The sequence below is a fragment of the Lygodium microphyllum genome, chromosome 1 (genome assembly GCF_053477565.2).
Source record: "Lygodium microphyllum isolate KBCC chromosome 1, Lygodium_microphyllum_v1.1.10, whole genome shotgun sequence".
NCBI lineage: Eukaryota > Viridiplantae > Streptophyta > Polypodiopsida > Schizaeales > Lygodiaceae > Lygodium > Lygodium microphyllum.
The window spans coordinates 192,629,878-192,701,966 of NC_141135.1; positions in this window are offsets into that span (position 1 = coordinate 192,629,878).

Here is a 72,089-nt window from a genome sequence, read left to right on the forward strand (position 1 = left end):
GCCACTACAGTGTCTTTTCACAGCTCACTACTTGTTGAGATGACAAGCTCAACACATGCGGATATTGATGATGGACCGCCTGGTTATATGGGTCCACATGTCTACACTTAGCACGTCGGTGGTCATTATGACTCCCACATGTCCACTGACTCATTACTTATTATATTTAGGTTGTTACACCTATTTACATCTGGCATAGTTATAGTGCCAGTCGACTAGTGTAGTCGGTTATGCATTGTTTGACTTAGTAGGCCACTTTCATTTATGTTGTATCTTATCTATACTTTGTGTACATTGTAAAGAGTGTAAAAAGAAGAAGAAGAAATCAGCAAGAAAACGTTTTGGCCTCCATCTCTCTTATTGTCTCTTGAGTGAGCTTCTCCTTGTGCATTCTGTGTGTGTTCGGCCCATCATCTCAAGCAACTCCCCCCACCATGCGATTCTTGACATGGTATCAGATCTGCACCACTAAGAGAGGCTGATTTTGAAGGCTAAATCAAAGGAGAAGAAGCAAGGTTCGAGCAAGCAAGCCACAGGTAAGAAGCTCTCCCATTCTTCCACTCTCTCTCTTGGATAGTGCCTGTGGAGGCACCGGAAGTAGGGTTGAACAAAAATCTCAGATTGCAGTGAGATTTGGTGTGCGCAAAGAGCGCACTGTATTCTGCAGATTAGCCCTTCATGGCTTTCTCGCAGTTATTTTAGGCATCTGAGGCTATTTCAGGGCCCGTTTTAGAGCCGCAAGGTTACGGACATCAGTTTCAGGGTACACTGCGACTTCGACTGTATTGATCGAAAGTGGGTGTGTAGGTTACACATTTCAAATCTGTAAGTTCAAAGGTGTTTACCAGTGAGTAAACACAAGGTTTATCTGCAAACAGGTTGCAGATTGCATGTATTGTTGAGCAGACAGTGAAAAAGGCTGTCTGGTGTATTGCTGTGCACTACAGGTCGAGGGTTACAGAAGATTTGCTTGCTGTTTGGTATTAATTTTGTGATAATGGCAGAGAACAGTGGAATCCCCATCATTGAGAAGCTCGACAAGAACAACTACCCTTCATGGAAGTTCCGTGTCATGAACTTCCTTATTGGAAAAGGCCTCTACGAGTTTGTTTCAAGTGAAGAAAAGGAGCCAGAGGTGAGTGATCCTCCAACTGTAGAAGAGACAAAGGCACGGAAGAAATAGAATGCAAAAGATAAAAAGATCATGTATTGGTTGTCTGCAGTAATTGACAATAATATGCTGGGACACATTAGAAATGTAGAGAATTCATATGCAGCTTGGACCATACTTGAAAGTATGTTTTCTGTAAATACAAAGGCACGAAAGATTCAACTCAAGCAAGAGTTGAATACATTGAAGAAAGGGAAGATGTCTATCAATGAGTATACACTGAAGGTAAGGAGCATTGTAGATGCCTTGGCAGCGATTGATGCAATGCCCGATGATGATGATTTGGTGTCGTCTACCTTGGGTGGACTTAACAATGAAAAGGCTTGGAAGTCTTTTGTAACTTCCGTATATATTAGAAAGCCATTTTTAGATTTCGACGAGTTGGTCTCCCTTATGATCACTGAAGAGATCAAGATGCAGAGTGAGACATCTGAAAGAAGTGGTGAATAGGTCCAAGCTTTCTACTCCAGTTCAGGAAGGGGACGTGGAAGGTTCTCTTCAAGAGGCCATGGTACAGTACGTGGTAGTGACAACCAGCAAAATAGATTGAATCAGCAATTTGGCGATATGCAGGTGTCAGAGGTCGTGGTAACTTTAGAGGTAGGGGGAGCTTTAGAGGAAGAGGTGGATGGCAGAATAGAGGCTCTAACAACTCTGGTATTGTGTGTCACTAGTGTGGCAAAAGAGGTCATATTGCAGCCCAATGTTATGCTAAGAAAGATAATATTCGTAGTGGTAAGTTGCAGCAAGGAAACTATGCATCGTCTTCATGACAGAATGAAGACAAAAATGAACGTCTGTTTGTTATGCAACATATGCTGAATGCTGTTACAGGAAAGGGAACACATGAAGATGTTTGGAATGTTGATTCAGGTGCATCCAATCATATGACCAGCCATGCAGAATGGTTTGGAGAGATGCAGAATTTGCAAAATGCAGGTTATGTGCAGACGGGTGATGATTCATGCCACCCAATTTCACACATTGGAAAAGTTCCCTTGTCCTTGCATGATAGTAAGACAAAGATTCTTTCAGATGTATTACATGTGCCATCTACTACAAAGAACTTGGTGTCAGTGGGTCAGATGGTAGAGCAAGGGCTGCAAGTCAGATTTAATGCAAAGGGCTGCTTTGTAGAAGACTTCAATGACAAGTGCAGGTTAGTTGCAAAGGGAAGTAGAGTTGGACATATGTTTACTCTGGATGGTGGAATTCCTACTATGAATGCTGCTATGTATGCTAAAGGAAAAGGTGTTATTGCAGACATTGAAATTTAGCACAAACGCATTGGACATGCAAATGTACAAAGGCTGAAATTAATGCAGTCCAGAGGGTTGGTTACAGGTTTTCCTACATTTAGAGTTGCAGAATTTCATAAGGTATGCGAAGCATGTCAGTTTAGTAAGCAGGCAAGATAACCCTTTTCACATGACAAAGATGCAAGCAGAAATATCCTTGACGTTGTGCATACAGACATTTGGGGGCCTACACAAAATGTATCTCTTGGAGGGAGTTCATACTTTGTCACATTTATTGATGATTGTTCTAGAAAGCTGTGGGTATATTTTATGAAGGAAAAGAGTGAAGCGTTTGAGCACTTTAGAACTTTCAAGGCTGCAGTTGAAAGAGAAACAGGCTTGAAAGTAAAGTGCTTGAGGTCAGATGGAGGGGGAGAGTACCTCTCGAATGAGTTCAGTGATTTTCTGAGGTCTCATGGGATAAAGAGACAGTTCACATGCAGGTATACCCCACAGCAAAATGGGGTAGCAAAAAGGAAAAATAGGCATATTGCAGAAGTTGCACACGCCTTGATGGCTGAAAAGAATATGCCTAAGCATTTTTTGTCTGAGGTTGTTCATACTGCTGTTTATATTATAAATAGAACTCCCACAGCTGCAGTTCATGGTATGATCCCCGAAGAATGTTTTACAGGTAAGAAGCCTGATGTCTCACACTTGAAAGTGTTTGGTTGCATTGCGTATGTTCATGTGCCAGATGAATTGCGGAAGAAACTAGATCCAAAGGCTGAAAAGTGTGTCTTTATTGGATACTCTTTAGAGCAGAAAGGGTATCGCTATTACAACCCTGTCACATGTAAGTTCAGAGTGAGCAGGGATGTCATCTTTGATGAAATGAGCAGTTGGAGAAAAGAGTAAAGTGTCAGAAGGCATTGATGCAGTTCTTGATGGAGACTCCAGTGGCTCAGAGAGCTTGGATGATGAGCTTGGCATTCCTTCAGTGAGGACTCCAGGTGTGCAGAGAGCACGCGTTAATGCAAAGACTCCATTGAGTGATCCAGTGGTACGCACATCTAGCAAGGTGAGATACCCTGTTAAAAGATTTGGTTTTGAAGGTTATGCAGCTCACCATTATGCTTATATGGTGAAACTAGTTGAGGATGTTGAGCCCACATGTTTTGAGGAGGCTGTTGGTCATGCTTATTGGGATGCAACAATGGATGAGGAGATGGCTGCATTAGAGGTCAATAAGACTTGGGATCTAGTATCATTGCCAAAGGGCAAGAAAGCCATTGGATGTAAGTGGGTTTATAAGATTAAGCACAATGCAGATGGCTCTATTAGTAGGTACAAAGCTAGGCTAGTTGCAAAAGGCTATGCTAGACATATGGCATAGATTATGATGAAACCTTCGGTCCAGTTGCTAGGATGGCAACTGTCAGATGTGTGATTGCTTTGGCAATAGCCAAAGGTTGGAAATTGCAGCAAATGGATGTGAAGAATGCCTTCTTGCATGGTGATTTGCAGGAAGAAGTGTATGTGGATCAACCAGCAGGTTATGAAGATTTAGAGCATCCCACATATGTGTGCAGGTTGAAGAAGGCACTCTATGGGCTCAAGCAAGCATCTAGAGCATGGTCTGACAAGATCAGAGAGTATCTTGTCAATATTGGCTTTTATGTTTCTGATGCTGATCACTCACTTTATGTGAGAAAAGGAGATGCAGGTTTGGTCATCATAGTCATCTATGTGGATGACTTGATTATTACATGTGATAGTGATAGTGGGATTGCTGAAGTCAAGGAATTTTTGAAGAATAAGTTTGAGATGAAGGATTTAGGTGAGCTAAGGTACTTCCTTGGAATTGAGGTGATCAGATGTGATGATGGTATATGGATGTCCCAAAGACAATATGGCTTGGATATGTTGTCCAAATATGGTATGACAGCATGCAAACCACTTTCAGTCCCGTTGGAGCTGAATGTAAAGTTGAGTGCTGATGTTGGGGATGAGATAGAAGACCCTACTATGTTCAAGAGGATAGTGGGGAGTTTGATCTACATGACCATTACAAGGCCAGACTTGAGCTACGCTGTTGGTCTTGTGAGTCAGTTTATGCAAGTACCTAGAAAGCCACATTTGGATGCAGTCAGACGCATATTGAGATATGTGAAGTCCACATTACATTATGGACTTTTCTATGAGGCAGGTATAGATGTACAGGTGTTTGGGTATACAGATGCAGATTGGGCTGGTAGTATGTCTGATAGAAGATCTACCAGTGGATACATGTTCTCTCTTGGTAGTGCAGCAGTTGCTTGGAGCAGTAAAAAGCAATCTATAGTTGCTTTGTCGAGTATAGAGGCTGAGTATAGAGGTGATGCTGTTGCAGCATGTGAGGTAGTATGGCTTCAAAAGTTATTGGCTAATTTAGATGTGCAGGTGGAAGGTGCAGTTGTCATTTATTGTGACAACATGAGCAGTATATAGTTGGCTAGGAACCCTGTGTTCCATGCGAGGACAAAACATATTGAGGTACACTACCACTTTGTGAGAGAGAAGGTACTAGCACGTGAGATCGACTTGGTGTATGACAGCACACAGGATCAGATAGCTGACATCTTCACGAAGGCATTGGGTATAGAGAAGCTTCAAAAGTTTCGAAGCTTACTTGGAGTTGCAGAGATGCAGTTGAGCTTGAGGGGGAGTGTTGAGATGACAAGCTCAACACATGCGGACATTGATGATGGACTGCCTGGTTAGATGGGTCCACACGTCTAAACTTAGCACATCGGTGGTCATTATGACTCTCACATGGCCACTAACTCATTACTTATTATATTCAGGTTGTTACACCTATTTACAGCTGGCATAGTTATAGCGCCAGTCGACTAGTGTAGTCGGTTATGCATTGTTTGACTTAGTAGGCCACTTTCCTTTATATTGTATCTTATCTATACTTTGTGTACATTGTAAAGAGTGTAAAAAGAAGAAGAAGAAATCAGCAAGAAAACGTTTTGGCCTCCATCTCTCTTCTTGTCTCTTGAGTGAGCTTCTCCTTGTGCATTCTGTGTGTGTTCGACGCATCATCTCGAGCAAGTCCCCACACCACACGATTCTTGACATTGTCAGTGTCACTTAGTCTTCTCTTCAGTCTTCAGTAGCTGCTTCTTCCACTTGTTTTAGCTCTTTTGAACTTAGATTCATCCTTTCCAAAAGTTATATAACTTTTCCAAATTCACACATACATTCTACAGAACACTTACAGAAGGTCTACAGAATAGTTATAGTACAGTACCAGAGCAGCTACAGTACAGTTACAGTATAGAGACAGAGCAGAGACAGAGGCTCTGCAGAGGGTTACAGAAGGTCATTAGAACCTCATAACTCATACTCAAACCATTCCAAACTATCAAAAACTATTCAATAAGCTTCCAAAAGATCTCAATCTTCATCAATCATCAATCCATGCTTCATACAGAAGAAAATCTGAACAAAACAGAAGCTATACAGAAGGTATACAGAACCAATCAGAAGCTCATAAGAACATCATAGAGCTTCATATCTCCACTGAGAATCATCATGAACTTCCAAAACATAATCAATATCATCCAAAACACTCTCAAATACCTCCATTAACAACCACACATCACTCTAAATCCATCAAAAATCTATCATTCAAACCTCAAAAACAACAAAAATCAGTCAAAAATTCAGTCTTTTTCCACTCTCAACAGTGCGAATGCTGGAATCTTTGAGATTTTGAATTTCTCTCTCAATATCTTCAAGTCTTCTCTCTAATTGACAAATACGAAGAGACAAAAGAACTTCTCTAGTCATCTCTTCTTGTTGCCATGATAAAGCACTCCAAGTAAGTGTGAAAGTCTCTATAGGCATGGTTGGGTTTTGACTATACATCAACTTAGTTGGCATATAGCTTGTAGTCACACAATGAGTAGTGCGATCACACCATAAGGCATAAGGTAACAACCTAGGCCACTCCCCGACTCCTCCACTGCATGCTTTGGTCAAGGCTTTCACAATCCCTGGATGGCCTCTTTCGCTCTTCCCGTGACCTTCTAGGTTATATGCCAAAGTCAAAACAAGTTTAATGCCAAGGCGAGAGAAAAATCCCTAGCCTCATCAGCATCCAACTCACCTCTATCTACAATAATTTTTCCAATACATCCATACTTGCAAATAACATCATCCAACAGAAACTTATAAACCACTGAAGTGGACTTTGTCCATAATGCTCTCCCTTCCACTTTATTTGTGAAATCTTCTCTTGCCAAAACAATGTAGTGCATCTGCAATACACCAACAGGCATAGTAATCAAGTCAAGAACCCACTTCTAATGAATACATAGCAGGTAGGTAGGATGAAGCTCATCTCTATGCCTCACTGAAGAGAACATTGATAATCAGGGCATGTCAGTCATCGTGAGCACTATGAGTGACAAACATCTACCTCTATCATCACACCAATGTCTTTGCAATGATCACTCATGTCTTCAGCTTCGTCTTCAGTACCTTCTTTGTCTTTGTCTTCATCTTTGTTACCTTCTTCAACTTTGTCTTCAGCTTCCTTGCGACCTTTTGTTCTCCCTCTGTCGCAAAAATATTTTTCTTTCACCTTCATCTGCAAGTCACCATCTTCAGGACTCTTATGATGCTTTGTCTTCTGAGCTAGCCCCCCTCTTGTCACCTTTGTCATGACTCGTTCTTCTTCTGTTGTCTTCTAAGAGCTCGTCCTCCTCTTCCTTTTATAATCTATGCCACCACCCCAAAAGCTCCTGGCTTTTTTTTACACGAAATATTAGCTCCGAAGAACATCATTTTATAACGTCAATGATGATGCCTTGTTGCGCTCTCCTTAATTTATCGTGGAAATGCTTACCAGGTGGAAGAAGATGGCCGCCTTGTTTTCATGCTTTGATACTTTTGTTTTCCTTATGAGTAGACTGCCAACCTTGTTCACATCTTTCAGTCCCTGCTTTCCTTATCGATACTTCTAAATATGACTCTACAAGTGGTACAAAGTGAGGCCTTTGATATTCATAACTTGGATCGTAGATTTAGGGGTAGCCTAGTCGTTCAAGTTGATTTACTCCATCAACAAACTGCTCATGAAGCTTATCAATCCAATGTAATCAGGGCATTGGATCTGTCGAAATAACAACATTATCCCCTCAAAATATGGTTCCTTACCCAAAATGACGACACACTTTTGCATGGAGAGTCCTCGCACAACCTTCTCCATATCATGCAGCTGCCAACTCCTCCAAAAAGAAAAACATATTCCCTAAACATGTCCCTTCTTCTTCAAAATAGCCATCCACCCTTCTCCAAGAATGCATACTAGAAAGATTTACATATATCTTATTCTTTTCCTTTGTCCAATGATGATATCCTTGAGGCATCTCATAGGCACAAAGGTGCATTCTTATCCTTTGACCAAGTTGGAACCCTACTATTAATCATCACAAGACCTATAGAATATCAAGGTACTTGACTCAAACTGATTATTAAGGCCACATTATGTAAACCCACTTTGTGCTCAAAGTTCAAAAGAGAATTATCATATCAAGTGTTTTCATGCATTATCTAGAAACTCACGTGACAGTGGTTCGCTAACAAAAATATGTTTTTGAGAAAAATAAATTGTGCCAATCATTCATGGGGTTTGCAATTTTAAATCTATGCTATGAAATCAGTCGAACAATGCTTACGAAAAATTATGAATGCATTGAAGAAATTGTGCCTAGCCTAACTACAGGTGCTTGTGCGTCATGCAAAGGCAAACACAAAAGATACAGACAATGGAAATGAAATTTCTAATGATGCTAACTAATGATCAATTTTTTGGCAAAAAAACTTCGACCTCAAGTTTGAAGTGGTGGACACGCAGTGTCACGACATCCGCCCCCTCCAAACGTGCACATTCTCCAATGTGGACCATAGCTTACCCATCCTCATCACTGCTGACCTCAAAGGTCAATGCAATTTCTTCATCTTCTGTAAAAGCAAATGCAATTTCCACATCTTGGTCTTAATTACCTCCCTTGGCTCAAGTCCATCATAAATCTCATCATCCACCACCTCAACTGCATAACCTGCATCGTCTCTTCTCTCGAATAACTCTTTGATTCTCTTCCCTGCAATCGGAATCTGCAAGGCCATACCATCAATCTTTGCCAAGGAATATGTAGCATTGTCATGGACATGCTAAACTAAATAGGACCTAATCCATTATCTGGAAACCTTGTGGATAGCACTATACTGGTTTTCTAGACTTCTGTCATAGACTAACACCCAATCTCCTTCCTTAATCTTTTTAGGTCTCAATCTATGTCTGCTATCAAAGTGATGTTTGTTGCGAATCCTAGACTCTTTAAGCTTCTAAATTGCTATCTTGATATCTTCAAGTGTTCTCTCCAATTGACAAACACACAGACGCAAAAGATCTTCTCGAGTCATCTCTTCTTGCTGCTAGGGTAAAGCACTCCAAGTAAGTGTGCAAGTATCTGTAGGCATGGCTGGCTTTTGCCCATACATCAGCTTAGCTGGTATACAACATGTAGTCACACTATGAGTAGTGCAATCAACCCATAAGGCATAAGACAACAACCTAGGCCACTCCTGACTTGTCCACGGCATGCTTTGGCCAAGGCTTTCACAATCGTTGGATGACCTCTTTCACTCTTGCCGTTGCCTTCTAGATTACATGCCAAAGTTAAAGCAAGTTTAATGCCAAGGCAAGAGAAAAATTCCCTAGCGGCATCAGCATCCAACTCACCTCTATTAGCATTCTTATCTTTTGACCAAGTTGGAGCCTTACTATCAATCATCACAAGACCCATATAATAGCAGGCTACTTGACTCAAACCTATTATTAAGGCCACATAATGTAAACCCACTTTGTGCTCAAACTTGAAAAGAGAATTATCATGTTAAGTGTTTTCATACATTATCCAGAAATTCATGTGACAATGGTGCCCTTACAAAAATATGCTTTTGAAAAAAAAGAATTCCATTCCCAATCATTCATGGGATTTTCCATTTAAAAGCCATGCTATGCAATCAATGGAACGATGCTTATAAGAAATTATGAATGCATTGAAGAAAATATGCCTAGCCTAACTACAGGTGCTCGTGCATCATGCAAAGGAAAACACAAAAGATACACACAACAGAAATTAAATTTCTAATGACGTTGACTAATGTAATCAATTTCTTGGTGAAAAAACATTGCCCCTTAGGTTTGTGGTGGTAGATACGCAGCGTCACGACATCCGCCCCCTCCAAATGTGCATATTCTCTGGCGGATGTGGGACACAACTTACCCATCCTCATTAGTGCCAAGCTTGACGGTCAATGAAATTTCTTCATCTTTTGTAAAAGCATATGCAATGTTCACATCTTTATCTTCATTACCTCCTGGCTCAAGTCCATCATAAATCTCATCATCCAACTCCTCAACTACATAGGCTGCATCATCTCTTCTCTTGAATAGCTGTTTGATTCTCTTCCCTACAATCGAAATCCGCAAGGCCGTACCATTAACCTCTACCAAGGAATATGTAGCATTGTCTCAAAACCTTGCAGATAGCACTATACTGGTTGTCTAGAGTGCTATCATAGACTAACACACAATCTCCTTCCATAATCTCTTTAGGTTTCAATCTGTGTCTTCTATCAGAGTGATCTTTGTTGCAAATCGTGGCCTCTTTGAGCTTTTGAATTGCCTTCTCGATATCTTTCAGTCTTCTCTCCAATTGACAAATACGAAGAGCCAAAAGATCTTCCTTAGTCATCTCTTCTTGCTGCCATGGTAAAGCACTCCAAGTAAGTGTGGAAGTATCTATAGGCATGGATGGCTTATGCCCATACATCAACTCAGCTCGCATATAACCTATAGTCATGCAATGAGTAGTGCGATCAGCCCATAAGGTATAAGGCAACAACCTGGGCCACTCCGGACTTTTCCACCGCATGCTTTCGCCACGACTTTCACAATTGGTGGATGACCTCTTTTGCTCTTCCCTTTGCCTTCTAGATTATATGCTGAAGTCAAAGTAAGTTTAATGCCAAGACAAGAGAAAAATTCCCTTGCCTCATTAGCATCAAACTCACCTTTATTTGTAGTATCTTTTCCAATACATCTATACCTACAAATAACATCATCCAACAGAAACTTACAAACCACTGAAGTAGACTTCATCTGTAATGCTCTCCCTTCCACTTGATTTGTGAGATCTTCTCATTCCCTAAACAAAGTAGTGCATCTACCATAAACCAACATGCATAGTAATCAAATCAAGAATGCACTTATAATGAATACATAGCGGGTAGGTAGGATGAAGCTAATCTCTATGCCTCACTAAAGAGAACAACTCACAATCAGGGTATCTTACCTGTTGTGAGTGTTGTGAGCGACGAACGTCTTCCTATGTCGTCACACCAATGTCTTCTTTTCCGTTCATCACTGCTTCGTGATGATCACTCCTATCTTCACATTCCTCTTCGTCTTCATCTTTTTCACCTTCTTTGACTTCGTCTTCAGCTTCCTTGTAGCCTTCTGGTCTCTCTCTGTCTCAGAAACGTTGTCCTTTCATCTTCCTCTGCAAGTCACCTTCTTCAAGACTCCTCCAATGCTTCATCTTTCAAGCTTTCCCCCCTCTCATCACCTTGATCTTGACTCATTCTTCTTTCGTTACACCTCAGAGCTCGCCCTCCTCTTCCTTTTATAATCACTGCCACCACAATAAATAATTTAGAAATGAGGAGTTGGAGCACATTTGTAGAGATCTCTAAATCAAATGGCATTCTTTAGAGACATAGTAGATGTTGATTTGTCATGGTCAAAGTACTTTTATTATACCTCTATACGTTTTGATGTAGAATTCTCTACCAGGTGTAGTGGATGCTCTAGGTTGGCTGCAAAATGAGGTGGCTTAGTATGATTGACTGAAGAGGTGGACATGGTAGCTTTAGTTGGATAGCATAGAACTCAAAAACTTCCTCTCCTCATAATATTAGGATTCCTTCTTAGGGATACTATAGAGATATAGATGATATGCCCCCAAAACATGTTTGTAGTCTTCACCCCCATCGAGGTTCTCATAGTTGTTCTGGAGAGACAAATATAGTGTGCCCCTCCCATCGATTGACTATAATTGAATTCTTCTCACTCCCATTGGCTACATTGATAATAAGCACTATCACTCTATGACACTTGGATTTTCTCAACCATTCATGGGTGGCATTCCTATAGCTTCACTCCATATAGAGAGATCTCCTAGTTATACTCAACATCCTACTTGTAGTGGGAGAGGATGTATGTTACACCTAACCCACTATAGGCCATGAATACTTGGTGGAGACGTCCACTAGTGATGTGCTTATGAATGAAGAGGGGAGGAGACTCATATAATGAATGCATGAGCTATGTTAGGCACTTCTTTTAGTACAATGTATTTGATAGATGGAAGAACATGCTAGAGAATAACAATGAGTATGTGATAGCATCCTTGTGCATAGGGAGTTCTTGAGACCTCCTACGATTTTCGTTGATCATTTCAATGCTAGAGAAGATACACATGTACATGTTCCACATGCAATGAGATGCATGGAAGGAAGTAAAAAATGACACAAGAAATCTCGAGTGGCTAGACCAAGAGAATCATAGGCATCTTAGAGAGGAGGTGGCTTCCTCTTCATAGTGATGGTGGTAGTAGTGAGAGGTGTAGAGGGTAGTGCTAGAGGTGGGAGGGGATGAGGGCATGGATAAAGGTGAGATTCTTGCATCACCCTAGGAATGGTGGCCATAGGACCTACATAGAGGATTTTGTAAGTTCTCTGTTCATGGATTGCTCACAATACTAAAAAATAGATAAGTTTATTTATAAGCTCTCTATTTGTGTTTTATTTCTAAGTAGTTCTTAGTTAAGCGTATTTTAAGATAAGCCTTGAATGCATGTGATATGAAGGTTCTACATATAGTGAACCTCTCAAATTGTTATGTTAGACTCTAAAAGGAGAGGTTTTGGAGAGGAAATGGATCACCATTTCACTATCCATGATTTTAAAGGATTGAGAGAAAGAAATTATGTTCTTAGAGCTAATTTTACAAAGAGATATTTTGGAGTGTGCTTATGATTGTGATGCTCAAGTGGGGTTGTGGAAAATAAGTAAAGAGAGAAAGGGAACACCCTTACTTACTGTTCTCTCTAGCTTATGTTTCAATGATTATGTTATACAAACCATACATTAACAAGAGAAAAATTTATTAAAACCTAAGAGATTGTGATGGAATTCACCTCTTATTTCTTTGAAATAAGATCATGCTTACTCCTTTCAGGTGATAAATAGGATCCTTTTCTCAAACAGTTTATAATTTGTGTAGATGGTAGGTTTTTAGTTATTTTTAAATGTCCATACTAGCTTCATTTTCTACTAGCTAGGGAAGAAGTATTGGCTTTAGTAATATTGAATTATGAAAAGCGATAGATTAGGGTCTCTATGGTATATGTTGATTGCTTACACAAGGGGTTTCATGGTAGCTTTGAAAGTGTGGTCATCTACTTACTTTGAAGAGTTTATCCTTATGGTTTGGAGTTGAGAATAGTGAGTATAATCTATCAATCTAATAGAGAAATAGTAATATGGTAGGTCATTGATAGCACTAGGGTGTCTCTATCTAATAGTATACTCTCCATTAACAACAATGTATAGCATCACAATCTATCAATTAAATGAGTGTTTCCATGATTGTAATCGAGTTTGAGTATGGGTGGTGGTTGTTGGGTGCAATTGGACTACACCCTCTCTGCGATACTACAGAGTCTTAACATAATCAAACTCCACATGAAGATATTCTACCATTCCAAATGCATCATTCACATCATATCAATAGAACATAGTTAAATATGCAACATAGATAGAATGAAAGGTAGGCACAATGCCCATATATTCCATGCATTCGAGTTACATGTTCCATACAATGTGCCATAGTCTCCCTAGGAGAGAATTAGAAAAAGGGATAATGTGTAAGACTAGTAATTGAATACATATAGGGATTGACCATATGGACCATATAGAATATTTCTAAAAAATACAAGGCTCATTTTAGATAAGCATTGTTGTAAAGCATATCCAGAGTACCAATTGAGAGTATGAATTTATATAACTAGGTGTCTGTGTGTATAACAATGTGTGGAATCGTCACCTCTTTCACTCTGCTCCTTATACACCTTTCTCCTATAGTGCCTTTAAGTCATTCAGTTCCTATCATTCACTACACTTAGGCCTTCATGGCTAAGCCATTGCAATCATCTTAATTACACTTAGCGAGCACCAACCCAAAGCATCATGTGTTGAAACATGGCAAGCACGCTGGACTCAAACCCACAGGATTTATTTTTTGATGGATCCTGAATCTTTCAAAGTGGGTGCATCTTAGGGTGCTATTTCTTGTGTTGGTGTTGGAGCTAAAATGTTCTTGGGCAAAGCCAAAAGTGGTGGATTCTGATGAGGATGTAGACTAGTAGGAGGAGAAGGCCAAGGCAAGGAATAGAGTCAAATGGGGTAGGCATGGGAGTGGATTGCAATTTTTAGATGGTGTTGTTAGAGCTAGAGATCTATGCTATTCTAGTGTGCATACAAGGGGATGTTGTGGAATAGACGTTCTAGAGCCAAGGCTCCCAGGTAATATGCAATATTCATGTGTGGCTTGCTGAAGGTGATTCTGATCCACTCTTACTAGCATGACCAGTTGCTCAAGATGTTCAATGCTCCCATTTTGGTGGGTAGTAGCATCCTGAAGAGACTGAATGCACATGACATGCTTAGAATATTGAGCCTCCATGTGCATCAATATACCTTTGAATTGCTTCACATTAGAGCACAACTTGATGTCACAATCATGTGCATTTTCCTTATCCTACTATTGGTCTTTATGGTCCCCATTGGGATTTTTTTACTGGTTCCTTTAGCTAAGGATGCTTGGGTTTTGGTGCATGGACCTGTTGGCATGGGAGTCAATGGGACTAGGTGAGGCACAGTAGAGGAATAAATAACACCATGTTGCATTAACTAGTCTAGGGACTTTCAAGAAGATGGAAGGTTGTTGTCCCATAGATACTTTTCTTCCACCATTGTATCTACCAAAAGTTGGTGATGATCATTTTGGAGCACGTCAACTCACTCTTAGGCATCGCACCATTATTGCTCAAGAGCTTGATAGTGTTTCATGAGTAGAAGGAGGTTCAAAAATCAAAGAAGTCTTGGGTAGGATAATACCACCCTAACATGAGCTTAAGCATGAAAATTGAAATGGGTGTTGTGGGTGCTCTTTCATTACACTGTGCCATAGGCACATCTCGGGAAACAGAGCTTGTGGTGGGTGTCTTTGCCTCCTTCTAGAGTTTGTTGGCTACCGAGCCTATTTTTGAAGGAGAGTCGACAAAATGCACAAGAAGAGGGAGTACCTATCCCAAGAGTAATGTTCAGTAGGGAAGGAAAAACTAGTATTATCTATGTGAGGCTAGGACTATGCATTCACATTTGGATCATCAACATGAGGTCCTACAGGTAGCAGTTGGGAATAAGGACTTGCTAGTGTAGCCCCAAATTGTTACACTACTTGTTCAAAACTTCACGCATCTCTACCTAGAAGGACCCTTGGAACTCATGCAAAAGGTATTAGGAGAGATAGATATGGATCCATTGGCATTAGTGTCCATTGTCATTGGCCCCATAGGAAGATGAGGAGATAAACATGGTTGGAAATGGTGAAAGGATATCAATCAAGAAGAAGAGAAAACAAACCAAGGGTTTTGAGAGTAGAAAATGGTGATGATAAGTATGGAGGACAAAATATAGTGAAAGGTAATAAGCAAGTTGCTTTTGAGGGCCATTGATGCATGGAAGTTCAAGTTTTTGAATGTGGTCAATGCATATGTGCCACATTACAACTTGTGACCTCTAGAATTCATGAGTGCTATGCAATTCTTGATACATTGTATCACCATCATTGAGAGTTTTTGGATTGGAATATGATGAAAAACATTTAAGAGGGGTCATGTAACCATAACTCATGGAATTAGGATCAAATTCAATCTAGAATTTGGCAATCATTGGAGTTTTGAAATTAGATTGGGAGTAATGAAAATTGATTATGGAAGAGGTAACATTTGAGATGTGAGGACACTTTGAAGTGATAAAAAAATAGCACACTAGTCCATCCACATAGTAGTTTCTCACATTGTCTCTCCATTGTGACTAGATGTGGAGGGATATTTTTCTCTAAATCATTAGGGTAAAAAGAGTCAGTTGGGGTTGCATGAAAAATCCAAAAACGAGTGCCCCCTCACATCTTTAGTTTTCCAAAAAGCCTGCTCATCCAATTCTTAAAGACAAATACTGCTTATCCTCACTTGAAGAGTAGCTTCTTGGAAATGTAATATACTTGGTGTTTTTGGCAAAATTGGAGTCCTACCAATAGGTAGGAATGCTAAATATGTTCTTCATCCAATTCTACTAGTTTCTCAATTTGAAATGGGAGGAACTCATGTGTGGAAATACTAGGCATACTCACAACATGACCCAATAGCAAACCATAAGGCACCTTGAATACACACTTTTGAGGATTCAATGCTATATAATACTCATGACCTTGCTCAAAGCATGCACACAAGACAATCAACTATCTATGACGAGTCATGATATCTGCCCTCAAGTCATCTATGAAAACCTTTAGCTCTTCAAGGGATATATCAGTGAGAATGTCATGTTATGGTTTCTACTAAGAACCAGGAGCTTTACATATAGGCCAAAAGCTATACATGGTACACAAAAGTACAAAAAATTGTAATAAATTTTGTTAGATGGGTTTTTGTTGAAAGGTCGTATCTACCAGGGATCAAAGAGAGAAGGAAGTAGAGAATAGGAGATAGAAGAGAAGAAAAGTAATAGACAAGAGGTACATAAGATAAAGACAAATATCAATGAATCAAAGCACTATGTATTGATAGAACCTGAGAAGATCAACAAATCCTTATCTGTGGCTACTCGGAAGAAATCTCCAAGCGTTATATCTCTTGGAGCTCCCTCGTAGACCAAAAACGTGCATCAAACATTAGCTTCTTCTCTACTTCTCCTCAGACCACAAATATGATGGTTGCATTGGCTCCAAAAGGGGGGTAAAACTCCAAGACAGATGTTCAAGGTTCTTCTAGATCACTCCTTCTTCTTCTCCCAATTTGGAGTCTTGTTTAGTGCCTGTGAACTACGATCGTGCACCCGTCGACTTGGAAAGCTCTTCTTTTTGCACAAAATATCCAAAACTGGTTGAAAAAACCTCTTACTTTATACATGTCTCCCTATTCCAAAAGTTTTCTACATCTTTTTGGGATATTTACAATAAATAATATCCAAAATACCAAAAATAGGCTAAACTTGCCCAAAAATCCCATATTTTAGAACTAACCATACTATGGATACTAGCACTAATGACTATGATAGCATTGACTCTCTAGATTCATAAGAAAGCTGGGTAATGATACACTTGAAGGTTTTTCACATTGTGTCTACATAGCGGCACAATATCCACCCCCTCTGAACCTGCACATCCTCCAGTATATGCCATCGATGCACCACCTAGATCGAACACCCATAGCATCAACTTGTTGCTCATCATGCACATAAGAAGGCATCCCCCTCAATCATAGATCAAAATACTTAGTATTTGTACAACTCATGAACCATACCTAGTATCCTCTCTAGGGTCATAAGAAGGCCTTGGGTGTTGAGATATCGAGCTCCACTCGTGATATGCTAGGGTGATCGTTGTGCATTTATGTCACCGACTTGTTAGTTGCAGATGCGGTTGGTACACCGCCCATGAATAATAGCTAGATGACAGCTATCCTTATCTACTCTAGTTCGTGGCTCAGTTAGTATGCCACCTTAGTTAGTTGAGTTTGGTTTGAGACCCATATATAGGGTTCTTCTATTTCTTTGTACTAGAGTTATTTTTGGCTTACAAAACTAAGAAGAGGAAAATTGTTTTCAGCCTCCACCCTTGTGTGTATTCCCCCCATTGTGCAAGCAAGAAAGCTTCAAGTGAGACTCCTTCCTTCTCTCCCACAATCTTGACATGGTATCAGAGCCTTGTTCGTGGTAAGGAGCTCAAGAAAGCAAGCCAAGAGGAGCAGTGTTGCTTTCATTTTCTGTTTTGGGAGCAGATCTCTGCAGGTAGCACAATTGGAAATTGCAAGAGTGCATTGTCTCAGGTCGAGACGCCCTTCGCGGTGAAGCAACAGGGCAGTATATGCTGCGGGAGAGGGCTTTAGCCCATAGCGACCCTATTTTTTTCATTTGAGGCCATTTCGGGGCCTGTTTTGGAGGTGGAAGTTTTATGCACGCACTCAGGAAAAGGCCCAGTTTTATGCTGTGCAGCCACTGTTCTACAGGTCGGTGAAAAGTTACTGTAGAAATTGCATCGTATGCCTGTGCACAGAGACATTGGGAGTTACAGAATCATCCTTGTTGCCTGTTGATGCAAAATCGTCACTAGGAAGTGTCTGTGTGGTTAAATACCACTTTCGTCAGTTTTGCAGATTTGCCCTTGTGAGGCTGAAGTTGTGTTCTCTGCAGTGACAGAATTTTTTGCAGTATTCTATAATGGCGTCTGATTCTCTTTCACAGATTGTAACTGAAAAGCTTGACAAGAACAACTTCCAAGCATGGAAGCTTTAGAATGACAAATTTCCTTATGGGAAAAGGATATTGGAAATTTGTTGCAGGAAATGAAGAAGAACCAGTTCTTCCTGATGTTCCCGATCAACAGCAAATGCAGGCATTCAAAGCATGGCATGAGAGAGCCAGGAAAGTTATGTACTGGCTGTCTATCAGTATTTCAGACTCTATGATTGTGCATATTCAGGATGCAAGTACGCCAAAGGAGGCATGGGATACTTTGTCAAAAATGTATAGCACAAATACGCAAGCCAGGAAAATGCAGCTCAAGCAAGAGTTGCATAATGTGCAAAGAGAAAGTATGAGCATCAATGACTACCACATGAAGGTGAAGAAGATTGCAGATGCACTTGCTTCCATTGGGTCGCCAGTGGAAGATGATGATTTAGTTTCTGTGACCTTGAATGGTCTAGGAAAGGATTATGCACAGTTTCGGACATCCATTTCAGTTCGTGAAAGATTTCCTGATTTTGAGGAGTTGATTGCTCTTCTAATTTCTGAGGAGCAAAGAAATGGTAGTGCATATTCTTCAGGAGGAACTTCAAAAGAAACTGTCTTCTACTCAAATGCTAGAAGAGGTAGAGGCAGAGGTAGAGGAGGCCGGTTTGGAGGCCGTGGTAGAAATCAGAATATGCAGCAAACTCAAGAAAACCAGTCCTATGGAGGAGGACGTGGTAACTCTAGAGGCAGGGGGAGCTAAAGAGATGGATGGCAAAGAGGCCAAAATGCAAACAGTAATGTTGAATGCTACTACTGTGGTAAAATGGGTCATATGGCTAAAGACTGCTATAAAAAGCAGAACGACATCATGAATGGAAAACTGCAACAAGGGAATTATGCATCTTCTAGTAGACAGGGTGATGATAGAAATGAGCATTTGTTTATGGTGCAGTACATGAATAATTCTGTGACAAGTGCAGAAGAAAGCAACGATGTATGGTATGTTGACTTAGGTGCATCAAACCACATGACAGGTCATGCAGAATGGATGGAGGATGCAAGGAAAATGGAAAAACTAGGATTTGTGGAGACTGGTGATGATATTGCACATCCTATTGTGCAGATTGGAAAATTTCCTTTGTCTATGCAGGATAGGAAAAAGAAATACATGTCCGATGTATTGCATGTCCCGAATATCACCAAGAATCTGGTTTCTGTTCGTCAAATGGTTGAGCAGGGCTTGCAGGTCAGATTTAATCCTCATGGATGCTTTGTTGAGGATATGAAAACTAAAGGTCGCTTGATAGCAAAAGGAAAGAAGAAGGGCAGAATGTTTACGCTACATGCAGACATGCCTGAATTGAGTGCAGCAATGTTTGCACATGGGACCGGTGTAGTTGCAGATATTGATATCTGGCATAAACGCATTGGTCATGTTAATGTACAGCGACTTAAATCAATGCAGGCCCAAAATATTGTTGCAGGATTGCCTAAATTCAAGGTTCCAGAAATGCATAAGGTATGTGAAGCCTGTCAATTTGGAAAACAGGCAAGGAAACCATTTCCTAGACATGTTCAAGAGAGTAAGAAGCCATTGGAATTAATCCACTCTGATGTGTGGACTACTGAAGCTGCATCTCTTGGAGGCTGTCATTATTTTGTCACTTTTATTGATGACTATAGCAGAAAAGTTTGGGTGTATTTTATGAAAAAGAAAAGTGAAGTTTTTGGGCATTTCAAAACTCTTAAAGCTATGGTTGAAAAAGAAACAGGCCTGCAAATAAAATGCCTAAGGTCAGATGGAGGGGGAGAGTACCTCTCAAATGAGTTTGCAAGGTTCCTGCAGGAGCATGGCATAAAGCAACAATATTCATGCAGTCATACCCCACAACAAAATGGAATTGCAGAAAGGAAAAACAGGCATATTGGAGAGGTATCTCATGCCATGCTCAATGAAAAAGACTTGCCAGATTTTTACTGGGCTGAAGCAGTTGCTACAGCAGTCTATATAATGAACAGGACTCCCACTGCAGCAATACATGGGATGACTCCAGAGGAGAGGTATACTGGTAGGAAACCAGATATTTCTCATTTGAAATTTTTTGGTTGCATTGCCTATGTACATGTGCCAGATGAGTTGAGATCCAAGTTGGATCCAAAAGCTGAGAAGTGCATCTTTATTGGTTACTCTCTGCAGCAAAAAGGGTATAGATGCTATAACCCTTCTACTCGTAAGTTTATAGTGAGCAGAGATGTTGTTTTTGATGAGATGAGTAGCTGGTATAAACCAGTAAATGTGATTGATAATGTAGATGCACAAAATGGTAATGCTGCACAGAATTCACAGCAGTAGTCACAAAATATTAGTGGACCTGGAGCGTCCTCTAGCAGTGGTTCACATTCTTCGCCATGGACAGGCAGATTGAGATCAGGAGAATCTTCTCAAAGCAATGCAGATAGTGGTATGCAGGTATCACGAAAAGGAAAAGAGAAGGTAGATCAGCCCATGTTTGATGTGAATGCAGGTCACTCTTATGTGGATGGTGAATCCAGTGGCTCAGAACAGAGCATTGATGATGAATTGGGTATTCCTTCTATTGTTACACCTAGAGTAAGGAAGACCAGGGATGTTTTGAGAGCACCTGGGAGTGAACCTACTTTGCGCAGGTCTACCAGAGTTAGGTATCCTGTGGATAGGCTGAAATATGATGGATTTACAGCCATTCACTATGCATATATGGTCAAAGTGATACAGGAACCAGAACCCACTTCTTTTGAGCAAGCCATGGGAAAAGAAAAATGGGAGAAAGCCATGGATGAAGAAATGGATGCCTTGGAAGCAAATGCTACATGGGAGTTGGTACCTTTGCCTAAAGGTAAAAATGCAGTTGGCTGTAAGTGGGTTTATAAGGTGAAGCACAATGCAAATGGTTCTGTGAACAGAAATACAAGGCAAGATTAGTAGTCAAGGGGTATGCACAAACATATGGCATTGACTATGAAGAAACATTCAGTTCGGTTGCAAGGATGGCAACCGTAAGAGCAGTCATTGCTATGGCTGCATCAAAGGGATGGTCTTTATATCAGACGGATGTAAAGAATGCCTTCTTGCATGGTGATTTGCAAGAAGAGTTCTATATGGAGCAGCCACCAGGTTATGTGCATGCTGTTCATCCTGAGTTTGTTTGCAAGTTGAAGAAAGCCTTGTATGGCTTGAAGCAAGCACCTAGAGCATGGTCTGACAAGATAGGACAATATCTTGTCACTATTGGCTTTCAGATTTCCAAGGCAGATTTCTCACTTTATGTGAGAAAAACAGAGAAACGTATTATGCTACTTGTCATTTATGTTGATGATTTGATTATGACAGGTGAGAGTGATGAAGATATCCTTCATGTGAAAATGCTATTGAAGCAGAAGTTTGAGATGAAGGATTTGGGAAAGCTGCGTTATTTCTTGGGCATTGAGGTGATTAGATCACCAAGTGGGATACAGCTCTTGCAGAGGCAGTATGGATTGGACATGCTGTCCAAATATGGGATGACAGGCTGTAAGCCTATTTCAGTTCCTTTGGAGCAGAATGTGAAGCTGAGCGCAGATGCAGGTGAGCTTTTGGAAGACCCTACTATGTACAAATGCATAGTAGGAAGTTTTATTTATATGACTATTACCAGGCCAGATTTGAGCTATGCTGTTGGATTGGTAAGTCAGTTTATGCAGGCTCCAAGGAAACCGCATTTGGATGCCGCTAGATGCATACTCAGGTATGTGAGGTCCACATTGCAGTATGGACTATTTTATGAGACTGGGGTTCAGATACAGCTGCATGGATACACTGATGCTGATTGGGCTGGTAGTATTTCTGATAGACGATCTACTAGTGGATATGTGTTCTCTTTTGGGAGTGCTGCAGTCACTTGGAGCAGCAAGAAACAGTCTACATTTGCCTTGTCGAGCATAAAGGCTGAGTACAGGGGTGCAGCAATGGCTGCATGTGAGGTAGCTTGGTTGCATAAGATACTTTATGATATGGATCAGCCTCCTACAGATGGGCCAGTTGTCATTTATTGTGAAAACATGAGTAGTATACACTTGGCAAATAACCCAGTCTATCATGCTAGAACAAAGCACATTGAGGTGCATTATCACTATGTGCGGGAGAGGGTTTTACTAGTTGATCTAGTTTATGTTAGCACAGAGGATCAGGTAGCTGACATATTTACGAAGGCATTGGGCGCAGGGAAGCTGCGCAAGTTCAGAGACCTGCTTGGTGTGCAGGAATTGGGATTGAGCTCAAGGGGGAGTGTTGAGATATCGAGCTCCACTCGTGATATGCTAGGGTGACCGTTGTGCATTTATGTCACCGACTTGTTAGTTGCAGATGCGGTTGGTACACCGCCCATGAATAATAGCTAGATGACAGCTATCCTTATCTACTCTAGTTCGTGGCTTAGTTAGTATGCCACCTTAGTTAGTTGAGTTTGGTTTGAGACCCATATATAGGGTTCTTCTATTTCTTTGTACTAGAGTTCTTTTTGGCTTACACAACTAAGAAGAGGAAAACAGTTTTCAGCCTCCACCCTTGTGTGTATTCCCCCATTGTGCAAGCAAGAAAGCTTCAAGTGAGACTCCTTCCTTCTCTCCCACAATCTTGACATTGGGTACACATCATATACTAGAGGCTATGGAATCTTCATATACAAGCTTTCAATGTACCCATCAACAAATACATAGCAACATGCCTATTCTTTCAAAGTCCAATGCACAAAAATGTGCTTATACTAACAATTTCGTACCACATAAAACATAAATTGGAGCCTCACTTGCATCCAACACATGTTGAGCATTACCAAAAATAGTGAAGTAGTCCATATCTTGGAGCATTTTTGAATTTCCTATCAAGGCCTTTGACAAAGAATCTGAAACATTCTCCATTTTTGGAGCATCATACCCAACATCCTCTAAAGGCATATCCTTGAGCTCATGAACTGTCTCATAAATTATTAATGTATTCTGCATATCATGTATATCCAACACTTCACAAATCTCCCTCTGAGTCCCTTCATTAGATAAAACATGAGCTTCATAAATCTCTTCAAATTGCATTAACAAAATCTACATATGCAATGGCTAATTCTTCTATTATAGGATCTTTTAAGGTATCCATGGTTGTCTCAATATTAGAATATAGCTTATATCCTAGCTATTTTCCCTCTTGCTTGCTATCATGTATTTGCTCCTACCCAACCTCTTCCATAACATACTCTTATAAGGTGACCAATTCGCAACTTAAGGAGGATCCATAATCCTTCTTGCCGCTCTCTTAAACATCCGTGCATTATCTTCATCTCTCTTCCATTTCTCTTCCATAAGTACATCCATTTTTTGTGCTTTTCCTAAATATGCATCCACTAAATAAGCATCTACCAGTTATTCCCAACTAGTTATGTCACAAATGTTTTGCCTTACATGAGACATTTCACTATCAATAGGTTTTCTCTTTTCAGTTTCATGCAAAGCATGTATCCATATTGTAGCCTCCAAATCAACCATCACTTTGGCCATGCATTCTATCCAATTGTAGACCAAAAGTAGAAACATGTACAACCATTTAAGCATTTCAGACAACCAAGTCTTCCAACAACTTTTACATACGTCCCTTTCAAAAATTCAAACCAAGAGGCAATCTCTTTTCAATTGCATGGATCTTGCTATCTTTCCAAAAGATGAGTTGTCATGTCAAGGCCTCCTAATAAGCAACATAATCCTTCCTTTCATGCTCCAAACTATCACACCACATACATATTTTCCCTAGTTTATGGGATGATGCCAATTCCTCTTGTCCTTTCTCATCCAATTTTGGGACCTTCAATTGAAGATCCCACATTCCTTTGACCAATTCATCTAACATATCTTCCCTAACAATAGTGGGAATAACAAGTGTAGCCATAAGGTTAGCCACAAAAGTGGGTGGCTTACTGGATATATCAACTATTTTACCCGTAATAGTAGGCAAGCTGGATACATGCAATCTTTCTCTTCTTCTATGCTTTTTCACTAGTGTAGTAACAGCTTCTTCAACATGTCTCCACTCTGTTTAAGCCATGTCTCTATAGTCTGATCCTCTAACAAATCATAAAGCTTCTCTTGAAGCTCACGAATCTACTACTTGTAGAAACAATTTAATTTTCTAACTTGTAAGAGCTTGTTATTTTGCAAGATATAACTGCTCAAACTGACTTTCGAATTCTCTTAACAACTCGGTAGCCACAAGAACCTTATTGGGTTGTAGAACCCACTCTTTGAAAGTATTGTACGTAATCAAACTTGTATCTTCAATGTAAAATTCTTCCCTGAGTGTCGTCTTGAATTCTCTACTACTCAGACCTCAAATTTGATGGTTCCATTGGCTCCAAAAGGGGGGTAAAACTCTAGGACACCTACTTAGGATTCTTCTAGATCACTCCTTCTTCTTCTCCCAGTTCGAAGTGTTGTTTGTTTCCTCTAACTACGATCACATGTCCCACAATTTGGGAAGTCCTTATTTTTGCATGAAATCTCCAAAACTAGTTGAAAAAGCCACTTGCTCTTTATATGTCACCCTATTCAAGAGATTTTCTAGATCTTTTTAGGATATTTAAAATAAATAATATCCAAAATACAAAAAATAGACTAAACTTGCCCAAAAATCCCATATTTTGGAACTAACCATACTATGGACACTAGGACTAATGACTATAATGACATTGACTCTCTAAATTCATAAGAAAGCTCGGTGATGATGCACTCGAAGGTTTTTCACACTATGTCCACATAGCAATGCGACAATGGAATTCTTAACTTATTATCTTCAGTAATCACCATCATATGATTATAGCCCGCAAAACAATCCACAAAATAGTATATCTCTCGCCCTACCAAACAACTGATCTAGAATATGATTGATAAAGGGAAAATGATAATAGTCCTTCACGGTCTACTTTTTCAATTTCTTAAAATTAACACACAAGCAGATTTGGTTGTTTTTTTATTTCTTATTACTACCAATGAGCACCATTCAATATGTTGAATGCAAAAGATGAAACAATTTCTCAAGAAGAGGCTCTCTCAGCTCAAAAGTCATATGTCTAACCTTTTGCCTCATTGGCTTACTATCTTCCTTCAATGGGATGGTATGCATAGTAATAAAGGGTGGGATTCCCTTCAATTCTTCAAAACTCTATGAAAATATATCTCTAAACTCCTATAGGAGTGCCACATAACCCTCATGCTCATTGGCAGATAACATAGTGTTGAGTTTAATGGGATGGGGATCATTGGGAGTTTGGAGATTCAACTCTATCATAGCTATATTACAAATCTTATCCTTTGCTTATATTGGCTTATTTAGATACACTTGGTAAACCTCTTCAATGTGTAGCACCTCTTTAGAATCACTAGAGCTTGAGGTTCCAACAACTAAAGTTCCCTTAAGTGCCTCCCATTCTCTCATGGAAGTTCATGCCCTTTCATCTAACTAGTGTTCAGAGTATGAATCTAGAATTATTCTCTTTAATGCAGGCTCGAAAATCAATTGAATACGTGAGATATCCACCAAACCAAAATGTTATATCCACAAAATTTCAAGAAACAATTGATAGCTTGGCCTTCTAGGAAATCGAATGACACAAAAGTTAAGGACTCAGTTAATATTAGCAACCATCACATGGACTTGCATTATCATTCCTTCTAGTTATCTTAGGCTATCATCAACCATTTTTAAAATCTTCATGACATCCTTTTGAATTGGTAGACCTAGCCTCTCCAACAAATCTAAACTCATAACTTTTACAGATGAGTGGGGGTCCAACATTGCAATATCTATCAAGATTCCATGAACATATGCTTGCACACTAGGGCATTGCTTCTCTAAATAATCCCACCATTCAGTATCCACTCAATGGACATCAAAAGGTTCAATGATATAACCTATTCGTAGGATTTTCTTGAACTCCTTATATGAACGTTAGATGAAAATTGAATCAGTTGTAGTAGATTCACATTTGGTTTAACTTCACAAAGCATATTTGCCAAGTGAAACTCATGGAAGTTTGCCACTACCCTCTTCTCTCTCCATACTAGCCCCTCTTTTGACTTCTTGATTATCTTAATACCTCTTTTTCTTTCGTTTTGCATTTTCTTTTCACCGTAGGCTCCTCTAAAACAATATCATTTTTAAGAGGCCCTTCCTGGGCATCCAACATCTTTTTATCAACTTTAGATGTTTAGGGTTAACTTTGCTTATAATAGGGATATCTTTCTCAGTGTCTTTTATTTTTTGGCCTCTACTTATTACCCTAACATTGTTAGGAGGTAAACTCTCACTAATTGGCAAGGTTTCGGCTAGACTTACCCCACTGGGCATTTCCTCGAGTGCAGTTTTTTTCCTTTGCAAAATTTTCTTAGGTCCCTCTCCTTTGGCATTCTCCTTATTCGCATAATGGTTCACCAAGGACCAGATTGCTGACTCACTTATTTATTTTGAGAGAGTTAACCCTAATCCAACAGGTGATAGCTAAGTGACCAGACTTCTAGCATATCACATTTGAAATTAGGACAATTACGGGGAAAATGCTGCTCACCATACCAGTTACAACTGAATCGTGATGGGCCCCATCATTCAACTTTCTAGTATCCCCCATTAGATTTTGTTGACACTTTAAGACATTGACATCTACAATGATCTCCCTATATTGCTTAGTGATCATATCCATATAATGTTTCATCATATCTTTTATCTCCTCTACAATGTTTGATGCAAATGAATCATAACCAATAAGTTTAAGAGATACCCTCTCACTAGGTTACATAGCTAGCAAAGGAGTTGCTAACTGCACTAACACTTGGTTTACAAAAGGAGTTGTTTGTTGGCTTAATGATATTTGGAGGAGCTCGCAACAAAGGCACATTATGCATCATGCTTCCTCTACCATTCAGACTGGTTATAGAAATACTAGTCATGCCTTAATCTCCAGTAACCGATCCTAAATTGATTCCAAGACTAAGGCTTGAGTTTAAATTTTTGTAATATTTCCGCAAGAAATACTAAAGAACTTTGATCACTACATGCCCCACGCAAAAGCTGTGCTAAGTCATCTCCCGCTGGCAAAGTCCTTACCCCACGCGCGCGATAATAAACCCCAATCGGTTGTGCAAATAAGGCTGAGGCTAAAACCCGCAAGCCACATGAGAATATCCTTCTCGAAAAAAGGGGCAAATGAATAAATGATTAAAGTTATGGAATTTTTTTAAAAAAATAACATCTCCCCCTCAGCCGATGCATGGCAAGGGAGAGGAATGTGAGAGGGAGTGAGTGAAGTGGAGAAGCATGTGGAGGAGAAGGCATGCAATTATTCCACGGGGGTGGCTATCTTCCCAACCCCCCTACCTATAAGACCACTCCCTAGATCTTGGGAGGGAAACACCAATAGAGAGGAAAGAGAGGAGACTGTCCTGCTGCAGCCCGCCATCGCCGCCACCATGAAGTCCGCCAGGCTTCCGCCTGCTGCCGCGCTACTGCCATCGCCCATCCCACCGCCATCATTGTCATAATTCCCCCCCCCTTCGTCATCAATCTCCTCCTCCCCAATCATTTCCCCTCCACATCATTCTGTTGAGAAGCAGAAGCTTCTAACAAGGCCTCATAAGCCTTGTACATGCATGCTTCCCCGAGAATTTAAACCAAAGCCTCGAAGGCTCCTGATCGTGCGCAGGAGAGGAAGATCGCGGACTATGAGTCTTCAGGACGCGCAAGTAACCCAAGGGGAGCTGCTGCGACAAAAAAATACACTGTATAAATGGCCCCAAAACAAAAGATGCAAGGTGCACATGCGAGAGCCTCCAACCCAAGTTTACACATGGACATCGCTACGAGTCCTCATACCCAGGTTCTTAGAAGTTTAGTTCAACATAAAAGGAATGCATTGGGCACGTTTAATTTTCATGGGGAAGTTATGAATGCAAATTACTCATTCGTCTTACGAGTTTTAGTTGCATGTTGCTCTTTCTTGCATTTCAAAAGTGACAATCCTAAACGCATATTGCATAGGGTAAAAGGATGAAAATTTGTTTAAATACATCCTTGTCTTCCTCACAAGAAAGAAGCGCATAATGCATTTAGGCAATGATTTCCTAGATATGAATGGTAGGAAATAATCGTTAACATCCATTCGAATATTGTCCAAAGATTTTCATTGCATGAAAAGGAAACCATGAACTTACCTGTTGCATGCGAGGATGCTTGCATTTTTAAGTCGGGTTAAGTGCCGCTGAATGGACTAAGTCAATAATAGTCTTATGACATTCGTCGTGCATGAACTTCTTTATCGAAGTTGTTTTAGAAAAAGATGCATTTCATATTAAATCATGAATTCAATGCATTGGAAAAAGGGTTATAGATATAATTCTTGTTGAAACTCAATGTAGGTTTTTATATGAGTTAGCCGTGAGTTGTCTATCATTATAGATTAGGCAAGGAAAAGAAATGGTCATTGCAAACCTTATAGTTGCATAGAAGTAAAAGTCTATGATTCGCATACTTGCATGGAATGTTATATCTTGAATTTATTTATTTGCATCTCTTACGAAAATTATTGGCATCTCTTCTAAGCAAAATCACTCTTGTCACAAGACAATTAGATCATTTTAGGTAAATCGCTTGAAATGACATAACCCTCAAGGGATTCGTAAAAGCATAACTAGTTGGTACAACGAACACCTCAAACTGCTAGATAGGGTTTAGCTATGTTAAAAATTCTACCTAGTATCGCACTTGCGACCCTAAGTCAAGACTTTCGGTCCCAAGATCCTACCACATTCATGGAGTGTCAGGGTTAATTAGATGCCCATACAATAATGATCTAGGGTTTTACACTAGGGTAAATTGGCCTAATACTATACTTCCGATTGAGTTTGGAAACGTTAGGGCCAAACGTTGTCGGCCCAATAAGATTAGGGTTGGGTTGGGTCAAGAGCACTCCCAAACCCTACATCTTGATCAAGCGTATATCTTGACCAAGAAATGCCGTTTGATGGGAGAAATGATCCCACAAGTTAGGTGCGACACTTGTGCAACAAGTTGCAATGTCGCTTGGCTTTGTGTTAAATCACAAGATAGATTTGCCACTCCTTGGAACAGGGTTGGCAGGATTCAAGTACAAGTTTAACTTGCAAGAGGATGAGTAGTCATCCTATTACATCACCCTTCTGTGAGGCCGAGTTGCCAAGTTAGGGTAACTATGAATTGCCTAGCAAGAAATTGACAAATCAAATTAGGGCAACAAGGCTGCCCAGGATTTACTGTCTTAATTTGAGGAACCTGTGGTGTTGGTTAATTTGGGTTAATAGGATATAAACCCTAACCCAAGGATAAAAGGGTAAAGAAGCGACGAAACCCTTGGGATCTTGCCAAGTCGCAATTGACCCTGGATCAAATGCTGGATGCATTTGGAGAGAAGGATTCACTCCTTAGTAGTTGGCCAAACAAATGACCACTGGATTGATTATGTTTGTACAGTTTAGGAGCACTGTTTGTATTGCTTTTCTCAAGGAACGAAAGATGGAAAAATAATTAATGCTTCAGGTTAAAGGCATGGAGGGAGAGGCTGCATCAGTTACCCCCGACTGTTTGGTTGACCCTATCCAAGGAGGTTGTTAGCCGTGCCAGGTACGTGGACCAAACCCGCCGCGAGAGGTCTCTCCGTGGGTGCTACTTGGAGCAGGAGGATGCTTGGGTGCCAGGGGGACTCTGGCTGTAAATCCCTTGCCTCCGGGTCCTGTACAAGAGGCCGACGTGACTCGAGATTGAATTTCGAGGCACGTATACTAGTCTACGGGTGGAAATTTGGATTAGTAATCCCTGAGGATTGTTGGATTACCTTCAGGCAGATTTATGGATTGCCTTCGGGCACATTATGGAACAGCCTACGTGCGGGATTATTATGATGTATTCCAAAGACTGATAAATAAGATCAATTGTTGAAAAGGAACTTGCTTGACATTGTTTTTCTATGTCAGTGCTAAGATGACATGAAGGAACTGGTGATTAAATGGCTAATTAAGGAAGTTGTTTTTGCTTGTCAACTAAATGTGGTAGGTAATTAAAAAACTAAAGCAACTTTGAGGAAAGTGCGGTGGATGCGACCATGGGTCTGTCCTAAGGAAGGGTGGTCTCGGTTGGTCAGGAACTTTTCTCAAAGGAAATTGACAGCAAGGAACGATGACCTAGAATCTAGGATACTAGAGTCTGATTTATGTTGTTTTAGGGAAACAGAATGGGACTATGCCTTATGGGCAAAGAGGTCGAGCTTTGCATCCCTCTCGTTTTCCATTGTCCTTGAACCAAGTGCAGCATGAATCTGCTTCGACCCTGGCGTTTCTGCGTAAAGTAGTTCATCTGGGGTTCAACGCTAGCTATCGTTGTAGGAATTTGACCACTAGGAGAATCCTGATTCAGGTCGGTCCTAAGTGGGAACAGCCGGAATGCTTCCGCTTCATGGCAGACTCGAGAGGACCTAGATCGCAAACCCCGTGACATTCCGTGGGAGTGCGGGGCGAAGCTTTCTGGACTCTCTTCTCAATGGGCTGGTAAGACGTATCCTACAAGTGAACAGGTGGACACGTTACAGTTGGTATTAGAGTGAACCAACGAGGAACTAATATTTACAAGAAAACTTAATAAGGTGAAGTAGAGAAAATATTGCTGTTAAGAACATTTCCTTACTTACTTATCAATGCTGACTTGTAGAGTCGCGAAGCATGGGAAAAATTTTTGGTGTTTCAGGTTATGTTTATGACTGCGATGCATGCTTCAGATTATGGACAGAGGATCGATATGATGAATATCCTAGACCGCAACTACAATCCATCACCCTTGTACATGGAATAGAGATGGAGGGGTGATTCAAGAATCTATTACATAGCTGCCCACCGATTTGCGTACCTTCGAACCAACTTAAAGAGAATCAAGTGGTTGGAGGACCTAAAGATCATGAAGCTGTTCATCTTTGTTGAGGCTCACACAAACGCAACCCTACATGTGGGCGGTCGAAAGGTCAAGCAGAACATGTATGTGTATGAGGAAGTGACTCGAGTAATCCCTGCCGATAGAATCAAGGTGTTGGGACATTATGAGAAGAACGGATATCAAAGGGAAGAATACCCTAATCTTCCTATGACTTATCTGTTCATGAAAATTCATGACCCCAATCCATATTACTATTCAATTCCCGTAGCTGAATGTAACACAATCTTATTCTCCTCAAATTGATGTATCAGCTTGTTCCATCTTCCCAAAAATAATTGTACTCAGAAGGGCTATGCCTATATGAATGAAATAAATTTTTTTTATCAATGTTTGTCCATGGCTGTGAGTATTGGTAAAGAAGTTAAGTGATTAGGTCACTTGGCTGAAAGCTAAACTGGGCATGTAAAGTAGTGTGGGAAATGCTTAGCAAGTTTTTAACGTAAAGAATTTTAATACCCAGGCACAACCTCAAGTACAGATTCCTAGTCCAACCCCTACGCCAAGTACAGCCATGATTCAGGAGAAGAAATTTCTTCTCAAGCAAATCAAGCCACCAGAATTCGATGGCAAGGGAAGGACCGTCCAAACTAATGCCAAGATTTGGATTGAATCCATGGAGGATTACTTCGAAGCAGTAAGTATTGCATCCGCCAAGCAAGCAATGCTTGCCAAGTTGAAGCTTACCGGCGAAGCAAGACTTTGGTGGAAGCAATGGTGCAGAGACCAAGGGATCTCGGAAGGGTTAGTTACTTGGGAGAAGCTAAAAAGAGTTGTGCAAGGAAGATATCTTCCACTTGCCTACCGCACACAAAAGATGAACCTATTCTATGAGCTGAAACAACTTAGTCTATCTCTTGACGCATACTATTCAAAGTTCATCTCTCTTTTGAAGTATGTGCCCTCCTCCTTGGGATGAGACGTCACCTCCCTGGATAGAAAATTTTCCAGCCACATCCAATCTTTTTGTATATGGTATTCAATTAGCTTGCGAGTACAATGCATAATCGATATAACTTTTCTTACCGTTTGCTGAAAATTCAAGATCGCCTGATCAATGATCTCAGATTGAAACTCGCCAAAGCTTCATATGTGTTCTATAAAAAATCGATGTTTTTGTCAAATTGCCAAATTACATTGAGAGCAAGAACATGGGACACGCTGATTAAGATATACCTCGCGATCTTGAACATCAAGATCGCTAATTAAGATACGCCTCGTGATCTTCAACATCAAGAGACCTTCATCCTTTTCCATTTTGTCTACGTTACGACAAACAATTTGTTTTTTGTTATCATTCTTTTTTTCTTTCTTAAATTTTTTGAGAATGGATTTCTTCTCTTGTAACTCAGCAAAAATTAACGTATGTAAAGTCTCCACCCACCCACCCACAAATTAACGTATGTCGGAGTGTTTCCCATCTCGTGGTGTTGTACCGAACCTCGCCACCACTCTTTTTTTGCTTTTTATCCATTCATTATCTCCTCTCCTTCCATCTCTCTCTCTTTTTCTCTTTCTTTATTATGCTATATGTTTATTTCCTCTCTCTCGTTCCTTCTTGTTTTTTCTTTTCCTCCCCCTCTCTCATTTTCTTTAACAAAATATATATCTCTCTCTACTACTACTACTACTATTACTACTACAACAACAACAAACAAGAAAAGAAAAAAAACTACTATTACTACCACTACTACAACCACAATAACAAATAAGAAAACTAGACAACAATAAACAAGAAAACCAAAAAAACCATTACTACTACTACTACAACAAACAAGAAAACTAGTACTACTACTACAACCACGACTACGACGACTACGACTACGACTACCACGACCACGACCACAACCACGACTACGACTACGACTATGATTATGATGATGACCATGACCACGATCACGACTATGACTACGACTACGACTACGACTATGACCACGATCACGACCATGACTACGACTATGACTATAACCACGACCACGACTACGATTACGATGATGATGAGGATGACGACGACCACGTCTATGACTACGAGTATGACCATGACCACGATCACTACCACGACTACCACTACCACTACCACTACCACTACCACTATAATAAACAAGAAAAGAAGAAAAAACAACAACAACAACTACTACTACTACAATAACCACGACCACGACCACGACCACGACTACCACTACCACTACCACTATTATAAACAAGAAAAGAAGAAAAAACAACAACAACTACTACTACTATTACTACTACTACTACAATAACCACGACCATGACTATGACTACCACTACCACTACTAGTATAATAAACAAGAAAAGAAGAAAAAACAACAACAACAACTACTACTACTACTACTACTACTACTACTACTACAATAAACAACAAAAGAAGAAAAAACTACTATTACTACTACAAAAAATAAGAAAACTAAACAACAATAAACAAAAAAAGAAAAAAAAACTATTACTATTACTACAGCAACAACAAACAAGAAAACAAAAACCTCTCCTTCCTTCACTCTCTCCCTCCCTCTCCCTTTCATTCTCTTTCTCCCTTTCCCTATTATGTTTAATGTTTTCTCCCTCTCTCTCTCATTCTTTCTTTCCTTTTATCTCTTCCTCTCCCTCTCTCATTCTGTCACCCTCTCCCTCTCTCTCTTTCCCTATTATGTTTAATGTTTTTTCTCTTATCTCCTCTCCCTCTCTCATTTCCTTTTCTCTCTTTCTCTCCCTCCCTCACCCTCTCCCTCTCTTTCTCTCTTTCTCTATTATGTTTAATGTTTTTTCTCTCGTCTCTCTCTCTCATTTCCTTTTCTCTCTTCCTCTCCCTCTCTCTCTCCCTCTCTTTCTCTCTTTTCCTATTATGTTTAATGTATTTTCTCTCTTCCTATCCCTCTCTCTTTCCCTATTATGTTTAATGTTTCCCTCTTTTTCCTCTTCCTCTCCCTCTCTCATTCCTCTCCCTCCCTCACCCTCTCACCCTCTCACTCTCTTTCTCTATTTCCCTATTATGTTTACTGTTTTTTCTCTCTCCTCTCCCTCTCGTTTTTTTTCTCTTCCTCTCCCTCTCTCATTTCCTCTCCCTTCCTCACCTTCACCCTCTTCCTCTCTTTCTCTCTTTCCCTATTATGTTTAATGTTTTTTCTCTCTCATCTCCCTCTCTCATTTACTTTTCTCTCTTCCTCTCCATCCCTCTCTCTCTCCCTCTCTTTCTTTCTTTCCCTATCGTGTTTAATGTTTTTTCTCTCTTCCTCTTCCTCTCTCTTTCCCTATTATGTTTAATGTTTCTCTCTCTTTCCTCTCCCTCCCTCTCCCTCTTCCTCTCCCTCTCCCATTTCCTTTCCCTGCCTCATCCTCTCCCTCTCTTTCTCTCTTTCCCTATTATGTTTAATATTTTTTCTCTCTCCTCTCCCTCTCTCATTTCCTTTTTTCTCTTCTTCTTTCTCTCCCTCTCTCATTCCCTCTCCCTCCCTCTCCCTCTCCCTCTCTTTCTCTCTTTCCCTATTATGTTTAATGTTTTTTCCTTCCTCTTCCTGCCTCACCGTATCCCTCTCTTTCTCTCTTTCCCTATTATGTTTAATGTTTTTTCTCTCTTCCTCTTCCTCTCTCTTTCTCAATTATGTTTAATGTTTGTGTATCTTTCCTCTCCCTCCCTCTCTCATTTCCTTTTCTCTCTTCCTCTCCCTGTCTCATTTCCTATCCATCCCTCCCCCTCTCCCTCTCTTTCCGTATTATGTTTAATGTTTTTTCCTTCCTCTCCCTCTCTCATTTCCTCTCTCTTCCTCATCCTCTCCCTCTCTTTCCTTATTATGTTTAATGTTTTTTTCTCTCTTCCTCTCCCTCTCTCTTTCCCTATTATGTTTATTGTTTCCCTATCTTTCCTCTCCCTCCTTATCCCTCTTCCTCTCCCTCTCTCATTTCCTCTCCCTCCCTCTCCCTCTCCCTCTCCCTCTCTTTCTCTCTTTCCCTATTATGTTTAATGTTTTTTCTCTCTCCTCTCTCTCACTCATTTCCTTTTCTCTCTTCACCTCCCTCCCTCACCCTCACCCTCTCTCTCTCTCCTTTCCTCTCCCTCCCTCAACCTCTCTCTCTCTTTCTCTCTTTTCCTATTATGTTTAATGGTTTTTCTCTCTTCCTCTCCCTCTCTCATTTCCTCTCCCTCTCCCTCCCTCTCCCTCTCCCTCTCCCTCTCCCTCTCTTTCTCCCTTTCCCTATTATATTTAATGTTTTTTTCTCTCTTCTTCTCATTCTCTCATTTCCTCTCCCTCCCTCTCCCTCTGTTTCTCTCTTTCCCTATTATGTTTAATATTTCCCTGTCTTCCTCTCCCTCCCTCTCCCTCTCCCTCTCTTTCTCTTTCCCTATTATGTTTAATGTTTCCCTGTCTTCCTCCCTCTCCCTCTCCCTCTCCCTCGCTCTCTCATTTTCTCTGCCTCCCTCTCCCTCTCTTTCTCTCTCACTTCCTCTCCCCCTCTCAAAACATATGAATTTTAACAAAAAAAAGTAAAAGAGAAAGAGAAAACAAAAAAATAAAGCAAGAAGGAACAATGCACTCACGGTAAAGGCTCGAAGAAGGGTTCGGCGGCTCCTCTTTTTGATGGCGGCTCCTCTTTCCCCTCCATACACTTCCTCCTCTTCTTCCTGAACAGGGGCATTGGTGGTGAGAAGCTTTCTTTCTCCCTCTTTCTCTCTTTCTCTCGCTCTCCCTCTCAAATACAAGATGTTCGCTCTCCCTTTCACTCTCTCTTTGGTATATGTGTGCAAAATAACGTGCTCGGGTTTTAGCTCGTGTTTTTTCGTCTAAGTACCATCACTATTTGCATCGCTATTAGCATCGCATTTGCGATACTAATAGCGAGGCAAATAGCAAAATGCGATGCTAATAGCGATGCAAATAGCGACGCCGCAATTTTGCGTTGGAAACTGCCGTCACTATAACTCCATATCCTTGTAGTGATGGGTTGTTTTACCTAGTCAACATCATGAAGTCCACTATTTTTTTAAGAGAATGTGAGATTTCAAGAAGGTGGAATAGAGTACAACATTTTTCTTAGCTAAGGGATGAGAGGTGAGGCTAAGGATTTAAAGAAATCAAGGAATTCTATTTGCATCTTGCATGACACATAGGCACATGTAGATAGGTTAGGCACTACTTTTTCAGTGCATCCATCTTTTTGTGTGGGGCATTGCTTCTATGATTGCAAAGCATGGATCCAACTATGCATTTGTTCTCAAATTATATGTGGTTGAGTATAAAGGTAATCTTCAACAACATATTTCTACTAGGATACATTGCATGAAACTAAAAGTAGAAAAACAAAAAGGGACTATCATCAAAAGAGCAATTGTAGGTGCAATGATAGGAATAAGAATTGGACGATATGCCAATGACAATTTTGGAAGTATAGGAATGCATTAGGAAGCATCAAAGTGCTTATTGTACTTGAGGTTTCTTTCTCTTGGTGCCACTGTTCTTGGAAAAGAAAGAAGACTTATCAAAGTATCATTTGTGAGATTTTTTTCCCGAAGTCTTCATTGGGCCTATGATAGAATTATTAATTTCATTCTTTCTAGAGATTGGACTAGTGCTTTTAAGCATTTGTTTGTTTGATTTCTTGGAGAAGAGGTTATCTTGCTCCTAAATAAGCGTATTATGGAAAACTCAATAATAAGGAGGTTGACATTTTCAACTTTAGAGTAGTGATTCTAGAGGTAATAAGTGGCAAGAGAAATAGATAATAACTATTGTTGGAATTGTCTTATGGATGGGATGAAATTGAACTGAGATATGGGGCGGAGCATTATTTTGGGAACTGCTAAAGGGTTGAGCTACCCACATGAATATTCTCACCTTCCAATGGTTCATAGAGATATCAAACCTGGTAATATTTTATTATTTGATGATCAGTTTGTACCCAAGACTATAGACATAGCTTAGAAACTAGTGCAGATCTAGAGTATGTGCATTTTTTCCCTAAAACAGAGATATATGTTTCTTTATTTATGGGTGGAGATGATGAAAATGTAATAGAGAAATGGAGCAAGTTGAGGGAGAAAATCAAGGCAAATCTTGATGTTGTTGTAGCTTCAGGTGTGGAGTTGGAAGAGACAGGAAGCAAGGATGATGGTAAAATGGACATGAGCCAAGAAGATTTCTTTTTGGTTGGAAGCTTTAGTGATGGTGCTGATGTGAACAATGAATGTACTGATAAAAGCTCTAGGCCAAGAGACAATCGGGATGACACATCACGAGAATTAGCTTTCTTGATTCTGAGAGACACTCTTCTAGACAAAAAAAAACATAGATTTCAAAGGTTATCAAATTTGGGCAAGACTCCAATCTAGAGGGGTGTTGAAGAAAAAACTCAGGCTTTACCATTTGCTAGTGATGCTAGGAGGCATATTCCATGGTGGATTCCGTGAGGTTTTGCAGTGGATTCCGTAAAACTATATTTATTTGCCGGGGCTTGTACACAAGGTGGATACCTTGTGCGAGAAGTTGAAGGGGATGCTTGTCCTTTTCGGGCCTCATGTTAATTTAATGTGCATGTGGGTCACTCCACAGCGGGTGATGCCGCAAAATACATACTTAAATTAATGGATATTTATGAGTTTAGAGTGCACTTGTATTAAATTAAATTTAGGACAGAGCTCCAACCTATTTATTTATTTTGTAGCTGAAGACTACTAAGTATTCACTATTTTTTATTATTTTATTTATAAACAATTGTAAATGCTTCAGTGGATGTGTAGAGAAGGCAGTGGTGGTTTTGGGTAGCACTGGGCGTTAGCGTAAGTCCAAGCGTAAATTTTTTTATTTTTTATTTTTTTCTATTTTTAAGTTATAAGTTTAAACTTCTTTAGTAATAAATACATCATTGTCCTTAGTACTATTAATTTATTTATTTTTTAATATAGATTATTTTAGAATATGAGATTTAAGATATGCTTTTATTGAAATCAGCTTTCCTTATGGAATACTTGTTATTTTCTTAATGTAGTTAAGTTTAGAAGGCTTTTCTAGCTTTCTTTATAAAAGCAACAGAATCACGCGTAAAATAGGAGAATAGGGTAAAAACTGAGTTTTTTCGTTTTTTCCTCATCCGGAATCGGAATTCAGAGCTTTAAGAGTCATTTTGAGGGTTTTGGCACGCTCCAAATGGGATGATGATGTCAAAACGTCAAGATTCAGAGCATAGAATTTTCTGCAGCAACTGCAGCATGTTATAGGATATCTCTTGACTCTTAAAACTCTGTATTTCAATTGATATTGATACTTTCTTTGTAATTATATGTAAGATATGTATGCAAATATCCATGTGAAACTATAATAAATAATTAAGGATGGTTAACCATAGCTTTTTTCATAGGGAAGGTTAGGCCCAATCGTACGTTTTTCTCTTGTCTTTCTCAATCTATTGAGTTATTCAAATCCTCTTATGTGTTATAATGTTGTTTGTATTTAATAGTTGAGATGTTTGATTTATAAGATTTTTCCACTAAATTCTTTGTTTACGATTGAGATTTGATTTGCTAGATTTTCCACGTGTTCTACTTTGCAGCATTGGTATCAGAGCTTGGCTATGCTTCGAGTTTTCAATTGTATGATGTCAGTATATAAAGGTGAATACCGTGGAACAATTGCAATCTACAAGAAAAATCACTACACAGATGAACATTACAGCTGCATTTCTCGTGTTTTAGATAGTCTTATATCCACAGTTGATTGACTCAAATTGATCAAATTTGTTCTTCTCTGAATTTGGATTATAGCATGGACTTGGCTATGCAAGTATGATATTATAGTCAAAAAGCTTTTGAAGTTTATTTCATAGCTTTGTTTTATTTTATAAAATTTTCAAGTTTAAGCGTACTAAGTCTTTATTTATGTTACAAGCTATACAAAAGAGGCACTTGAAAGTAGTCTAGCTATTGCATATGCTTCACCATAAAAATCCTATCGAACAACTATTTTTCAAGTAATGTGAATTTTTTCTGATTTATATTTTGAGGATGGTGTAAAAATAAAAATTTTAGTCCTCAAAAAGATCTACAATTTTTATAAGACACATATTTTACAAATTCTTGATATTTAGCGAGTTTTTTGAGTCCTAAAGTGACCTTGAATGCAAATTTCATAGCAATATGCAGAAAACTCTGTAGTAGTCAACATTGAGCCCTATTTTTTATGACCTTACCTTTAGATTTTGGTAATCCATCATAGGGACATGAATTGTAGACACTACAAGGAAAGAGAGGTATAGCAACGGCGGTAGCGACGCAGGAATAACAGCATCACTATTTATGACGCAAATAGCGACGCCCCATAGTAAAAAAAAAGAGGGCCGAAACCGGAGCGCATTTCATTTCACGCATTTTCGTGAGACATTTCGAGAGGGACAGCGAGAGAGAGAGAGCGACCGTTTTGCATAGAGGGTGAGAGAGGGAGAGGAAGAAGGCTTGCCGCTGCCGTCGTTCGTGAAGGAGAGGAGAAGCCGCCATCGCGAAGAGGAGCCACCAAACCCTCGCCATATCTTTATGGTGAGTCCATTCTCTCTCTCTTTTGCTTGTTTAGGGTTTAATTTGTGTATATTGGAGGGAGAGGAAATGGGAGAGAAAGAGAGGGAGAGGGAGGGGGAGGGAGAGAAAGAGAAAGAGAGGGAAGAGAAAGAGAAAGAGAAAGGGAGGGAGAGGGAGGGGGAGGAAATGAGAGAGGGCGAGGGAGGGAGAGAAAGAGAAAGAGAGGGAGAGGGAGAGGGAGAGGGAAAGGGATGGGGAGGAAATGAGAGAGGGAGAGGGAGGGAGAGTGCATTCTCTCTCTCTTTTACTTTTGCTTATATGATTTGTGTATATATATTGAGAGAGCGAGAGGAAATGAGAGAGAAAGAGAGGGAGAGGGAGAGGGAAGAAATGGGAGAGGGAGGGGAAGGGAGGGAGAGAGAGAGAAAGAGAGGGAGAGGGCGAGAGAGAAAGAGAGGGAGAGGGAGAGGGAGAAAATGGAAGAGGAAGGGGGATGAAATGAGAGAACGAGAGGGAGGGAGAGTGTATTCTCTCTCTTTTTAATTTATTTTTTGTATAATTTGTGTATAATGAGAGAGGGAGAAGAAATGAGGGAGAGGGAGAGATAGAAAGAGAGGGAAATTAAAGAGAGGGAGAGGGAGGAAATGGGAGAGGGAGGGGGAGGAAATGAGAGAGGGATAGGGAGGAAGAGAGAGAGGAAATGAGAGAGGGAGAGGAAGAGAGAAAAGGAAATGAGAGAGAGAGAGAGGAGAGAGAAAGATCATTAAACCCAATGCTAAAAGAGAGAAAGAGAGGGTCAAGGTGGGGAAGGGAGAGGAAATGAGAGAGGGAGAGAAAGAAAGAAAGGGAAATGAGAGAGGGAGAGGAGAGAGAAAAAAATGAGAGGGAGAGGAGAGAGAAAAAGAGAAAAAAATCATTAAATCTAATAGAGAAAGAGAGAAAGAGAGGGTCAGGGTGAGGGAGGGATAGGAAATGAGAGAGGGAGAGAAAGAGAGAAAGGTAAATGAGAGAGGGAGAGGAGAGAGAAAAAGAGAGAAAAATCATTAAACCTAGTAGGGAAAGAGAGAAAGAGAGGGTGAGGGCGAGGGAGGGAGAGGAAAGAAAAAAAAAATTGAGAGAGAGGAGAGAGAAAGAGAGAAAGATTATTAAACCTAATAAGAAAAGAGAGAAAGAGAGGGTGAGGGTGAGGGAGGGAGAGGAAATGAGAGAGGGAGAGAAAGAAAGAAAGGGAAATGACAGAGGGAAAGGAGAGAGAAAAAAAATGAGAGAGAGAGGAGAGAGAAAAAGAGAGAAAGATCATTAAACCTAATGGGAAAAGAGAGAAAGAGAGGGTCAGGGTGAGGGAGGGATAAGAAATGAGAGAGGGAGAGAAAGAAAAAAAGGGAAATGAGAGAGGGAGAGGAGAGAGAAAAAGAGAGAAAAATCATTAAATCTAATAGAGAAAGAGAGAAAGAGAGAGTGAGAGCGAGGGAGGGAGAGGAAATGAGAGAGGGAGAGGAAGAGAGAAAAGGAAATGAGAGAGGGAGAGGAGAGAGAAAAAAATTGAGGGAGAGAGGAGAGAGAAAAAGAGAGAGAAATATCATTAAATCTAATAGGAAAAGAGAGAAAGAGAGGGTCAAGGTGAGGGAGGGAGAGGAAATGAGAGAGGGAGAGAAAGAAATAAAGGGAAATGAGAGAGGGAGAGGAGAGAGAAAAAATGAGAGAGGGAGAGGAGAGAGAAAAAGAGAAAAAAATCATTAAATCTAATAGAGAAAGAGAGAAAGAGAGGGTGAGGGTGAGGGAGGGAGAGGAAATGAGAGAGGGAGAGAAAGAGAGAAAGGTAAATGAGAGAGGGAGAGGAGAGAGAAAAATAGAAAAAATAATTAAACCTAATTGGGAAAGAGAGAAAGAGAGGGTTGGGGTGAGGGATGGAGAGGAAATGAGAGAGGGGGAGAAAGAGAGAAAGGGAAATGAGAGAGGGAGAGGAGAGAGAAAAAGAGAAAAAATCATTAAATCTAATAAAGAAAGAGAGAATGAGAGGGTCAAGGTGAGGGAGGGACAGGAAATGAGAGAGGGAGAGAAATAGAGAAAGGGAAATGAGAGAGGGAGAGGAGAGAGAAAAGATAATGAGAGAGAGAGTAGAGAGAAAAAGAGAAAAATCATTAAACCTAATAGGGAAAGAGAGAAAGAGAGGGTTAGGGTGAGGAAGGGAGAGAAAATGAGAGAGGGGGAGAAAGAGAGAAAGGGAAATGAGAGAGGGAGAGGAGAGAGAAAAAGAGAAAAAATCATTAAACCTAATAGAGAAAGAGGAAATGAGAGAGGGAGAGGAAATGATATAGGGTGAGAGAGGGAGAGGAAATGAGAGAGGGAGAAAGAGAGAAAGGGAAATGAGAGATGGAGAGGAGAGAGAAAAAGAAATATGAGAGAGAGGAGAGAGAAAAAGATATAAAAATCATTAAACCTAATAGGGAAAGAGAGAAAGAGAGGGTACCCTAGCACGTGCTACATAGTATCATAGTACTGGGTAATTGGTACTATGATACTAGAGTACTAGGTGCTAGATACTAAGATGCTATGATATTATGTGCTAGGTGCTGAGTACTAGGTACTAAATACTAGTGTTCTATGATACTATATGCTAGGTCATAGAAAAAGAGAGAGATGAAAGGAGAGGATAATAATCTAAGAAAAGAAAAGAATAATAACAAAAACAAATTGTTTGTTGTAACATAGAAAAAATGGAAAATGAAGAAGGTCATGTTGTTCAAGATCGCGAGGCGTATCTTAATCAGCGCATCCCATGTCCTTGCTCTCAATGCAAGCTGGCAATTAGACGAAAATGCTGATTGTCTATAGAATACGTACGACGATTTGGCGAGTTTCAATCTAAGATCATTGATTAGGCGATTGCGGATTTTTAGCAAACTGTAATTTGAAGTTAATATCAATCATGCATTGTACTCGCAAGCTAATTGAATACCATATACAATAAGATTGGGTCTCGCTAGCAAATTTTCTATCCAGGGAGGTGATGTCTAATCCCAAGGAGTGCACGAGCCAATCCACCACTTGCAAGGCCAATCTATACCGTCAATGCAAGAGGAGACATGCAACCTTCCAGACCTACCTATAATCTTGGAGCCTGAGATGGAGGCAATGATCGATGCATTGATTTCCATGGATGTTGAGACTTCTGATCCGCTTAGAAAGGAACCATCCATACCATTATATGATTGGTGCCGAGTATCTCAGTTGAAGACAATGCTTGCACTCTTAAGTGTGCAAGCAAAATACGGGTGGAGCGATACGAGTGTGATCAAGTTGTTCAGGTACCTTATACATACACTTCGTTGATTTTTTTTTCGACACTATTATTACAAAAATTTGTGCTTTTTCAAGGTGTTTATGATTTTTTTCAGGTTATTGAAATATCATATATTACCACCTGCAAATACGATGCCTGAGTCTCGTGATGATACACGACATGTTTTACGGAAGCTTGGCATGGACTACAATGACATCCATGCATGTATCAACGATTGCATACTGTTTCGAGGAGAATACGAGACTATGGAGACATGTCCAAAGTGTGGTGCTTAGAGGTATCGACAGGACTTGCAAGGGCAAACCATCCCTCAAAAAGTTCTCAGGTACTTTCGGCTTATCCCCTGCATAAACCACATGTTTCGTACGTTCGGCATGGCGATCTTGACAACGTGGCATGCGCATAATAGGTCCATAGATGGAGTTCAACAAATATCAGGAGATTCACGTGCATGGAGATACATTGACTCTACCTTCCTAGGCTTTTCCCGAGAGCCAAGGAATCTTCGGCTTGGTCTTGCAATCGATGGCGTGAACCCATTCAGTCTGCACTCAACTTCTTACAGTGTGTGGCCTATAGTCCTTGTCAACTACAATATCCCTCCATGGCTTTCTACGAAGAAAGGACATCTCATCCTTAGCTTACTCATCCCCGGTCGCTACAAAGTCAAAAATATAGACGTGTATCTTCATCCATTAGTCGATGAGCTTAAGATTTTGTGGGAGAAGGGGGTCACCGTGCAAGATATGAGTAGGCGCGATGGTCGGCGGTCAGCCAATATTCAAGCCATTCTCATGTGGACGATGCATGACTTTCCAGGATTCAGAGAGTGCTCAGGTGAGCAGGCCTCTGTTCTCGCTGGTAATATCTATATTTTATCTCATTCAAGCAAGTATTCACTAGGTCGTGGTGTTGAAACAGGTCTGGTTACCTCAGGTTATCATGCATGTCCATTCTGCAGCCACAGTTAGACTCCCGAAGGTCACAAACCATGAAGAAGATGGTATATCAAGGACACGCTGCTTTCTTGCCAGAGGATCATGAACTCAAGGAAGGTTTCCTTGGACAACCTCCAACACGTATGAACGCCGCAAGCTGGTACGAGCTGAAAATGATCCACACAGAATCACATCCAAACGGAATGCGGCGGTTCTCAGTTTTCTACAAGTTGCCATATTGGACCCACTTACAAGTCAACCACTTGTTGGATCTCATGCATATTTTCAAGAATGTGGGCAGCTTGCTATGGGACCACATCACAGGAAAGAGAGACACTATAGGGGCACGAATGGATTTGAAGGAGGTAAGATGGACGCGCTTTGGCCGCAGTCGAGTGCTGATGGTCGCGTGCAGCTTCCTCGCGCTCCTTGGGTTTCATCCACTAGAGAAGAGCGCATTTTGTGAAGTAAGTAATCAAGTCTATCCGCACTCTGACGAGTATGATGCGTTCTCTCAGGTCCGCATTTTTTAAAGACGACCAATTATCAAGGCTGAAATCCCATGACTGGCATAAGATATGTCAGGTTTGTACTATGAATGGATTGTAATTGGCGTGCGCATTTTGCTATTTGGAGTGTAGCCATTATTCATAATGCTTTCTCATTTGTGGCACTTTGTACTACAGATCGCGATCACAGGATGTCTTACTCCAGAAATACACAGGGCCATTTACAGGTTGTCGACTTTGGTGCAATGGATCTCACAAAAGGAGATTAAGACGTCCTCTATTGAATCCGCGAGGCGAGGAGAAGTGGAGACGGTCTGTCTCTTTGAGAAATACCTGCCCACCAGCATGCTCATGATACAAATCCACCTTCTTGTGCATCTTGTAGATGAAGTGGAGATTGCTGGACCTGTCCATACGCGATGGATGTTTTTCTTGGAGCACTTCATGAAAACCCTAAAAGGCTTTGTGCGACAACGAGTTCGGCCAGAAGAAGGTAGCATGGCTGAAGGTTGGTTGGTGTCTTAGGCGATAGTGCATATTTCACAATGGCTATCAACGTTGGATCCAGACAATCAAATGCTATAATCGCTGAAGGACGATGATAGACTGGCTAGAGATATGGTGGTTATAAATGGGGTAGAAAAAACAATGGATGCCTCAATGGAGGAGAAGGTGAATCACTTTTGTATGTTGCACCATGCCTCTATGGAGACGTGGCTCGCCAAGTACCAGATCACTAGGCAAGATCGAGAGGAAGCACGAGCTGAATTCCGACGTAGTACGCATTATCGACCGATTCGATATCCCGAAGGCATGGAGGAGATGCCACGGTTCATGTCAACATAATGGTTGCATGAAGCTTTGACCGTAGCGTCTCGTGAAGTGACAAAGGTCTCAATGGAGGAGTGGGAATTCTTGAGGGGATGTAGTCCAAAGGTGATGAGGGGTTTAGAATCTATCGTATCTAAATTTTATATGCGATATCTAATTTGAGTGTTTCAATATACAATACAAAATATATAGTGCAACGTGCACTACAACAAAAAGGCCTCATAAATGGACTTTTAGACGCGATTTTTGAATATATTGAAAATCTTACAGATGCATCTATCCACCCGTCTATTTGCACATATACAGTGTCGCGTCTATAATCGCATGTATGAACGAATTTACACGCAAAAATAGACGCGCGATAGACGCACATATACACGCATGAATACAAGCATATAATAAACCAAAATTGCTATTTATTTAATTTATTTTGTGTGTCTATTAGCACATCTATTTGGCAGTTAAACGGGCATATAGACAGGCTTATAGATGCGCTTTTACAAGCACCCGTAGACGCGAACGAAAAATAAAAAATCTCCTTTTAAAAAAAAGATATTTAATTTATTTTTTAAATTTGAATTATCTAGCACATGTATAAGCGTTTGTACTCTGCATTGTAGACGCGCTTATAAACGCGCATTTTCTACAATTTATATGTGCGGATAGATACGCAAAACAGAACTGGAAAAAAATAACCAGAGAGCATGCTCTGTGGTTTTTTTTTTTCCCCCTCCCATACATCAGATTGTGCATTTGGGAAAAAGACAATGGATCTAAAAGCACAAGAATTGAAAATAAAATTCCATGTATTCATTATAGATCAAAAGCATTTATATGGGAAGTTTAAGTGCTTGTGACCTAAAGCGTGGCCGCAAGGAGTAGGCTCAAAGATGGATCATATATATACAAGAAAACAAGGCCATAGAGGAGATATGGTGCTCCTCTACGAATCTAAAGAAGAAACATCTTCGCTAATACCACCATGGCTACTACCGTCGCTATCCCCCTCCTCACTATGCTCCACATACGGGTTTGCCTACAAACACAAAAAATCAAGGTTGCTTACGTAGACATGGTGGAGAAAAAGTTATAAATAGCTATACTTTTAATAGGAAAGTAAGAAAAACATACCTCCTCTGCCTGTCGAATCCTCATAGCCCGGTTGTATTGGTCCTCAGTGATGAGACCCTCCTCATAGAAGTGAAGCCATGTGGTTGCGCGGTTATGGCCTCGATGGTAACCTACCTCTCTAGGAGTAGGCATCCTACCAATGATAGTAGTCTGCAAAACAATTATGATATATACAAACAATTATGAGACACAATATATTAGAACAAATTATATAAAGAATTGAAAGAAATATAAATTAAAAAAAACTAGAAATCAAAATATACTTACAAACTCTGCCTCCCACGACTCTCTGCCGCCCGATCCATAATGCGACGATCCCATGGTTTCCATTTGGATCCGTCGCGCCTCTGCGTGCTGGCGACTCTTCACTTTCTCTGCTGCTTTCTTCTTGGCTTTCTTCCACTCTATGCGGTGGCACATAGGTGGTTGGCTATAGGCTCCACGCCCGTCCTCTTGCCTACGCAGTGAGTCCCTGGCGCGTGTCATGTGGTGGGATCTTTTGTTGTGAAGAAAATCCCTCACTTTTGTGCATCCCCAATCATCTGAGAATCGCTGACCCTCAGGATTTGGGTACCTCCTATGGACTGCCCTCAACAACTCTCCTGCCACAAGCCGCTTTTCTGATTTTTGAAGTAGATGAAACAGTCTTTATACATCGCATGCACGACGCTCCTCATGTACACCATTACATCCCTTCCTTCATCATCATGGAAGATGCCACTAGTATCTGTAACTCTATAGTACTAGTGTACTAGCTCCTCTACGTGATCTACTGGTGAGGGTGATCGCTCACCACCTCCTAGAAAACCCCCACACAAGCCTCGTCCTCCCCCTCGACTCTCCCTCCTCCCTCTCTATCGACTATCCTTTGCCTCGCTGGATGCACGTGCTTCTGCAGATGCACGTGCGTCGACTGACACTTGTGCTTCAGCCGATGCATGTACAGGTGTTGCACATGGAGTACCTGCATGTGGAGTACCTGCATATGGAGTACCTACAATTGGAGTACCTGCATATGGAGTACCTACATGTGGAATTCCTATAATTGGAGTTTGGGAAGTAGTGCCAGGCAAAGACGTCAGAGGCGCCGTTCCAGACATGACGCTGAACACCTCGTCTGTTGTGGGAGAGCGGCCAAGGTGTCTGGTCATCTCTCCCATGAAGTCTTCCCTACTAGGAAAACCTCCAAAAAATGCATTGATCCCCCTGCCAAACGAGGCCAATGTATCATTCATGCGATCCAAATTCGAGTCATTGCTAGATGAACCAGGATAAAACATCTACAAAAAAAACACAGGAAAAAGACAAATTTATTTGCATACAAAAAATTATATATTATCTACATTTTCAAAGAGCTTTATTTAGACATTGAGCATAAAACTTAAGTGCTAATGCTTCTCATAAACAAGAAAACTGATAAACACAAACATGGGATTGGTCACATTCATCATTGCAAAAATATATTGTTTTTTATCAGAGCTGGGAGAGCTGGCGCGTGTATAACCGCGTCTAAATTACAGATTAGACGCGCTCTCAAACGCGTTCCTAAAGTCAACCCTCTGTTCAACGCGTCTATATTTGCATCTGAGATGCAGTATAGACGCGTTGTCAGACGCATATTCCAGGTCAATGCTCTGCGCGCGCGTGTATCATCGCGTGTAGACTGTAGAGCACACGCACTCTAAGACGCGTCCTCAAACCCAATGAGAGGAAACATTTTTTTGCGTCTATACCTGCATCTACACTGAAATGTAGATGCGCTAGCAGACGCGCTCAGTCGGCTGATTTTAGTCTGACGAACCGCCATTGATGATTTACAAAATGCAATATATAATGGAATCAGAAATCCTAATACACAGACATCACAGAGAGAGAAAGAGAGAGACAAAGAGAGAGAGAGAGAGAGAGAGAGAGAGAGACTCACCTTGGATATTTGGTTTGGCGGTTGGTGGCGTTTCTTCCTTCTCCTTCTTCCTCTCCTTGGTAAGTTACCCTCCCTTGATGCTTGCTTGCTTGCTTGCTGCTTCTTCTTGTTCTCCTCTCTCTTGTTCTCTCTTTCTTCCTCTCCTTGGCTTTCCTTTATCCCTTCTTGTTTGTTTGAAATGAAAGAAGAGGTGAGTCATGAGGAGGTGAGGCATGAAGAGACTGTATGTCGGCTAAACTCAAGCTTCAGAACCGCAAAAAACGCAGGAAAGAAAAGGTGCAGTTTGAAAAGAAATGATTTAAGTATGGTTTGAATTTTGATGTGTGCATCTATTTTGGCGTGTATATGTGCGTGTATTATTCATGTAAACGCGAATATAGACACGAACATAGACGCGCAAATAGACACTAATATAGACTCATACGTAAACGTGGATATAGATGCGCATTTAGGCTTTATCATAATTTTTTGTTTTTAAGATAAGTTTTGATAGTGAATTCTTATAATAAGTTTTAATGTATTTATGATGAGTCTTGTGTATTTAAAATTGAGATCTTAGAATAATTAATACACTAGCTTGATGTTTTTATGTAAACATATGAATGACAAATATTTTGATGTTGTCATGAATTAGGTTTAATCATGTCGTCGTCATCACCTAGTGCGGTGCATGCTAATGAGTCAATGAGCACATCCTCAAGTGAGGATGAAACATTGCGTCTTCATAATCGAGATGCATGACTATGACAAAAAATTAAATACATGTGTGATCATTGTCAAGGGTGTATTTTTTGAGCACGTCGAATTGCAATGTCACACCTCAGCTTGTATTCAAAATGGGACTGAGAAAAATCACCGGTATTCATTATTTTTTTTCCCACTAAGATTGCTAGCCTATGTTACTCACTCAATATATATCAACATACATGAAACTCCCTTTTGTGGGTGACCAGGATGCGGTGCCACATCCTCAGATGCTCCCTCCCAGGCGTCGAGAGACAACAAAACGTTGACGCAAGGAGGCAAAGTCTTCAAGAAGAGTAGAGACTCACGACCATGATAGTAGCCCTCATGAAATGGCCCATCAAGTCGTAGAGGATGAGATTTTGGACAACATGGTACACCATCTATTTTTGCAACTGGTTCAGGGAGAAGATCACTCTACGGAGCCAGATGATACACTATATGTAGCATCATCTACTCCGTTGTATGAAGGTTGTACGTACTCCGTTCTTCGTACGTCCCTCGAGATACTTAACTTGCAAAAACTTTATGGATGGAGTAATGTCAGTTTGGATGCGTTATTGAAGTAGGTATCAATTCAGTTTGGCTTATGAATCATAATATTAATTGTTCTATTTTGAAATCAAATAGAAATATATGTTGGTGGTTTTCTAACTCACTTTTAAAAATATATGTAGGTTATTATCACAAATGCTTCCAAAAGAAAACAAATTGCCAACTAAGAGAGAGCAAGCAAGACATTACTTGACATCTCTGGGAAGCCTCGATTATGTCAAGATCCATGCATGTGTCAATGATTGTGCCTTATTTCGTGGGATTCATGAGTTCGCACGAGAGTGTCCTATTTGTGGCGAATCAAGATACGAAGTGGAGATGAACTCAATGGATGTGCCTCGTAATGTTTTGCGACATTTTTCGATTGTTCCACGTATTAAACTTTTGTTCAAGTGTCATCAGTCTATTGGAAAGCTCATGTCATGGCATGCTATTCATCGTTCAAGTGATGGAAAATGGAGGATCCCTGCAGACATAGTATAGATGGATATGATTGTTTGAAAGATGAAGAGAGAATAGAGGACAATTTTTTGAGTCTTTTGGAAAACTATGAGGTGAAGGGCTTAGAAACTATAAGTTTTCAAGATGAAGTTAAGGGTTCGAATTTTTTGCCTGATGAGTTTGTTGAGATTGGTTGGGAGTTTGTTGATCAAGAGAGTATGGAGGTTTTACGTTCTGACTCATGTTGTGATTTTGGTGTTTGTGTTGTTGACTCTGATGAGTCTTGTGAGTTGGTTGTTGATGTTTTGAGTAGCCTTGGAGAGGCTTTTGTTTTTGGTGTTGATGTTGTGGTTTTGAGTAGACCTAATCTCTTACTCCTTGATAGTTGTGATGAGGATTGTTTGGTTGTTTTAGGCAACAATGTCGAAGAGAAAACTTCATTTGATAGTCTTGTAGTTTCTTTGAATTCTCCAGAAGTTTTTGATGAAGTTTGTGATGATTCTGATTGGGGTTTTAAGGATCCTGAGAGTGACATTGAAGAGGATGTGAGAGAAAACTTGAATAAGGCTTTTGAAAGGATTGAAAAGTTGAGGGAGGAGAGATCTAACACTAAGGGTAAAAAGTGTGAAGAAATTTGTGAGGTTGAAGAAAATTGGACAATTGGATGTTTGGATGAGGATAATGACCTTAATGTGTTGCCTAAAGTACCTATTTGTGAAAACTCTTTTGAGAATGTTTGTGATAAAGAAATAGAAACAATTGACTTTTTGAAGTCTTGTTGTTTGGATGGATGTTTTAAAGAGATTTATTTTTCTGAGATTTTTGCAATGTTTATGGATGAGTTTGATTTTGTCAACATAGAAAGAGTTCAAACCTTGTTTCAAAACCCTAGCTTTGTCATGTTTTTCCTTTGGGAGGATGGGAAGGGTATGTGGATTGTCATTGTGGGTGATGAGATGTTTTTCTTTGACAATGTGAGTTGTTTTGAGAAACTTGGATTTGAAAATTTTGAGGATTTCAAAGAGAAATTTTTTTATGATTTTGGTATGCCCGTTCAAAAGTGGTTTGAGAATGGTGTAACATGGATTTTTTTGATTTATGAATTTGTAGAACTTAGAGATAGATCGTTGGATTTAATTTTTGATTGGCTCATAAATGTTGCATCATTTTATGAGAGCAACTGCTGCACATGAATGTTTGTAGACTAGGGGAAGGGCTAAATATGTCGAGCATTTTTTTTGAAACTGAAAACCCCTAGTCAAATTGTAGTTAAGTCTGATTTTTGCTAGCTTAGTTGTTTGCGTGATAGTTTGTTTTGTTGTTTCGTAATTCGATTTCTTGTGTTTGTCTAGCTTAGGATTTGTTTCTGTCATTTTGTTTACTAGTTCATATAATTAAAGTTAATAAAAATTACACTTTTATATAAAAATAAAAATACTCTTAATTTTAATATAATTTTTCCAAAAGTTTAGGTATTGTTTTGGCTATGTATTAATAATAAAAGAATAAATTATTATATCACAAATGTATTAATGATCAAAATTTCAGCATCATGACTACTCGAGGGTCATACTATGTTGACGCACTTGTCAACGGCCATGGTTGGTGCATAGATCGGATACCGTAAGCACTCGTAGTGAGCGTCAGAAGGTCCCCAAGAACAAAAGAACTCTACTTTTTGCACACAGATCAATGTAGAAAGCTTGCACGACATGAACAAGAGACCAATTGGGTGCAATCACTACAAGGATTTAAGCTCATAGCGACGGCGAGTAGCGACAGCGGGTAGCGGCGTCGCTATGACTCTCCTACACCTGCCCTCGATGCGTCACTAACACATATAATACATACGAAACAGACTCTGCTCTTGGTACCAATATTATATTATTCCAGGAATGTACTAGTCCTCACTTACTTGTCCCCTTTGGACCCACCGTCTAGACCTACAGCTTGGGTGTCTTACTCTCTCCAGCGTGGGTCATTTATACTTCAACCAATTGTTGTGCATGCTAGGAATAGATACCATGTGTATATGATTCATGCAAAAGTGAATGCCTTTTTTTGTGTACAAACAATCATTGTATAAAATCAACCTATGTGTCGTGCAAAAAAAAACCCTTTTAATGAATTTTCGTTAATATGCAATGCTTCTTTGTAGAAACCTAGCACCAAGGCTAACCTCGTGCTGCTAGATCCATTATTTTCAAATAAACTGCATCCGAAATGTTATGCATAAAGAGAACAATTAGACTTTGTATTATTTCAACGCTTAAACAGTTGGGGTGTTGCAATGGATTGCTCACAAGCTTGCAATGATCGTGAAGGCAAGGACTTTTTTTTGTGTGGATGTTTGTTAGTTTGACTTGGCCCAATAGCTCATACAAAAGTGAGACTCAAAGTACAAAACCACAATCAAGGGTGTGGATGTAAATAGTAGATGAGGGTAACTGCCTAACTAGTGTGGTACTTGCTTGGGATTTTGTATGAGCAATGAATGTTCATCATTCTCCACTTGATGAGGTAAAAGGAAACATGATGCTCAATGCATGGTTGTCCATTTGGAAGAGCTAAGTTGGAGAAGTAGTCACTATGGTAGTATCATGTTTTAATTTGAATTCTACAGAAGGGGCCATGAAAATGCACATTCAATTTAAATTTTAGATTTACAGAGGGGATATAACTATTGTCTTCAAAATTCACAAAAGGGGTATATAAAATGGTGAATTTTAAAAAAAAATGGATTTTAAAAGTATCCTTTGAATGCCCTTTATATAGTGTGCTTCTATAAGGTGACCCCCTTGAGAGTCCCATCAGACATTCACATACATAGATCTTATTTTTCCATTTTTTTCTAGCACAAGAATCCCATTTTTTCTCATTTTTCTCTATTTATCATATTTATTTTTCATAGAAAATAGGTATTTTCTAGTTTTTTTAAATGACTGATCATTGGAACCCATCAGACATTCACATACATAGATCTTATTTTTCCATTTTTTTCTAGCGCAAGAATCTTATTTTTTCTCATTTTTCTCTATTTATCATATTTATTTTTAATAGAAAATATGTATTTTCTAGTTTATTTTTAATGACTGATCATTGGAACTGAAACACAATATTTTCTCTTATTTTATTCCATGTCCACTTATTTTTTCCCACTCACAATCAAAGAAACTATCAATTTCCATCAAAATTAGTGTTTTTCGAACTTTGAAAATTTATAATTGTTGTAAATCAATACAGATTCTGCATAATAGTTATTGCAGCCCTCAAATATAATGCAAGGAACATTTAAATAAAATTTCAACCCATGTGCACATCATGTAGACCATGAACGATAAAAAACAAGCAAAATTCTTTCATAAAATAGAGCATACCTCCTTTTTGCGTGTTTCGAATTTTTTAAATATTTAATTGGGAATGTGTATCGACCAATCAACCATGGATTTTAGCATAGATATTTAGCCTTCAGCCTCCTCAATCTCTTGGAACAATCCGATGCCTCTCGGACAAGCATCCATCACCTGATTCTCTTCTTGATTCTTGCCACATGAAGTGCCTCTATGCAGGAGAGAGAAAGAGGAGAAAGAAAGACAGGTTTTTGATCTCCACAACCAGGCAACCAATGGAGGAGCGGAGATCAGCGATTAAAAGTGTAGATTGAATGTAGATCAGGCCTAAGATCAGTTGTGGGGGTTACTTTCAACCCCATAGCCCCCTCTTCAATCATGGATGATGGCGCCTTCATTTGCACAGCCGAAAAAAATGGCTCCCCTCCTCCCCCACGTTTTTTGATTTTTTGGTGCTGCCCAAAGGGAGCCCCCAAGAGGCATGCCTTTTGGACTCTCCTAAAGTCGTATTCACACTTGACATTTGGACTTGGCCTCCCGTGAACTCCCTTTTCCACGTCCGGTGTCCGTTTCCTAGTCTGAAAAATCCTGGGCATCCGTCTTGAAGTCCCGCACTGCCGCGCATCTCCCAGGGTCTCATCTGACATGCCCAAAAATTATGAAAATTCACCAACTATCATCTAATGGGTCTTTTAAGCACTTTCGGGCATTGCCTCTTAAAAGCGTACTGATTGCCACCACCACCTTCGACGAAGTCTATTTTTTTCATGAAATTCAGAATTTTTGGCTATTTTTAAGTCCTTCTCGGCATCAAAAATCATCTGTCAATCACCCCATCGACTTGCTTCCAAATACCAAGCCTATCAATAAACCTTCATATCGCCTTTCAAAGGTAGAAAGAGAAGAAGTTGAGCACCAAGTAAAGAAGCTACTTGAAATGGGTCTTATACAATCAAGTCAATCTCCCTTTTCTTCTCCCGTTCTTCTAGTCAAGAAGAAGGATGGTTCATTCCGCATGCGCATAGATTATTGGAAATTGAACAAGGCCTCTATCAAAAATAGGTATCCAATACCAAGGATTGATGATCTTTTGGATGAATTGAAGGATGACAAGGTCTTTTCAAAGATTGATTTTCGATTGGGATACCATCAAATACGCATGAAGGAGGGGGATGTATACAAGATTGCATTTAGGAATGAGAGGGGATTGTATCATTTTATGGTTATGCCCTTTGGTCTTTCAAATGCTCCAGCCACATTCCAAGCTTTAATGAACAAGATGCTTAAGCAACTTCTGTTCAAGATAGTTTTGGTGTTCTTTGACGACATATTGATATATAGTAGAGACAAAGAGGAGCATTTACAACATGTTAGAGAAGTTTTTGACATATTGAGAAGTCACAAGTTGTTTGCTAAAGCAACCAAATGTACATTCATGAGCAAAGAAGTAGAATACTTGGGACATATTATTGGAGAAAATGGCATCAAGATTGACTCGAAAAAGGTCCAATGTGTGAAAGATTGGCCTACTCCAACAAATACCACTTCATTGAGGGGTTTTCTTGGTTTATATTCTCTCTACTGAAGATTTATCAAGAATTATGCTCATGTGGCTGCACCAAAATAATGGATAGATTAAAGAAAGAAGCCTTCTTTTGGGATGAAATAGCCGACAAAAGCTTCAATGAGCTATGAAGCAACTCCTCATTTCAGCACCCATATTGGTTTGTCCTGACTTTCCTAAGGTCTTTGTGATCTATGAGGATACTAGTGGGAGAGGATTGGGGGCTGTTTTAGCCCAAGAACATGGTGTCATTGCATATGAGAGCAAAAACTTTGATGAAAAAGAGAGACAAATGCATGTATATGAGCAAGAGATGTTAGCTATACTACATGCAGTCAAAAAATGGCATCATTACCTCTATGGAAGTGACTTTAGAGTAAAAAGTGATCATAGGGTGTTGAAGTACTTCCTCTCACAACCTAACTTGTCTCCTAACCAAAGAAGGTGGTTGGCGACTCTTCAATCATATGATTTTAAGATAGCATACATGATTGTAAACGAGAATATAGTGGCAGACGCGCTCTCTAGGATGTGGGCATGCAATGTATCTACCATCTCCACTATATATAAAGATTTGATAAATGATATACAAGAGGAATATATGATTGAGGAGCATGCTGCCACAATAATGTAGAAATTATAGAAAGGGGTAGATGAAGAATATCCAAACTTCAAATGGCATAATGGGATTTTATGGTACAACGGAAAGGCCTATTTGATCCCTCAAAGTAGTTTTAAGTTGAAAGTCCTTCAAGAGATGCATTCTTCACCCTTGGCTAGCCATCTTGGTCTCTTTAAAACTTTTGAAAAAGTGCACAAGAGTTTTTATTAGAAAGGATTATGGCGAGATGTGAAGAAGTATGTTTTTCATTGCTTGGAATGCCAACAAAATAAAGATTCTTCTTTATTACCAGCCGGTCTCCTTCAATCTTTACCTATCCCACAAGGAAAATGGACCAATATTTCAATGGACTTCATTAAGGGCCTTCCTACCACAAGGCATGGTTGGAATAGCATTTTTGTTGTGGTGGATAGACTTACCAAATTAGCCCATTTTATTCCAACCAAGACACAATTTTCAGCAAAGCAAGTAGCCACTCAATTCATGGAAAGAGTGTTCAAGTTACATGGAATGCCTTTGAGAATAGTGTTCGATAGAGACACTAGATTCATGGGAAATTTTTGGAACGGTTTATTTACTTCCATGGGCACTACTCTTACCCCTAGTATGAATTACCACCCTCAAACCGATGGTCAAACGGAAAGGGTTAATTGATGGGTGGAAGTGTACTTAAGGCATTTTTGTTATGACACGCAATCATCTTGGGATGACAGGTTGCATCTTGCTGTATTTTTCTATAATAATACATATCATATGAGCATTGGGATGGCTCCTTTTGAAGCACTTTATGGATACAAGGTTTAAAATTCTTTAGCCATGTTTCATAAAGATGTGAATCCACAAGCGAAGGATGAGTTAGAAAGAATGGAGATGCTTATGAAGCAATGTAAAGAAAACATACAAAAGGCACAAGATGTCATGAAGTCCTATGCTAATGATAGGTGGAGGCACATGGAGTTTGATGTTGGAGATTAGGTCTTCTTGAAGGTGCCCAAGTCTCATTATGCATTCCTTAAGGGTGGAAAAAACAAGTTAGCTCACAGATTTTATGGCCCATATTTGGTCTTGGAAAAGATTGGAGAGCTTGCATATAAGCTCCAATTGCCCTCATCTACTCACATACATGATGTTTTTCATGTATCACAATTGAAGAAGTATATTGGGCAAGATGTACAAGTTCTTGAAGAGCTTCCACCACTTAATGAAGATGGACTGATTGTCTATGAACTTGAAAAGATTATTTGGCAGCGTGAAAAGATTCTTAGGAACCCAATTCTCACTGAATTCTTGATCAAATGGAAGGGGCTACCTATGGAAGAGTTCACTTGGCAACCTTCTTCTTATTTGGACTCGTTCAGTGGCTTTTGCAAGATGAATGATCATAATCTGTGTAGGGACAACTTGCTATTTTAAAATACTGTTATTGATTAAATTACCTTAATGACATCAAAAAGTGATTTTGATGGTACGGGATGATACCTTAGGGTGTGTATTTCATTTCTACTCTTCAAACACTCAATTTGGACACTCTAGTCAATAGTTATGGAAAATCTACTGATGTAGCCCTGTTTGGACAACAAGCAATCAATTCATTGTTTCAAGTTCATTATATTGTTTCTTCACACAAAGTGCTTCCACATGCTTATGGATCTTCATCGACATAATTTGCTTCATTATCGACTTGCCTACTACTCAATATCTTCAATTTTGAGGACAAAACTTCTCTAGGAGGGGATGATTTGTAATGAAGCAAATTATCAACATGAGAGTTAAAGCTTGTTCCAAGTATAAAACATTGTAAATACTTGAGCCTAGAAAAAGAGGACTTAGGTTTTAGTATAAAAGGCAAGAAGTGCTAATGTAGCATCATTCTTTGGCATTATCAAAAATTTCATCCTTCTTGTCTCTCACAATTTTCTTGTACTTGGATGATAGTCCATGGCTACATTGTGCTATGGTAATGGAAGATATTCCATGGCATGGCTATGCTGGAATCTCAGTTTAGTTCATTTCTTGTCATTTGTAGCTTAGAGCATTTTTTATTTCTTGTTCATTTCCATTGTTAGATTAGTCCTTCTTTACACTCACTCATCGCAGGGGACGCTAAGTGAGATGGGAATAATGGATGAAGAGTACTCAAGATAAACTAATGGATGCGTACTTATTGTACATGTTGAAGACCATAATAAAGAATATGTTTTGATTGATGTTGATAATGATTGGGAGCAAAGTGAATGCAAAGAGATCACCTTCCTTTCTTACGAGCTGCTTTTATAATTATCTTTCAGAAAAGATATTCAAAGATTCTTGCTTACAAGAGAGGATAATTTGTCACGGTTAAGCATGAAAGAGGGGCAATTGAAGTGATAGAACTTCCAAGTAAGGTCCCCTCGAGGAAGTTACTATATGTATATTCTATACATTACGTGTGTTCAAGGTCTATTTATAAATATCCTTATCTGTAAATTTTTCTTGAATAAAACATAACCCTTTTCTATTCAATCTGTAAATAACCCCTTTATATTATATTCTTGTATATGTAAAAAAATGTATAAAAATCCTATTTTAAAAATACTTTATTTTGAACCCACGTGATGCATACATATATTCATGAGAAACTTACCCCAGAAGGTCCGAAAGTAAGAGATAAAGTCTTTTTCACATGGAATGAAGGCCATATCCAAACTGAGGAAGTCATTTTCATAGTCGACATATAGAAGAAGTTAATGTTGTCGCTTCTGCTAAGATAATTGATGAAGATGGAGGACGAGCTACAGAAACTTCACTAGAATTGCCCATATCCTCAAAATATGCCATAGCCGCAAGACATCCAGCTCAACACAACCGTCAATTACAAGTCCATGTAATTGAACATTACAATTTTGTATTAATGTTAATGAAAAATATACAATCAAAATGCCTCTTCTCCATATGAATCACTCCAACTGAAGCAAATTTAATGTTGAGATGCTCATCGGCGGTGAGCATGAGCTGAATGACCATCCTCACATCCTCACACGGATGAGCTCGGCTAGCTACATGAAGCCATCCATCATCATCAGGTCTCTAATAAAACCTTACTCAACTTCAGGGTGATCGGTGGAAACGACTACAACTATGCCTTGTCTGCCCAAGATGCATACCAGCCCGTAGAAGCCGCATACCGACGTCTTTGGGAAGCTGATACAGCACTTCTAGCAAATTCCAAACACCGGGGTGACACATGTGATAGTGTAGGAGAATTTTCTCATGGGCTGCATCTCAACCATCGTGAGCGTTGTGAGCGACGAACGTCTTCCTCTGTCATCACAACAACGTCTTCTTTTTCATTTGTCACTGCTTCGTTATGATCACTCCTATCTTCGCCTTCGTCTTCAGTACCTTCTTCGTCTTCGTCTTCTCTTCGTCACCTTCTTTGACTTTGTCTTTAGCTTCCTTAAAACCTTATAGTCTCCCTCTGTCGCAGAAACGTTGTCATTTCGTCTTCGTCTGCAGGTCACCTTCTTTAGGACTCCTCTGATGCTTCGTCTTTCAAGCTCGCCCCCATCTCGTCACTTTCGTCTTGACTCGTTTTTCTTCTGCTGCATCCTCAGAGCTCGCCCTCCTCTTCCTTTTATAATCAGCGCCACCACCCCAAAAGCTCGTGCCTTTTTTTTACACGAAAAAGAAGCTCCAAAAAGCATCGTTTTATAACGCCAACTTGAGAAGCTGTTGTAGTATTCCTTGTAGCTTTGGTCATTCCTTTGATTCCAAGAGGATTTTGACTATAAGTGGTTCTCTCTAATCCACTTGTGCCTTCATGAGTTACTTTAGAACTCTTTGGCCTTCTACCTTAAGTGCGTGGTTTGACTCTAAGATAGGTTACTTGCCCATCTCTGAAGAAGGGACAAGGTTCCCTTTGCCAAAAGAAGTGACAATTTGCACATTTGGTAAGCTCAAGCATATGTAGTGTGCCACATAGTCCACATCACACTTGGCTCCATGCTTGGAAGGTCTTCGAGGTAGGACTTTCTTGCCCATATCTTCTCAGTTTGGAAGCACATAGAAAAAAATGGGCAAGCTCTTAGTCTCTATAGTTTGAAGGACCTTGCACCATCTTAGGAGGGAATAAGATGATCCTCCGTAAGGTTTGATGATTGTATTTTTTGAGACTAGTTTAGGTTGTTGACCAATCACAATCCATATATCATAAGTCATGATGTTATAATTATAACCTTTGTTAATGAGAGCATCAATGATGAGCTCTTTATTGGCAGTTAGTTTGACTCTAAGATATGCTCGAGATATTAGCTCTTCATATTCTAGGTCAATGTTCATGGCTTGACCTTTCGGGCTTTAGAATCTATGGAGTGTGTAAGGCACTACAAGATATAGACCTTATAGCGACGTTTAAAGCGACGAAAATACAAACAACAAAATTTTCCCCCGTCGTCGCAAAAAGCGTCGTTATTGACGACGCCATAGAATCGTCGCTATATGCGTCGCAAATGCGACGCATATAGTGACACATATAGCGACGGTTACAGAGAATTTGCAACGCTCATAGCAACGCCAATAGCGACGCGAGCAGTAAATTTGCGACGCAAATAGCGACGGTAACAGAGAAAAAAAAAATTTGTGGCAGGGCAACAAGCTGTCCTGCCACATATAGCACTGTGTGCTGTATGAGAGCCATACAAAATAGTTTCTGCATTGCTGCATACAAAGCGTTTGCAAACAAAAAGAATGTATACTGAAATCATAAAACTGATACATGAAATAAATACATGATCGCATAAAATGCGATTGGTACAATCATGAAACGATATTACTAATACATAGAAAATGTCTACATAGATCAGGCGTCTAAAAACTAAAGGTGTAAGAGCTCTAAGGATCCAAGGGCGAGCTACAAATCCTCGTCCCCCGAAAGGTCGTCCTGCTGCAAAGGAGCATCAAACGGATTCTACAGAAAAAGAAACAACATATCAATCCACCATACAATAATGCATTCAAATATCTCACGGTAACTACGGACAAGAAAGATGAGTGACTTACAAGGCCACCGCGTATATACAATCAGTCGATCAATGCCCTGAGACTGTGCCTATCTGCATATCGAGTCTCAAGGCCTTGCAGATCGCGATTTGTAACGGAGTGCTGCAAAGAAAACAAAATGCTAACTGTTAGAAAGATGATTGTCAGTACAAAGAATATCTCAAAAAAACAAATAAGCAAAACAAAAGAGAAACTTACAAAGTCCTCCAAATATGTCCTGTGGCCGCCACTCCCAAGATGATGCACCGATCCGGCCTCGATTCCTGCCCTCGCCGCCTCCCGCTGCTGACTCCAACATCCTGGCGAATTTGTAGCCTCCTCCCTCAGTCAGCGCCAGTCGTCTGCATCTAACCACTCGGGCTTTGGAGCCCCACTCTTGATTGGCTTGCATGCGTAGGATCATCTATGTGACATGTATGCACGCATGCAATCCATCATCCAGCCCGTAGAGAATCTATCTACTGTGGCTGGCACCGGGAACTCCTCGTGCAAGGATGCTACTATGTAGTCCTTGCTCCCCTCCGGTATGTTTCTCCAATGATCCAGGACGTTGTGCCGAAAAACTTGTTGGCACAACTCCCTCATGCGAGCCATCACCCTCCTCCCCTCATCATTCATGATGATGGCTCCTGACCTACTATCCACTAGGTATCCATAACCCCTAGGAGTCTGCCTAAGATGGGCCCTCTCCCATCTCCGTCCACGCTCCTGGGCATATCCAGGAGACCCCTGTACATCCGGTGTACCGACGGGGGTACCCTCTCCCGGAGTGCCACTCAAAGGGGTGCCACCAAAGGGGGTGCCACCAAAAGGAGTGCCACCAAAAGGCGTGCCATCTACCGACGGCTGCGCAAAAGCCGGAGTAACTGGAGTGGACGTCCTCACAGGTGTGACAAATCTTGGAGGTGACGCAGCTCCAGCTGAACGACGAGACGGAGACACCACGTCTGTGTCTCCACAGCAGCACCCCCCTGATCCTCCTGCAGTCGCAGTCCCTCCCTCTGGCCTAAGTCGCGAGCGTCGAGATCGTCTGCTCGAAGCTAAAGCATTTGATCACGTTGAAGCTGATCTAGCAGAGCGCCCTGACGAAGAACGAGACAGCTCCTGGTCTGCCATCTCTTTGAATCTTGTGAGCTGATCTGGAGATATGCGTACCATCATGTCGTGAAACTCCTCATCGCTCATCCCTCGACTCATCCTGAAAATGTCGATACCTGCACAGATTAAAAATGATGTTAGAATAATCAATTTAAACTATACAAAGCACATTAATATAAATCATTTTTGAAAAATCTCTCTTAAAATGCATATCTTATCTACCTTTATGGAAGATCTAAACAACGAATTGAGTAATACAATTCTCCAAGAATGAAGTATTCTATGGTCCCATGTTAATCTCTTGACACAACTCTGCATACACTGGAAGGTCGATAGACATGTCACCACAAAAGAACGAGTCTGCCTCGTTCTCAAAAAATTCTACGACTTCTGTATTTCCATCATTGTTAGCCAATGCGGGCTCCAAGCTTGCGGGTGGCCTCCACCCCTTGTAATATCGACCCCTCTATTTGCATATTTTCTTTATCTATGCTTGGAACATTGCTTTGATCATATACTCTCGCACCTCGAGGAGTTGAAGGTATAACATACCACCATCGAGGTTGTCGGGGGTTTGGATGGAAGATTACCTGTTCACAAACACTTACAAAGCGAGTTCAAACCATTGTGACATAAACCATGTCGTATTACAATTAGCAAGCAAATGACTATTTGCACCTGTTCACAATGGGCCGGCAACATAAAGGTGTCGCGCAAATCCGTCCATTTTTTTTCGGAATCTATTTCGAGAAATCCAGATGGACCTTGTCGAACTGTTGCTCCAGCTCCTCCAAGTACCACTTTGAACCACTGCACATCGAATAGTATCATGGAGAAGCTACGGTTATCCACCGTAATAATACTTTGCAAGTTTCCAGAATACTCCATCTCATCCACAACCGTGTTTGGATCCGTTGCTCGTCGCCAGCTCTCTTGCTCAAACCTTGCCATGACACCACAGTCCATTGTGGAGCGCATTTTGTCAATACGCTCCACCCAAAAATACCGTCCGCGCGACCACGCTGCACTATATATTTTGTACTGCACATTGAAACACTCAAATTAGATGTAGCAAGCAAATTTAGATATGACATATTCTAAACCCCTCATTACCTTTGGACTACATCCCCTCGAGAACTCCCACTCCTCCATTGAGACCTCTGTCCCTTCGCTGGATGCTGCGGTCAAGGCTCCATGCAACCATCGTGTTGACATAAACTGTGGCATCTCCTCCATGCCTTCGGGATATCGAATCGGTCGGTGACGCGTACTGCGTCGGAATTCAGCTCGCGCTTCCTCTCGATCTTGCCTTGCAATCTGGTACTTGGCGAGCCACGTCTCCATGGAGGCATGGTGCAACATACAAAAGCGATTCACCTTCTCTTCCATTGAGGCATCCATTCTTTTTTCTACCCCATTTCCAACCACCACATCTCCAGTCAGCCTATCATCGTCCTTCAGCGTCCATAGCATTTCATTGTCTGGTTCCACCGTTGGTAGCCATTGTGAGATATGCACTAACGCCTCTGACACCAACCAACCTTCTGCCATGCTACCTTCTGGACGAGCTTGTTGTCGCACAAAGCCTTTCAGGGTCTTCATGAAGCGCTCAAGGAAGAACATCCATCGCGTATGGACAGGTCCAACAATCTCCACTTCGTCCACAAGATGCACAAGAAGGTGAACTTGTATCGTGAGCATGCTAGTGGGCAGGTATTTCTCAAAGAGACAGACCGTCTCAACTGCTCCCCGCCTTGCGGATTCAATAGAGGACGTCTTAATCTCTTTCTGTGAGATCCATTGCACCAAAGTCGACAACTTGTAAATGGCCCCGCGAATTTCTGGAGTAAGGCATCCCGCGATCGCAATCGGTAGGACAAACTGCCACAAATGAGAAAGCATTAAGAATAATGGTCACTTTTCAAATTTCAAAATGTCCACGCTAATTAAAATCCATTCTGTTCACAAACTTGACATATCTTATGCCAATCATGGGATTTTAGCCCAAACATTTGGTCATCTTTAGAAAATGCGGACCTGAGAGAACGCATCATACCCGTCGGAGTGCGGATAGACTTGATTACTTGCTTCACAATGCGCTCTTCATAAAATATTAAGTTGAGAATTGCATCATGAATTCTCCTACCATGGATAAAGTTGTATTGTTGGGGGTGAATAAGTTGCCCTAGGAGGAACTTAATTGTAAGGGCTAAAGCCTTAACCATAATCTTATATGCAACATTGAGCATTGTGAGTAGTCTCCAAGCATTTAGCTTGGCTCTATCCAAAGATTTAGGGATGAGTTTGATGAGCTTAATGTTGGTCTCCTTAGGGAAGCTGCCATCCCTACTTACTTGATTGAGGAACCTGACAAGATCTTCAGCACACGTGTCCCATAGTGTGTGGTATACTTTGACCAAGATGCCATCTATTACCACTCTTCATCTTCTTCACCAAAAACCCAAGTTCATATTTGGAGAAAGGCCTTGCAAGTGGCAGGGCCTCTCTCAGCTTGTAGACCTATGACATGGTCTTCTATGAGGCACATCAATTGAGTGTTAGGCTCTAAAAAGCCACATGATACTCTTCTTGCAAATTCAAGTTCTTATGTGGTTTCATGTGTGTGTAATTGTTCTTTTGAATCTCTAAAATGATGTGAATTTAGCTTAATAATCTTGATATCTTAGTCAATAACATATCTCTTATTGGGCCCTTGATATAATGCTTAGACTTTAAACACTATATTAGGGAATTTAAAAATTATCATGCACATTGGGAACCCCCAATACCTTTATTATTTGACCACATGGTCAAATCTTGTTATCTTACTTAAAGGTGGAGTCTACTCTAAATGTTACATAAGCTACCTTTCCAAATCCACTTTCAAATATGGATCAAGATTTAGCCAGGTGGTCAAATATATATCACTTATTTGAAACTAGGACTTAGGAAATTCCCAAATTCTCTAATATGGTGTTTTTAGATCTTGATGGTAGCTTAGATGATTTCCCTCTTGACTTGTTTTGTGTTCTATGCCCAGGTGTGAAAATGATTGTTGTGATTTTGCATTATGACCCTAAATGTCCCTAGGTGATGTTAGCTTAATGTATGTTGCATAGGTGCTAGGTGTGCTAGGTCCTTGTGATGTGACAAAGTGTCTCGCTCGCTTCACCATTGGTTTTGGGAACGTTTCACAGTGAATTCCTAAGGTATGTAAATGCTTCTTCCAACAAATTCATTCCAAAACATATAATCTTTAAGACACTTGAGACACTTTGAGCATCGAAGATTGAGATGTGTAGAATTAGGCTTTCTTTTGTTCAAACCATATGCATGTATGTAACAAATCCTCAAAGCATCACAATCATGTCAAGTTGACATTACAGGAGTGAAGGTATTTGTGTGTGTGAGTAGCTTTGATGTGTGAGAGTGAGTGCCATACAAGAGTGAGATGTGTAAACTTAGCTTTCTTTTGTTCAAACAATATACATGTCTGTAACAAATCCTCAAAGCATCACAATCATGTCAAGTTGACCTTACATGAGTGAAGATCACTAGTAGTAACTATCTCAGCAAAAAATGTATGAGGTGAGCCTTCATGACTAAGCACACTATGATCCCTCTTCTAAATGGTTCTAATCATGCACTCTGAAATACCATTCTAAGATAGGGTACAGGGAGAAATTAAGTGATACTTAATTAATGCTCAATCATTACAAAATTTCTCAAAGATTGGTGATGTATATACCCAAGTAGTTCACGTTATGTATACCCTCTATATCACGTGCATTCAAGGCCTATTTCTAAATATCCTTATCTAACACTATATTAGGGAATTTGGAAATTCTCATATAGTTTGGGAATTCCCAATATAGTTAATATTTGGCCACATGATCAAATCTTGCGCCCTTACTTGAAAGTGGATTCTCCACTAATTATTATATAGGTTGTCTTTCCAAGTCCCACTTTGAAGCATGGGTTAAGATTTAGCCACATGGCCAAATCTTTACCCCTTATTTGAGAGTGAGACTTGAGAGATTCCCAAATTCTCTAATATGGTGTTATCTGTGAATTTTTTCTTAATAAAACATAAAAATTTTCTATTCAATCTGTAAGTAACCCCTTTATATAGGACCCTTCTGTATATAAAAAAGTGTAAAAATAGTATTTTAAAAATCCCTTATGTCGAACTCACGTGATACATACATATAATTATGATTGGTCTCCCCAAGTGTATAATCACATCTATTATTTGATCTTAGGCATTTGATTCTATGCCTAGATTAGTTCTCAACGAAAGTAACAAAGCATTGAAAGGTGGCTAAGACCATTAACTTTTTCTTTCTACGATAGGATCAGAGTATATGTGAAAATTCATCAATAAATATCACAAAGTACTTAGCACCATCCAAAGAGTGCAAGGCATTGGATCATAAGCATTTGAAGGAATAAGAGCCAAGGGCTCATCCATACACATAGAGCCCAACTTCTTATGAATATTACATGTTTGTCTACCATATAGATAATGATCACAATAATCAAAACATAAACACAAGCCATGGGCTCATCCATGGACGCAGAATTAGACTTCTTATGAGTATTACATGTTTGCCCACAATAAAAACAATGATTACATTGAGCCCAACTTCTTATGAATATTGCATGTTTATCTACTACCATATAAACAATGATCACAATAATAAAAATATAAATAGTAAAAGGGTGGGAGATACTACAAAAAAATCAAAACATTCATTCCTTTGAATAACATGGGCCAAAGGGAATGACACCATAGAGTTGCATGAGGAAGATCAATAACAATACCAATACATGATTAGTGGATCCTAAAACAACCAAAGGATAAAAACCATTGCCTTTGGAACCTCTATAAAGCCTGAGGTTATCAGGAGTGATATTCCGTGAGGAATCACTAAAAGTAACATGATACTTAGTATCATCCATCTTTCCAACACAAATAAGGCTTTTGGTCAAAGCTGGGAGATAGTATACACCATGTAGAATAAAGGAAGTATCCATTGAAAATTTCAAACATACATAATTGATGCCAACAATATTACATACATGATCATTTCCCAAGTGTACTAAACCACAAATGGTATGGCAAGTATAAATCTAATTATAATGAAGGGTCACATGAAAGGAAGATCAAGAATCAGCACTAAGATAATTAAGACTTACCATCTATCAATCACTACAAGATACATGTCTCATACCAACATTCAAAGTGATGAAAATGTTCATAAAAAAATTTACCCCTATCATCTCGCTAAACACGTTGATATAAGTTCGACGGTTTGTGATGTGTATTGCAATGCCAATAGCGATGTGTGTATTAAATTTGCAATGCTAATAGCGACGATTACATAGATTTTTTTAAAAAATATAGCACTATGTGTTGTATTTATATTCTACAATTGGATTGCATGTTAAGTGTGCAATGATCGTCAAGATGAGTGCAAAAAATATACTTGACTCCACAAGACTGATACTTATACAAAGGATGATAATAATATAGTACAAAGAAGATGCATGCATAAATCACAGGATCAAAAAGGAAGATGATGAGTGCTCCACGAATCCAAGCGCGAGCTATAAATCCTCACCATCTGAAAGCTCGTCCTCCCAACGCAAGGGAGAATCAAGCGGAGTTTACAAAATGATCTCAAAGAATTCCTGGCCTCCTATCTTTCTGTCATCATTACCTGATTTTTCCTCCTTTACACACTCCAACTTGAACCTCCACCCCTTGCAATATCGATCCCTCCATCTGCATACTATCCTTATCTATGATGGGAACATTTCTTTCATCATACACCCTCGCACTTTGGGGAGTTGAAGGCATAACATACAACCATCGAGGTTTTCGGGGGTTTGGATAGAAAATTACCTATTCAAAATCAAATATAAGAGAGATTCAACATTTGTGACAAATGGGCTAGCCAGACAAACGTGTCGAACAGTTGCCCTAGCTCCTTTTAATACCACTTTAAACCACTGCACAACGAGTATGATCATGGAGAAGCTACAGTAATCCATTGAGATAATACTTTGCAAGTTCCCAAAATATTCCATCTCATGGTGTTTGGATTCGTGGCTTGCCATTTGGCTCTCTTACTCAAACTTTGCCATGACACCACAATCCGTTGTGGAGCACATTTTGTCGATGCGCTCAAAGTGGCAATGTTGCCCCTGCAACCATACCACATTGTATATTCTGTATTGTACATTGAAATGGTTGGATTAGTTGTCACATATAAAATCTAGATAAGACAACTTATAAAACATGTGGTCGCCTTTCGACTACATCCCCTCGAGAATTTCCACTCCTTAGTAGAGACCTCCACCCTTTGCAAGAGGCTACGATCAAAGCTCCATGTAACCATTGCATAGACATAAACTGTGGCATCTCCTCTATGCTGTCAGCATATCGAATCGATCGATGGTGCATATTGCGTCGAAATTTCGATCGCCCTTCTTCCCCGATCTTTCTTGGCTTACTCGTATCTAGTGAGCCACATCTCCATGGATACATGGTGTAACATACAAAAATGATTCACTTTCACCTCCATTGCACCATCCATTCTTTTTTCTATTGCATTTCCAACCACCACATCTTTGGTCAGTCTATCATCATCCTTTAGCGAACATAGCATATTGTTGTCTGAATCCACCATTGGTAGCCACTGTGAGATATGCATTAACGCCTCCGACACTAGCCAACCTTTAGCCATGCTACCTTCTAGCTGAGCTTATTGTCACACAAAGCCTTTCATGGTTTTCATGAAGTGCTCCAAGAAGAATATCCATCGCATATGGACAGGTCCCAGAATCTCCACTTCATCTACAAGATGCACTAGGAGGTGGCTTTGTATCATGACCATACTGGTAGGCAGGTACTTCTCAAAGAGACGAACCATCTCCACTACTCGCCGCAATACTAATTCAATAGAGGATGTCTTGATCTCCTTCTATGAGATCCATTGCACTAAATTTGACAACCTATAAATCGCCTCACGTATTTTGAGAGTGAGGCATCCTGCAATCGTGATTGATAATACAAACTACTGCAAATAAAGGAGCATTATGAACACCGACTTGAATTCGAATAGAAAAATACGTACGCCACTTACAATCCATTCGTAGTACAAACCTGACATATCTTATGCCAATCATGGGATTTTAGCCCTAATAATTGGTCATCTTTAGAAAATGCGGATTTGAGAGAACACACCATACTCGTCAGACCTGATAATTTCCTTTACAATGTGCTCTTCTTTAGTGGACAAAACCTAAGGAGCACGAGATAGTTGCAAGTGACCAACGATCAGCACTTCACTATGTCCAACAAAGCGCCGCCATCTTTCCTACCTTCTTCAAATCCATTTTTTCCCTTGCAGTGTGTCTCTTTCCTATGATATGGTCATATAGTAAGCTGCCCACATTCTTGAAAATATGCATGAGATCGAACAAGTGGTTGATCTATAAGTGGATCCAATATGAAAAATTGTAGAAAACCAGGAATTGTCGGATTCCGTTTGGATGTGACTCCATGTGGACTATTTTCAACTCGTACCAAATTTGGGCATTCATTTATGCTGGTGATTGTCCAAGAAAACCTGCCCTCAATTCATGACCCTTTGGCAAGAAAGCAGTGTGTCTTTGATATACCATCTTCTTCATGGTTCTGGACCTTCGAGAGTCTAATTGTGGCCCATATAATGGACATGCATGATAACCTAAGGTAACCAGACGTGTCCCAATACCCGAGGAGACTAGTCATAAATATGTGTATATATCACGTGAGTTCAACATAAGGGATTTTAAAATACCATTTTTACACATTTTTTACATACAGAAGGGTCCCATATAAAGGGGTTACTTACAAATTAAATAGAAAAGAGTTATGTTTTTTTAAGAAAAAAATCACAGATATGGATATTTGTTGATACACACTTTTTTTACCATTTGCTCAAAGTCTGAGATCGCTTGATAAATGATCTACGATTAAAACTTGCCGAAGCATCGTCCTTGTTCTATAGACAAGGGACACTTTCATCTAATTGCCAGCTTGCATTGAGAGCAAGGACACGGGAGACGCTAGTGAAGATATGCCTCGCGATCTTGAATATCACAACCATCATCGTTTTTCTTTTTGTCTACATTATGACAAACAACTAGTTTTTGTTTTCATTCTCTTTTTCTTTTTTAATTTGTTTGAGAAGGGATTTATTCTCTTGTAACTCAATAGAATTAACATCAACTATACCTCTTGGTTTACAACACATAACGAACTAGTTTAATATACATTATAAAGATTCCATATAAATCCAACCACCTGAGCCACCTTCTCTTGAACCTGCACGAGAGTGAGGATTTTGGAGCCACTCCCTCCATTTGGCCCAAGTTTGGAAACTGAAGCATTAGAGCATACCGAAATAGATCTAACAGAATGGCTTGATGGTGTCAGAGAAAACTCCATATCTCTAAATGGAGCCATTTGATCTAGAGACATACGTGTGAAGATCTCATGTAGCTCTTCGTCACTCATCCTTTGACTCATTGTACTGTCCAAATATCCACAAACATCACCTGCACATATAAAAATTGATGCTAGCATAATCATTATAAAGATTCAAGCAAAGCATGGTAATATAACTCTTTAAAAAATGATCTTACTTAAAATTCATATTCTAGAGTACCCTTATAAGTGATTCATCAACAAATTGAGTAGGTGAATACTCCAAGTATGACGTAGCCTATGGTCCCTAATCAATATGCTAATACAACTTTGCATACACTGGAAGGTCGATAGAAATGTCACCACAAAAGGATGAGTCCATCTCGTTCTTAAAGAATTCTTAGCCTCCTGTCTTTCCATCATTGTTACCCGATTTTGCCTTCTCTACATGCTCCAAGATTTGGGTAGTCTCCACCCCTTGCAATATCGACCCCTCTATCTGCATATTGTCCTCATCTATGCTAGGAACATTCCTTTTATCATATACTCTCGCACTTCAGGTAGCTAAAGGTGCAACATATCACCATCGAGGTTGTCGGGGGTTTGGATAGAAAATTACATGTTTAAAATTACATTCAAGAGAGATTTAACATTTGTGACATATACCATGTTGTAATAAAATTTTTAAAAACATCAGTTCATGCACTTGTTCACAATGAGCCGACAATACAAACGTGTCGCGCAAATCTCTCTATCTTTTTTCGAAATCTATTTCAATAAATCTAGATGAACCTCATCGAATAGTTTCCCCGGATCCTTCCAGTACCACTTTAAACCACTACACATCGAATAGGATCATGGAGAAGCTATGGTAATCCATCGTGATAATACTTTGCAAGTTTCCAAAATACTCCATCTCATCTATAACGGTGTTTAGATCCATAGGTCGTCATCGGTTCTCTTGCTCAAACTTTGTCATGATACCATAATCTTGAGCAATACATAAAAGGTGGGATTGTGGATGGTTGTAGTAGTAATAGTAGTAGTAGTAGTAGTAGTAGAAGTAGAAGTAGAAGTAGTAGTAGTAGTAGTAGTAGTAGTAGGAGTAGCAGTAGCAGTAGCAGTAGCAGTAGCAGTAGCAGTAGCAGTAGCAGTAGCAGTAGCAGTAGCAGTAGCAGTAGCAGTAGCAGTAGCAGTAGCAGTAGCAGCAGCAGCAGTAGCAGTAGTAGCTGTAGTAGTAGATGTGTCTCCAGGCTGGGTAAAGCGAAAGAGAGATTAGACTTAGAGGTGAATGGATGGTTTTCTTGACATGCTTTGCGCTAACTCCTCCTTCGCTCTACATATTGAGTAGAGAGACGCAGAAGGCTTGTGTCTTCTGGCTAGGTAACACGAAAGAGAGATTAGACTTGGAGGTGAACGGATGGTTTTCTTTACATGCTTTGTGCTATCTCCTCCTAGGCTCTGCATATTGAGTCATACACAACGAAAAAAAGATGGCGAGATCCGATGCAATACCAAGGGACATGGAACACTCCGATTCGATGTAGTAGTAGTAGTAGTAGTAGAAGTAGAAGTAGAAGACACGGAAGGCATGTGTCTCCAGGCTGGGTAAAGCGAAAGAGAGATTAGACTTAGAGGTGAATGGATGGTTTTCTTGACATGCTTTGCGCTAACTCCTCCTACGCTCTACATATTGAGTAGAGAGACGCAGAAGGCTTGTGTCTTCTGGCTAGGTAACACGAAAGAGAGATTAGACTTGGAGGTGAACGGATGGTTTTCTTTACATGCTTTGTGCTATCTCCTCCTAGGCTCTGCATATTGAGTCATACACAACGAAAAAAAGATGGCGAGATCCGATGCAATACCAAGGGACATG